The sequence below is a fragment of the Myodes glareolus genome, chromosome 17, assembly GCF_982192425.1.
Source record: "Myodes glareolus chromosome 17, mMyoGla1.1, whole genome shotgun sequence".
NCBI lineage: Eukaryota > Metazoa > Chordata > Mammalia > Rodentia > Cricetidae > Myodes > Myodes glareolus.
Window position 1 is genome coordinate 45,342,624 of NC_142042.1, and position 72,089 is coordinate 45,414,712.

A 72,089-nucleotide genomic window follows, 5' to 3' on the forward strand; every position below is an offset into this window, starting at 1 on the left:
TTCAACAAGGGAGCTAAAGGTATACAGTGGAAGAAGGAAAGCATCTTTAACAAATGGTGCTGGCATAACTGGATGTCAACCTGTAGAAGAATGAAAATAGATCCATATCTATCACCATGCACAAAACTCAAGTCCAAATGGATTAAAGACATCAACATTAATCCGACCACTTTGAACCTGATAGAAGAGAAAGTGGGAAGTAGTCTACAAGATATAGGCACAGGAGACCACTTCCTAAGCAGAACCCCTGGAGTGCAGACAATAAGAGAAACAATGAATAAATGGGACCTACTGAAACTGAGAAGCTTCTGTAAAGCAAAGGACACCGTCAGTAATACAAAAAGGCTATCTTCCGACTGGGAGAAGATCTTCACAAACCCCTCATCAGACAAAGATCTGACCTCCAAAATATACAAAGAACTCAAGAAACTAGACACTAAAACTCTAATTAACCCAATTAAAAAATGGGGTACTGATCTGAACAGAGAATTCACAGCAGATGAACTTCGAATGGCCAAAAGGCACTTAAGGTCATGCTCAACTTCCTTAGCGATCAGGGAAATGCAAATCAAAACAACTTTGAAATATTATCTTACACCTGTCAGAATAGCCAAACTCAAAAACACCAATGATAGACTATGCTGGAGAGGATGTGGAATGAGGGGAACACTCATCCATTGTTGGTGGGAATGCAAACTTGTGGAGCCACTGTGGAAATCAGTGTGGCGGTTTCTGAGGAAACTGGGAGTCAACCTCCCTCAGGACCCATCAGTTCCACTCTTGGGAATATATCCAAGAGATGCCCTAACATACTACAAAAGCATTTGTTCAACTATGTTCATAGCAGCACTATTTGTAATAGCCAGAACCTGGAAACAACCTAGGTGCCCCTCAATAGAAGAATGGTTAAAAAAGGTGTGGAACATATACACATTAGAGTTTTACTCAGCGGTAAAAAGCAATGACATCTTGAAAATTGCATGCAAATGGATGGACATAGAAAACGCTTTGCTGAGTGAGGTAAGCCAGACCCAAAAGGAGGAACACGGTATGTATTCACTCATAAGTGGATTCTAACCATAATTAAAGGTCTTTGAGCCTATTATTCATGATCCTAGAGAAGCTAAATAAGAAGGTGAACCTGATGAAAATCATGTAGCTATCTCCCTGGAGATTGGAAATAGACAAGAGTCCCAGGTAACCTCCGGTGCATGGGGGGGTGGAAGGGTTGGTGGAAGGGGAGAGGGTTAGAGAGAAGGGAGTAGGGGAGGAATGGGGAAAACTCTGTGGACTGGGATGGGGGGATGGAGGAAGGATGGATATGGGATCAGGGAAGAATATATTTCAACTAAGGGAGTCATTTTAGGGTTTACAGGAGACTTGATTATAAATGGGATCCCAGGTCCACGGAGAGATCCCCAGATTGTTCTCTGGACAGAAGAGAGGGTGAGCGAAAAGGCCTAGGCCCATAACCATACTGATGAATATTTTGCTTATCACCATAGATCCTTCATCTGGCGATGGATGGAGATAGAGACAGAGACCCACATCGGAACACTGGACTTAACTCCCTAGGTCCAAACGAGAAGCAGAAGGAAAGAGAACGTGAACAAAGAAGGCAAGACCAGAGGGAACCTTCATCCAAGGATGGATGGCGATGCAGAGCGAGACCCACATTGGTGCACCGTACTGAGCCCCCCAAGGTCCAAATAAGGAGCAGAAGGATGAAGAAAATGAAAAAGGAAATAAGAACTGCGAGGGATGCGATCACCCACTGATACAAGGGGCCGGATCTAATGAGAATTTTCCAAGGCCAGTTGGACTGGCACTGAACGAGGATTCGATCCAACCAGATTCTCTGAATGTGGCCGGATTCTCTGAATGTGGCTGGCCCGGAGTCTTTCTGAAAAGCCTTTGACAATGACACTGGGACTTGTTTCCTCTGCATATACTGGATTTTGCAGATCCAGTCTGTCTGGACACTCACCTTCCTGGACCTGGAGGGAGGGGGGGGAGGAACTTGAACTTCCCACAGGGCAGGAAACCCTGATTGCTCTTTGGGATAGAGAGGGAGGAGGAGAGGGAGTGGGGGGAGTAGGAGGATGTTGGGAAGAGGGGCGGAAATGGAAACTTTTATAATTTAATAAAATTACTTTCAAAAAAGAAAAAAAATCAGTAAACTTCGCTATAAAATTGAAATGGATCCTAGGATTAGAAGTTCATTCCAGATAACAGATTAGACAACTATAACTGGAAGAAAGTTGATAAAACCGACTTGTCTAGGAAACTCCAGAAGTGAAAATACACTGTGCCTTTGAAAGATGAATTCATCTGGGCAGTGTTTTAGTTCCACTAACGGTGCCTTCAAAGTGATGAAGTGCTTTGTTTACTTCAAAATCTCGCCTAATTGTTTCCATGCTTTTTGTACATAATGAATAATGACTAATTGCAGTGATTGTGATTTTTTCTTTTTCTCAATAAAGTGCTCTTGATTCCTTATTTTTTATTTTTTTTTTCATCTAACTGAATGATGCACTTCATTTCTGTCCAGTCTATTGTTGGGATGGAGTTTTCCTCTGAAGTCAGGTATGTGAAGAAAATCACTAAGACACATTTTTATCAGCAGTCATCAGCAGGCATTTCTAATTCTTTAAATAAAAGTTGCTACTGTCACCTATTTGTATCACACAGATAGACAATTTTGTGTTTGCAATATCAGTTTGCTTGTGATTCTTTTAAAAATGTTGCTATTTGTTTTTATTGGTCTTTTTAAAATTTAGTGGCATATTTTTATGTAATATATAGTTTCTTCAAACACCTGTTTAAGACTAAATATTTCCTAAAATATGTACTTTAAAAAACAAAGATGTCTAAGGATGCACATGATAAATAATGATAAAAATAGGTGTCCTACATATGGATAGCACAAACAAACCAACAAGTAAAACACAGGGAATCTATTTCTATGTATGTAGATGGAAAATATTATTTTTTTAAATTTCTGTATGCATTTGGTTTGGTTTGATTCAGTTATAGGCATAATCAAATTATAGACTTGCTTAAAGGTAAAATCTTTTGTTTTTCAGATCAAGGGTTTTGGGTATATATATGATCAACATTTAAAAGATAGTTGCTATTTTATCAAAGGAAATATTAAACAGGTACCAAACTTTTGAAAATATCTAATTTCACACAGCATTGGTGGAAAGCATAATAAATATTTCTATTAACTATCAAAGTACTGAAATACCATTGTTTAAAATTTAACTATTAAGTTACTTCAGAAAATTATTAATATATGGTACTAGATGCTTGGATTTCTAATACTTTTAGTTTCATTTGGGTCTAAGTGGTACTATGTGAGAATGATTCATATCTGAACAAAGAATTACAAGCAAATAAATGATAAAATGGGAGTAATAATCTTCCCAGGGAAGATTATTAACAATATTAACAATATTAACAATAATTGGTTATCCAACATCAAATCGTCAGCAAAAACTCATACATGTGGTTAACATTTTACAGATTTGGCATGTTATATTTTTGAATAGATATGTATATTCATATACATATATATTTGTAAAATAAATTTATGAATAAAAAGTCAAGAAATTTGAAAAATATTAATGAGGGAGGAAAAGGAAAGGGAAACAGTTTAATTATAATCTCATAAATAATGTAACCATAAATGTTTCTTAAAAATGTGGCTACTTATAGACTGAGTTTAAAATGCAGTAATAAGTACAATTTTAGATTTGGACATTTAGATATGGCCGTATGTAGATATGCACGACATTAGTAACAGTGAAGTTATCTCAGCAAAATGAAATTATCAATCATTATATTACCACCAGACAATATTTGACAGTTATTGTTACTTTTTCTCAAAAGATCATAACAAAATAAATATAGTAAAATCTAATTAAAACAATTATAAAATATTGGAACGATACTGTTAATATAGAAATACCCTGAATCAAAGAATAATCACATAATTTCAGGTTTAGCTTGATATTCTATACAAAATAAATCATCGCTTCAATGCTTTTCTCTATTATGAAAGAAAACTACTTGTTATATACTCAGGTTGGAATCAAACAGTTAAACTGATCTATTAGGTACCTGGGTCTCTGGTCTAAATGAATTAATGAACTGATTCTATATTCCACACAACTTTTACTTTTGAAGAGAAAATTGCCATGGCAACTGGGTAGCACTTTCTGAAATTCATGCCTTTTGATGAAAAGAAAAGTTTTTTTTAAAAAAACATGCACACAGGCACACAGGCACACACACACACACACACACAGAGAGAGAGAGAGAGAGAGAGAGAGAGAATAACATCAAATGATAAAATGGGACACAAAAGAAAGATTCTACCTAAAAAATTATGCAATTGAGTTCAAATAGTAGATATCTTCATGTAAATCTGATCAGAAATAAGATGTGGATTTCAAAGTGGTATAGAACCATTTAAAACAAATGTGCAACATTTATAATTAATTTAGTGTACAGGAGGAAATGAATTTATTTTGATGTGGCAGAAGCTCTCCTAGCAGATTAGTGAAGGGGACACTTTGAAAACAAAAGCTTAGGAAACAATAAAACTGTACCATTAACTCAGGGTCCATTCACTGTATCATTAACTCAGGGTCTATCACTTTAACATAATACATCAATTTATTTTCAACTAGTATGATAAGCACCATGACGAAAAGAAATTTTAGGAGGAAAGTTTTTATTTCAGTTTACACATGACAATCCATTAGGAAGAGAAGTCAGAGCAGGAAATTGGAAGTTAGGATGAAGCAGAGGCCATACATGCTCTCAAGACTTGCACAACCCACTTTCTCATACAGCCCAAGACTCCCTTGAGCTCGATACTGGAGCTCACAGGCTTTATAGTCTTATTGGATGCCAGGCTCCAATAAGTCCTAGGAACCCCAGGAAATATACTCAGTACTGTCCACTAACATATTAACTTTTTATTTAGGCATTCACTTGTACATATGAGCATACTGCTTTGATTAGTGTAGTAGACCAATCATATATAAACCTGGTTTCAATCATTTTAGTGTGTGATATTTTCCTCTTAAATGGTCTGTATTTTCTACTTCTTTGCATTCTTATTATAATGTCTTTATTTAAATTTTTACTTATGTTTGTTTTCCTATAGATATAATTTTATATTCCCTTTTATTACATTATAAACTTCCATTGTTGTGCCTCTCAGAAATAAACATCTGCTTTGTTCCTATACCTAGAATTACTGAATGTTTGTCTCACAATTGGATGTAGCTTGTTGCCAGGCACAGGCACAAGTCATATCTCTAGAATTATAGTCTAATCTTGTTTATTTTAAATATGTAATGTTAATTTATGCTTCTGATAATTCTATATGTTAATCATTTTTTACCTTTGGTTCACTTAGGTTTGTTTGCCTGCTCTCAAATGTTCCATCTTATCACAAGTGAAAACATTGTCATACCTGATTTATGTGGTCAGTCTATGTGCAAGCAAAGGTGCTAACAAGAAAAGCAATTCCAAGAACTATGCAGTATTTCAAGTGACAAGTTACACTGGAATTAATCTGTTTCAAGTCTACAGAAACAGATATTTGGAATTTTTCATATTTTGAAAGTAGAACGAAAACAATGATATTTTTGGGAGAGTACAAGAAAGGCATGTCAGAAGATTGAAAAGTTGAATTCTGAGAAAATTGTAGTGAAAAACAAGCTAGGAGACAAGCAGACTTTGATTTAGGGTTCATATCACTGCCCAAGTCCAAAGAGAATTACTGGACAGGAAGTTGTACCTATAAACCTGGAATGCAATAGAGAGATTTAAATCTGAAGAACTACAGAGATGACATTTTGATTCTAGGAGACCAATGAAGATGTTAAAAGAATATATATATATATATATATATATATATACACACATATATATACATATATACACACACACACACATATGTGTGTGTGTTTGTATGTATATGTATGTATTTATATGTGTGTATGTGTATGTGTATGTATACACACACACACACACACACACACACACACACACACATATATATATATATATATATATATATATATATATATATATATATCAAGGAACTCAAAACAAAACAACCTCAGAAACGTAGTAAATCAGAGAAGAACAAAAGTACAGATGACAATTCAATGGCCTCTTCTTTTATTGTTTCTTTTCTAATTGAAAATAGATTCTTCTTTCATACACTCATACAATCTATACCAATCATATTTTCTTCTCCCTCTACTACTCCCAGTCCATCTCCATCTTTCTTCTCCATGTATCCAATCCCTCTGCCTCACTTCAAAAAAGAGCAGGCCTCAAAGAAAACAAAAAAAAAAATAAGACAAGGCAAAAGCCCTCACATGGAGGATGGACAAGACAACTCAGTAGGAGGGAAAGAATCCCAAGAGTAGACAAAAGAGTCAAAGACACACCTGCCCCAACAAGAGTCCCACCAAAACACCAGACTTACAACCACAATATATACACAGAAGACCTGGTACACATTCATGTAGGTCATCTAAGTCATCTAAGCTCAAAGCTTCAGATTCTGTGAGACTTATTGAGTCCTTGGCTCAAGCCTTGATTCAGTAGGCCATCTTCTCCTGGTGTCCTCCTTCCCTTTTACTCTGACAACCATTCCACCCCTGTCTTCTGCTAGATTCTCCAAGACTGGAATGGATCAACCGTGTGGAGACTTACCATTTGGACTCTGTCTCTGCATAATGTCTGACTGTGGATCTCTGTATCAGCTCCAATTTACCAAATCCAATTTGCCATAATATCCAGTCTCTTTTATATTAAAGTTGACCTGATTTAATTTATTAATCTATAGCCTTTGATCTCTTTATACATGTTAATTCATTCAGTTAAAAAAAACAGACATAGTCTTTTTTCTTCCAGTTCAGTAATATTAGATATTAACCTATATTATTATTCAAATGTATCCTATGACACTCTTAGGCCTTAAATTTCTCTTTTATCTACAAATTTTAAGCAAAATAATTGTGTAAAGGGATTCACACACATTTCATTAGTTAAGACTTCTTTTGTATGGTGTGCTAAATGCTATCTTTCCTTTTCCTGTATATACATATTCTGAGATCCTCATCCAATACATTAGTAATAACTAACGATTGTCACTAATGTGGTCTTCTTTGATAGTATCTGGTTTCTAATAAAACATAAACAGAAATTTATTCTTGAACTCATATCTGCAATTTGTGCCATATCCCCCCCAAGGAATTATATCTCTCCAGATTCCAAAATGTTAATTATGATTTTTTAAAATTAATAATTTTTCTAACATTTTATAAAGAGGAATCACTCCTGAATAAATTTCCATGTTGAGGTAAACAATACTATACATGTTGTATAAGCTCTTGAATTCACACAGAATACATTGATGCGATTCAGAGAGTAAATTAAATAAAAATGGGTACAAAAGTTGCTTCTTATATAAGTTAACAAATCGGAATATCTGATTCACCGCAATCTGTTACTACATTTATGACCCCGAGAGATTAACAAATTAGTTAATGGGAACTTAGTATGAAATATTTACATATATACTAAAGATTTTACCATGGTTCATTAATTTTCAAATATATTTCAAACCACTTTAAGGATCATATTTAAAATTTAGTTACACAAGAAAAGAATAAGTGCCTTTGAAATTATCAAACACATTTTATAAGTGAATTAAAATAAATACTAAATGTAAAATATTCACATTTTTATATTATTCAATTAAATAGTGCTTCGGTTAGTAGGAAAGACAGTTAAAACCTCAATGAAATGACAGTGGATAAAACAGGGATGTGGAAAGTTAAAAACTAAATATTTGAAATCACTTAAAATTTTGCCACAGTATGATTTTCATAGAGAGCTGGCGATCCATCTTATCGTTGAAGTGCTTACCTAGAATATGTGACTCTCATGGTTTATTTCACAGCACTTCAGGTGAAAGGAATAAAAAATGCATAATTATTAACTTTATCTTATATCTGAGACAGACAAATACATTTGGAAGATAATGTCCTCTGACTGTGAGACTGGAACGCCAAGGGAGTGGGCCCAGGTCAGGGACATCTACAGAAACAGGTCTGAGCTAGATGCCAGCCCAGACTACTATATCCAGCAAAACTTTCAATCACAATAGAAGAACAAAATAAGATATTCCATGAGAGAACCAGATTTAGCCAATACTTAGCCATAATCCCAGCACTACACAAAGTACTAGAAGGAAAACTCCAACCCAAGAAAGTTGGATACATTAACAAAAACACAGACAATGGATGATCTTACAAAAGCAAATCATAAAGAAGGGAAAAACACAAATTAACATCACCAACAATGAAAACGAAATTAACAGGAGATAGCAATCACTGATCATTAATATCCCTTAATATACATGGCCTCAACTCACCTATAAAAAGACACAGGCTCACAGATTGGATATGAAAACAGAATCCATCCTTCTTCTGCATACAAGAAACATAGTTCAACCCCAAAGACAGACATCACCTCAGAGTAAAGGGTTGGGAAAAATTTGCAATCAAATGGACCTAAGAAACAAGCTGGTGTGCCTCTTCTAACATCTAACAAAATAGACGTCAAACTAAAATAAATCAAAACAGGCAAAAATGGATATTTCATATTAGTCACAGAAAAAAATCAATCAGGAGGAAATCTCAATACTGAACATCTATTCCCCAAATACAAGGGCACCACATATGTAAAAGAAACACTTTTAACGCATAAATGACACTTAAACCCCTACACAATAGTAGTGGGAGACTTCAAGACTCCACTTGCACTACTGGACAGAGCTGTTAGACAAAAAATTAACAGAGAAATAAGGTAACTAACAGATGTTTTGTCTCAAATGGACTTAACAGACATTATAAAACATTCCATCCAAACATAAAAGAATATACCTTCGTCTCTACAACTCCTGAAACCTTCTCAGGTTACCACATACTAGGCAACAAAAACACCTCAACAGATACACAGGAACTAGAATAATTCTATGTATCTTATCAGATCACTGGGCTAAAAATTAGAATTGAAAAACAACAGCAATTCTAGAAAGCTCCCAAACACGTGGAAACAGTGCTCACCTGAAACATCACTGGGTTAAGGATAAAATAAAAGAAGAAATCAAATACTTTCTAAAATTCAATGAAAATGACCACACAACATACCCAAATTTATGGGACACAATGAAAGCAATACAGCACTAAATGCCTACATAAAGAAGCTGGAAAAATCTCACACTAGTGAGCTAACAAAGCATTTGAAAACTCTAGAACATAAAGAAGCAAACTTACCCAGGAGAACTAGACAGCAGGAAATAATGAAATTGAGAGCTGAAATCAACAATAAGAAAACAATACAAAAAAATCAATGAGACAAAGAGAAAATCAACAAAACAGACAAATCTTTTTTTTCTTATTTATTTATTTATAAGAATTTCCACTTCCTCCCCTCCTCCCAATACCCTCCTGCTCCCCCCACTCCCTCTCCTCCTTCTTCTCCAGTCCCAAAAGCAGTCAGGGTTTCCTGCCCTGTGGGAAGTTCAAGTTCCTCCCCCCTCCCTCCAGGTCCAGGAAGGTGAGCATCCAAACAGACTAGGATCCCAAAAAGCCAGTACATGCAGAAGAAACAAGTCCCAGTGCCATTGTCAATGGCTTCTCAGTCAGCCCCCATGTCAGCCACATTCAGAGAATCCGATTTGATCACATGCTCATTCAGTCCCATTCCAGTTGGCCTTGGTGAGCTCTCATTCGATCAGTCCCCTTGTATCAGTGAGTGAATGCACCCTTCGTGGTCCTGACTTCCTTTTTCATGTTCTCCCTCCCTCTGCTCTTCATTTGGACCTTGGGGGCTCAGTCCAGTGCTCCAATGTGGGTCTCCGTCTCTATCTTCATTCATCGTCGGATGAAGGTTCCCTCTGGTTCTGCCTTCCTTGCTCACATTCTCCCTCCCTCTGCTTCTCATTTGGACCTAGGGAGTTAAGTCCAGTGTTTCAATGTGTGTCTCTGTCTCTATCTCCATTCATCGCCAGATGAAGGTTCTGTGGTGATATGCAGAATATTCCTCAGTATGGTTATGGGCCAAGGCCAGTTCAGGCACCCTCTCCTCTGCTACCCAGGGAACAATCTGGGGACCTCTCCTTGGGCCTGGGAACCCCTCCAGAATCAAGTCTCTTGCAAACCCTAAAATGGCTCCCTTAGTTGAGATATATACTTCCCTGCTTCCATATCCATCCTTCCTCCCTCCCCCCATCCCATTTCCCCAAGCCATCCCCAATCCTCCCCCTCTCCCCTCTCCCTAACCATCTTCCCTTACTTCCACTCCCCACCCCCCGTGCGCCCAAGTTTGCCTGGCAATCTTGAACAGACAAATCTTTATCCAAACTAACCAAAAGGTAGAGAGGGAATATCAAAATTAACAAAATCAGAAATGGAAAGGGGAGCATAACAACAGACATTGAAGAAGTCAAGATAATCATTAGTTCATATTTACAAAACCTGTACTCCACAAAATTGGAAAACTTAAAGAAAATGAACAACTTTGTGGTTATATCACTTACTAAATTTAAATCAAAACCAGATAAGCAAATGAAATATATCTATAACTGCTAAGAAATAGAAACAGTCATCCAAAGTCTCCCAACCAAATAAAGCCCAGGACCAGGTGATTTCAGTTCAGAATTCTACAGGATTTTCAAAGAATAACTAATATCAGTACTCCTCAAAATGTTCCACATAATAGTAACAGAAGGACCATTGCCAAACTCTTTCAATGAGGCTACAATTTCCTTCATACCCAAACCACATAAAAACATTACCAAGAAATAAAATTACAGACCAATCTCACTTATTTATGCAAAATTACTCAAAATACTGGCAAATCAATCTACGAACACATCACAAAAATCATTCACCATGGTCAAGTCAGCTTCATCCCAGAGATGCAGGGATGGTTCAACATACAAAAATCTGTCAATATAATCAATCATATAAACAAACTGAAATTTAAAAACCACATGATCATCGCATTAGATGCTGAAAAATCCTTAAACAAAATACAACACCTCTTCATGATAAAGGTCTTGGATAGAGCAAGGAAACAAGGAAATACCTAAACATAATAAAGGCAATATACAACAAGGCAACATCTAACATCATACTAAATGGAGAGAAATCATAGAAATCACAATAATTCAAGATTATTGTTTTTCTAACTCAAACAAAGGTCCCACCTAGTTATAAATCATAGTTCCGCTATATCAAGGCTATTGTAAACAGGTGTGGCTAGTTGCCAAACCTTGTACTCCTGAAATAGGAAAGGAGTTGGTTCCTACCTAAAACAAAAGTCTAAGGATGCAACTAAGTTCCAGTTCCATTTGTGGAAATAACTTGGAATTGTATCCAGGGAGTGGTTTGCCTACAGAATGTTTGTTCTAGGGCATGAGTCAAGGGTATGAGCAATGAATGTTCCCCATGACTTCCAATTTGTATGTTTGTGTAGTCCTTTAGCTATACTCCTACCTTTTGAAGTCAATGGTACATTAAGTTGTTGAAAATTAAACACGAGTCCATTTTTAGTACTCACTGAATTTCCCTCCTGATACTATCCTATATGCTTCTGCATTTTACTATTTTTGTCTATGTCTTCATATTATTTACTATAAATCTAAATTCCCATGCCTCCCCTCTGGAAGAATGTATTTTTGTCGAGGCTGGGCCCAGAGAGAAACTCACAGCAATCCAACTGAAATCAGGAACAAGGCAAGGTTGTCCACTCTCTCCATATCTATTCAATATAGTTCTTGAGGTCCTAGCTAAAGCAATAAGACAACAAAAGCAGTTCAAGGGGATAAAATTTGGAAAAGAAGAAGACAAAATCTCACTATTTGCAGATGATATAATAGTTTACATAAGTGACCCCAAAAATTCTACCAAAGAACTTCTACAACTCAAACACTTTCAGTAATTTAGCAGGATACAAGCTTAACTAAAAAAAAAAAATAGTAGCCCTCCTTTACACAGATGATAAATGGACTGAGAAAGAAATCAGAGAAGCATCATGCTTCACAATAGCTACAAATAGCATAAAATTGTTAGGAATTTTTCCTAATGTGAGCTCTCTGCCAACACAAAAATCCCAATCAAGCCAAATCACAAGTAAAATTAAAAGTATATCCAGGTTTAATGGATATACTCTCCTATATCCATTACTCTCCAGTGGCCCTGAGGGGGAACCGGGAGGCTGCTAATTTGACCACAGAGGGGAGAGGAAAGAGACCATGTGTTTCTCCTCTGGGAGCTCACTTAAATACCCAGGGAGGGGTCAGGACCAGGCAAGCTGGACTTAGAGTCCAGACCAATGCAACTCCCAGGCCTGGGGGTTGGGATGGATGCAGGGGGCTGGGGGCTACGCTCCCAACTTAACAAAAATATCTTGGAATAACTCTAACAAAACAAGTGGAAGACTTGTATGAGAAGAACTTTAAATCTTTGAAGAAATTGAAGTAGACTCCTGAAAATGGAAAAGTCTCCCATGCTTTTGGTAGGTAGAATTAACATAGTAAAAGTGGCAATATTAACAGAAGCAATCTACTGATTCAATTCAATGCCCATCAAAATTCCAGCAGAACTCTTCTCAGACATTGAAAAACAGTACCCAACTTCATATGGAAAAGTAAAAATCTCAGGATAGCCAGAACAATCCTGTAAAATAAAAGAAATTCTGTAAGCATCACAATCCCTGGCTTAAAACCTTACTACAGAGATACAGTACTGGTATTGGCATACAAACAGACATAAGGACCAATGGAATCAAATCAAAGACACATAAATTAATCTACACACCTATGAACACCTAATTTTTCACAAAGAAGCAAAAAATATCAAATGGAAAAAGAAAGCATGTTTAACAAATGGTTCTGGCATATCAACATGTAGAAGAATGAATATAGATCCATATCTGTCACCATGCACAAAACTCGTCCAAATAGATCAAAGACCTCAACATAAAGCCAGCCACACTGAACCTCATAGACCAGAAAGTGGGAAGTACACTAGAATGCATTGGCACAGGAGACAACTTTGTAAATATAACATCAGTAGGAAAGACACCGAGAAAATCAATTAGGAAATGGGACTTCCTAAAACTGAAAAGCTTCTGTAAAGCAAAGGACATGGTCAACAAGACAGAATGGCAGCCTACAGAATGGGAAAAGATTTTCACCAACCCCACATCAGACCAAGGACTAATCTCCAAAATATACAAAGAACTCGAAATTGATCATCAAAAGAATACATAATCTAATGAGAGTTCACCAAGGCCAGTTGGACTGGGACTGAACGAGCACGTGATCCAACCAGATTCTCTAAATGTGGCTGGCCCAGAGTCTTTCTGAAAAGCCATTGACAATGACACTGGGACTTGTTTCCTCTGTATATACTGGATTTTTGGGATCCAGTCTGTTTGGATACTCACCTTCCTGGACCTGGAGGGAGGGGGGAGGAACTTGAACTTCCCACAGGGCAGGAAACCCTGACTGCTCTTAGGGATGGAGAGGGAGGAAGAGAGGGAGTGGGGGGAGTGGGAGGGTGTTGGGAGGAGGGGCGGAAATGGAAACTTTTATAATTTAATAAACTTTGAAAAAAATAATATATAATCTAATAAAACAATGAAGTATAGACCTAAACAAAGAACTCTCAACAGAGAAATCTAATATGGCTGGAAGACACTTAAGGAAATGCTCAACAATCTTAGTCAACTGATAAATGCAAATCAAAATTTTGAGGTTCCATCTTATACTTGTAAGAATGGCCATGATCAAAACCACTGATGACAACTTATGCTGGAGATGTTGTGGGGTAAGGGGAACACTCCTGCTCTTCTGATGGGAGTGCAAAGTGGTATAGCCCCTTTTGGTGATTTCTCAGATTTTTAAAAAACAACCTCCCTCAGATCCCAGTGATACCACTTTGGGGTATATACCCAAAGGATGCTCAATCATACCACAAGGACATCTGCTCAATTATGTTCATAGCAACATTGCTTGTCATAGCCAGAACCTGGAAACAACCTTAATGACCCTCAACTGAAGAATGGATAAGGAAAATGTGGTGCATTGACACAATGTAGTACTACACAGCAGAAAAAATAATGACATCTTGAAATTTGCAGGCAAATGGATAGATCGAGAAAACGTCATACTGAGTGAGGTAAACCAGACCCAGGAAGACAAATATCATATGTATTCAGTCAAAAATGGCTTTTGGATATAAAGCAAAGAAAATCAGCCCACAATTAACAAACCCAGAGACACAAGACAACAATGAGGGCAGTAAGAGAGACATCCATGGATCTAATCTACATGGAAAGTAGTAGATGACAAGATCTCATGAGTAAATTGGGAGCACGGCTCCCATGGTAATAGTATGTATATGATATGTGTTTATTGACTTACATAAACATATACATTTCAATATGTGTATAATATATTTTTGTGTATTGATTTTCAAGGTCTCAAAGGCTTAAGGAGCAACCTAAAATTGTGGTGGTATATAAGAATCAAAAGAAAGGGTGATGGGTTACATAGAAATTTTCTTTTTAGTGAATCCTTTCCTCCTTGTGGCAGGACACAACTTTTATTCTTTAAAAAATAATTCCAGCATGTTCCCTGAGCAGCCTGCAAGCCAGGCAGAGGCTGCCGCCAGAGCGGTGCAGGTTCCCGGCGATGAGCAGCAGAGGGCTCATCCCAGACAGGCTGGTCCTGCCATGCAACCGGGAGAGTCAGGCGGGCGGGTGAGCAGACGGCGGAGTAAATAGACATAAGGCTAAACATAAAGCTAAGCATTTATTACTGACAGAAGAGGCAGAGAGACAGAGAGACAGAGAGACATAGAGAAGACACATGTGCAGACACCGAGAGAGGGAACAGAAGGAAGGGGTTAAGATGGCAACGAAGGGGTCAGAAGTAGCTGGGAGTGGGCATGGCTTGCCCTTAAAGGGACCAGACCAAAAGAATAACAATAACCTTCCAAGATACATCAAGTTCAGAAAGTTGAATAATTCATGAGGCCTCTCCTCCCCAAAGCTGCATACAGCAAAGGCTTCTGCAATGGAGGAAAGACTAATCACGCACGGCCTTGACACTGGAAAGAAATGTAAGCAGCTTGTGGGAGTCAGCATCCATTCTTGGTGGGCTTTCAGGGATTTGGAAGCCTTTTGTACCACTCATTCTCCCAAACAATGTGCCTCCTCCATAGTCCTGTGAGTAAATTCTCACCTGAGAACCCATAAGTACCTAATAATTTAGACCTAAGTGGAGTTATTCCCTTGTTCTGTTTTGAGTGCCCTATCTGTAAACACTAAAGATATGTGTTCATGTATCCCCAGAAAATCTTAAACCACAAAAAGGAAATAAAATAGTTGTTTACAAACTTTACCAATCATGTAACACAATATTATTATTATACAACCCAAAACTGCTAGAAAGGTACTGAAGTATTTTCATCCTGAGTCATTTAGATTCTTTCATACTGTATAAATGTGGAGAAGCAGAAATACAAAAGCATACTTAGAATGCTTTCATCTTATAATAGATTCATAATTCAAAATTTTATATGTAAAATGTCTAAATACTTCCTTTCCTCACATTTTGAGAAGCTAAAACAAATGTAATATAATCACTGTATGACAAGAAGTTAAAGAAATTATACTAATCTATCTTACTGCTATGGAACAATGTTTATTTTCATATCATTACCTCAAAAATAAATCTCATTTTATCATTTTATCATTTAGAGTTATTTGTAAAATATTCACTTCCATGAATACATGATAAAACCATCCAGTGGGAAATGCATATAAGTTGTTTTACCTGGATATCTACAGGGCCAGATAAAGTTTTAGATTTGTTTTTATTGTTTCATAATATGTATATATTGAAATTTAATAGAAATTATATGCTCTCCTTAGAGATGAAAGACATACTCTTCACTAACTAAGGAACCTGGCTGACTGGTTAATGCCAACCTCAGTATTTATTTTTGTTCTATTCTGTGTTTAGTTTTTGATATATTTGTTTGTTTTTTCAAGACAGGGGTCTCTATTTAATACCAATTATCTGGGAACTCACTTTGTTGATCAGGCTGGCCTAGAACTCAGAGATTCCTGGCTCTGCCTCCCTAGTGTTTGGATTAAAGGTGTGTGTCACCACTACAGGGCTGGATGGCTCAGCATCTCTAAAGGCTAGAATCACAACCACGGCTCTCATTTTAATGGGGAGAGATGTAGATTATTTCGGAGCCATTTTGAGTAACAATGGCCCAGAAACACAGGCTTCAGTTATGCCAAATTCTGTGTTCCAACATGGAAGAAGTTTTGCAAGAATTTTATACTTTTACTGAAAATATAAATCATAAATCAAGGCAATTTAAAATGCATGATGGGTGTGTCAGAGAAGTCGTTACAACGAAATGGGAAGCTTTCCTATGTTCCTATGTTCCAAGATGTTATATGATAGACTTTGCTGTTAGGATGATGGAATCCAGTATTCACTGAGTTAATGGCTTCTAACATGTTTTTATTTATTTATTATGATGTGATGTTCACTCAGAAACAGAGAGAGGCAAGGAATGGCTGTTTCTGAAGGCTTAAACTAGACTAAGATATAGTAATAAGACTCTAAACCTAAAAAATTCTAATCTTTTCATACTACAGGAATACCAAACAGTCCATCAATATCTGCAGATACAGAAGCTTCTTCCTGGAGGTTTTTTATCTTTACAGTCAGACACAGTCAGACACAGCTTATTTTTGGGAATTTAAATTCACATAACCAAGTAAAAGTCCCCCCCCCTAACTCCCACAACAGATTTTCTAAGCTTATATATGCCATAAGCTCATGCCTTGAATCTCTCACATAGGATTTCAGTGTAAAATCCCTTCCAGGTCCTTGCCCCAGGTTACACTGTGAACAAATTATAAACAGAGACAGCAGACTGCAAGTCTAGCCACTAAGGCAGTTGGGAGATCTACACAGCAAAGACATTAAATATTGCCAGAATTACTTTAAATACTCCAGTGCTGTTCTTTATTAAGTAATAACTACTTAATAAAGGGTCATCTTGCCCACCCAGTGAAATTATACTTTTTTGAATGGCACACAGGGTGTTTAACTTCATACCAGAACTATATATATATATATATATATATATATATATATATAAAGATATATATATATTAGGATATATATATATATATATATTAAGTGTATTTAGGACTCCACACTTCCACGCTGGAGATGTCTACTAGAGGTATGTCTTTGGTATTGGAATTAGGACCTAGAAGCAGGCCATCCTGATGAATAAGCATTTACATCTTAACATCCTAAATTTTTCATATATCCACCAGATCTGGTTAGTATATTACTTATCTTTGGTGGGTTTTGGAGATACTGTTCATTTATCTAAATTCCACTTGTGTGAAATCATGTTTCCTAAGCAAATCTGTATTATTATTTCATTTAAATTTTAATAAATAAAGCTTTCTTGAAGGTCAAAGAATAAAACAGCAACACTGGTCAGCTTTATAGACCAGGCAATGATGACACACACACACCTTTAATCCCAGCAGGCACACTAGTTTCCCTTAGAAAACAGGTGGTAGCTCATACCTTTATTTCCAGCCCTAGATATGAATATAAGATGGGAGGAGACAGCTCTCAAACACAGACTTACTCTGAGATTCCTGGGGGCAGGATTGACATTTCAGATTGAGGTCGAAGTAAGCTGACTGTTTTGTTTTCCTGACCTTCAGGTTGAACTCCAATATTTGTTTCTGGGTTTTTATTAATAATGTTACACAAATCTATTAACATTAATTCTTTGACTTTGAGACTTCTACATTATTGTGTCTATGTGAGTATGTTCATTTAAGCACAGATGCCGTTTACCTTCTATTCCTGAGAGCTGAAGTTACAGATAGTCGTGAGCCAACAGTGTTGGTGCTATACATCAAACCCTGGTCGTCTGGAAGAGAAGGAAGTGATCTTAGTCACTGAGTCATTTCTCTCGGCTCCAACAAGGAGATTTTTATTGGCTTGTTATTGTTATAAAACTAACATTATGCTGTTTTAGAAGACAATATAATTAGCATAGATACGTTTATTAATTTTTAAAGAATAAAGTTTACATTTATATAGTTACAGTATTTACGTTATTATTTTAAGTTACTTATTCTGTTTAAATTTTCTGGTACTCTAAGACACAAGTAAAACTATAATTAAAAGGGTTTTTTTTTTTGATTTCTTGTTTGTTTTTCGAGACATGGTTTCTCTGTAGCTTTGGAGCCTGTCCTGGAACTAGCTCTTGTAGACCAGGCTCACCTCAGACTCACAGAGATCTGCCTGCCTCTGCCTCTGCCTCCTGAGTGCCGGGATTAAAGGCATGTGCCACCACCATCTAGCTTAAAATTAGTAGCTTTAACTATAAGTTTTAATGTTCAAACTTAAAATGTCATTTGTAAAAAACAAAGAATAAGAGCATATGATTACACTACCGAAACATAAGTTTAATCTCAGGTATAGACGTGTATAAATATGATGATATTCGATGGCTACTGAAGAAATTATAGATCTCACAAACAATTCTATAAATTTTTAAATAAATTAAATCACAGAGAAGGTATTGAAAGAGACTGTAATATAAACAAAATATTTCAAGTTTAAAATGTATTGAGCATATGAACATTTACAATTATGACTATCTAATGATATCAGCAGATTGTTGTTTGATGGGTGGCTTCTAATTTTGATTCCTGTTCTAGACAGAAGGTTTCTTGATTCCCAAAAAATGTGAAAACTTTCTTGTCCATATAGCGTCATTGCAAGCCCCAGGCTTGGCAAGTGATCCAGCATCAAGTGGATAGCTCTTACAGATGAAAATCTAGAACTGCTTCCATGCCTTTTTATGTGAAGACTGAGTCAGTCAGAAAGTACTTATTCTTCATCAATGACCACGAGTGGCTTATTATTGGGTATCCAACCTGTAAAATTATAAGAACTAAATAGCTATAGTTCATAAACCTGACAGATCTGAAATATTCTATTACAATATAATAATAGTGATGATTAATTTTTATTATTACCTGAAAGGATGTGGAATCATTTTGTAGAGAAACCTCAGGACATGACTGTTAGAAAGTTTCTAGTTTGGGTTCATTGAAGTGGGCTGACCCAGCCAGTATTCTTCCTGAATATAAGGAAAAAGTGATCTGAGAACCAACATTTCTCTCTGCTTCTTGACTTCAGACACAGAATGACTAACTCTCTCAAATTTCTGCTGAAATTACTTCCATTTTATAATAGACAGTACCTTAAAACTGTGAATAAAATTTAAGTTGTATTCACAACTCACATTCCATGTTAGACTACAACTAATTTAATTCCCTGTGAATTAAACATATTTCTGTGATAATTTTAGAACTACTCGTAAAAGAAATTATTCAAACCAAGTGGAACAAAAGTCAAAGATGTGTTTTTCTCTTCGCATGAACATATGTACAGATGCTGAGAAAGTCACGTAGTTTAGGATGGATATTAAGTAATAATATTAGACTATCACTGTCAAGAAAATATTTTGTATTGTATTGAGAAATATCTCCATCCACTATGAATAGATGCATATCCATGACTGATTTCAAGCTTACACAACATATATAACATGCTTTACAGAATTTATAATGTGTTCTCTAAAGCACTTTTCAAAGTACTTCTCTATAATACAGCAAACCATGGACAAATCATATACTTGGACTCTCCCAAGTTGCTTGCTATTTACTTCACTTATTTCATGTTCTGAACTGACACTGGGGTGCTTTTATGAGTCTGGGATTTATAATTTATTGTTGGACAGGGAGTGTCTAGGGATTTGGAATTAAATAAATGAAAATCAGCAGGGTTGTCTGTCTGACTCAGTCTCATTAAAGCAGAGTAATGTTAGGTTTACTGAGTAGGTAGGCAACAGTAAAGTCCTCAGAGGGTTATTTGTAGTTTTCATGGGAAGGCAGTTCATGAAAACTGAAAGAAAAAAAATCAATAACATTGTAGAAGAATATTTTTAAACCTCAAAGGACAATATACCTAAGAAAGGCAGATTGCTTTCTTTATCATAGATGTGAGTGGAAAGTAAAACATTATATTCTTGACCTTTTAAAAGAAGTTTGAAAATTATAAATCCATTAATGTACACTGATAAGGGTACATTCAACTCTTTCTATTAATAAAATGTTGCAAATTCTCATAAGCTTGTAAGAACTCACAATCACAATTCGAGTTAAATATTCACAGTAAGTTAGGTTTTGCCTGCCTCATTGAACTTTTTCCCCTATCTTTGTGGTTGTAGTCACAACATAGACCTGGAATATCATGTATATGAAAAATAATGAAAACAAACAATGTTCTCTTTTTATAATATCAACTTTTAAGTGAACAGAAGCTCTTATCTGGAAGAGCCTAATTTACTTCTTCAGACAGGGACAGTAATAACCCTTCTTTATAGCTATCTTCAGGGAGGATGCAGAGATTAATACTCTTAAGAGTCATGTTTTGAAACAATGAGATAAAAGGTGAGATTGTGATTTGTAGGCTGGTTTTCTTTGCTTTATGTTTAAAAACCACTTATGAGTGAGTACATGTGATATTTGTCTTTCTGTGTCTGGGTTACCTAACTTAAAATAATGTTTTATAGCTCCATTCATTTTCCTGCAAAATTCAAGATGTCATTATTTTTCTGCTATGTATTAATCCATTGTGTAAATATACCACATTTTCCTTATTCATTTTTTGGTCAAAGGGCATTTAGGTCGTTTCCAGGTCTGGCTATGACAAACAATGTTGCTGAACATAGCTGATCACATGACCTTGTGGCATAATTAAGCATCCTTTGGAGATATATATATATATATATATATATATATATATATATATATATTCCAAAAGTGGTATTATTGGGTCGTGGAGAAGGTTGTTTCCTAATTTTCTGAGAAATCACCGCACTGACATACCACAATCTCAGAGAACTCAGACCACAATGAGGACACTAAGAGATACTTACATAGATCTAATCTACATGGGAAATAGAAAAAGATAAGATCTCCTGAGTAAATTGGGAGCATGGGGACCTTAGGGAAGGGGATAGGCAGGGAGAGGAGCAGAGAAAAATGTAGAGCTCAATAAAAAAAAGGGGGGTGAGATTGGAATGTAAGTAGATTTGTCTGGATATGTAGATGAACGTGATGAAGTAATTCCAAGCTATCTCCGATAATAGGCAGATTAGTGTGAGTTTACTACGTATTGAATAGTTATTAAAACTTTTATAAACTTGGCTAAAATTGATCAAATATTGACATAGGAGAGAATACTTAAACAAATAAACAATCAAGCTATCTAGAATGCAATATAATCACATTAAAATGCTATATGTAGAAGACAGGATATATACAAAATACCCAAATCCCTAACTCAATAACTATTCTGGACAATATCATCACCATGAATTCACAGCAGCTGTGGATACCTTCATTGCGTGTGTATAAGGAGCAGCTGTCAATAGTTAGTCCTGAAAGGAGGAGGAACTCAGGGGACTCTCATCCTCACTACTGAAAATTTTACTAATGATTGATTCAGGAACTTATTCATTTGTATGCTACTTGTGACCACAAACCTACAGTGCATACTTGCAATTCAAAGGTCACAGAGTGTCCCTATTTAAAACAAATTGAAAAAGATAAAGATACAAGTTATGAATCCTGGAAAGGGACTGGTATGGAGAAGAGATATAAGAGACCATAAGGATAGAATAATCAGATTATGTTATATATGAAATTATCAAAGAAAAAATAATTTTTAAATTAAGCTAATATTTAAATTGTACTTCTTAAGAAAGATACTATCTTTACCTTTTAGTTTAACGTATCAATTTATTTGAATTTTGATAAAACCGTAGTCAGTAGCTTAAGATACACTTTAAATTAAATGATCTAGCTCCAGTGTGTTATTTTAACTGTCTTATTTTCAACTTCCTACTTGAAGAAAGTTAATGTCACCATCTTAATAAAATTATGGAATTGTACTGAAGAAACTTTTTAATTTTTTTGTAGTATTCTCATAAGAGGGAGTAGATATCTTTAACTCCTTTGGCAAATGACCATATGAAGCGTATGTCTATTATCTCTTAAAAATGGAGGCAGACATATAATCCTGAATTTGTTTTGAAGAACATCAAAAACACATGTATCAAAGCTAGTCATTAGTGTAGATTTTTTTTTTTTTGCTAACAAGGACACTAGTGATTAAAAATCTTCTGATTCTATCTATCATCTATCTATCTATCTATCTATCTACATATCTGTGTGTATGTATGTGTATGTGTGCATATATATATATACATATAAACATCTACATATGAACACAGATATGCTAATAAGGAAAGAGAAGGGAGACATGAAGTCTTTCAATAAGCAACACATACACATTGTTGAGAAGGATAAGAACATAAAACCTGGGATGCAGTGAGATGACAGTCTTAAAAAGTGGCATTATCTTTTAAATACAGCAAAGAAGCATTTCTGTGGGACATGTGCCATGATAGGATGATCAGCTCGGCAATATTTCTTTTTCAAAGATAATGATGAAACTACATAAACAAGAAAATATACGTGGATGGAAAAACTCTGTTAACTAAGAAAAGACTGAGAACAGTTTGTTGTGGTATGCTCTTAAGACAATAAGGAGACTGGGGCTTTTTTATTTTAAACTGCTTATTTTTGCATACCTCAGGTTTATCAGTTGAGGCTTTCTTTCCATAGCAAAAGGTAACATGAAAAAGGCAGCTTCACCCTGGAGTCAGTTAGTTTGGTTGAGGGAAGATTTAGTAAAATGAGACAGTCCCAGATCCCTGATATTGCCATCCTTACTGAGACAAAGAATGGAGCAAATGATCAGAGCCCATAACTGAAATCGCTCTATGGGAAATCACTGAACAATTATATAGCCTAGCTAATAGCTTCACAAATCTATTGTTTGACTTTCCATCCAAGACCATAGTTTCAAAGAAAGACTGGAAAAGATACTCCTGGGTAGAAGTAAAGTGAACAACCTGACCAAGTGGTCTACCACAAGTTACTGTGAGACTTTGTGGTGGATTGAATAAAAATGATCTCCATAGACTTACATAGAGTGGCATTCTAAGGAACTGTGGACTAATTGGATTTGGTGTGGCCTCGTGGGAGAAGGTATGGCTTTGGTGGAGGAAGTTTGTTATAGAGGGTAGGCTTTGAGGTTTCAAATGCTCAAGCCAGGCCCAGTATCATCCTCTCTTATGGCTGCTTTCATATCTAGATGTAGAATTTTCAGTTCCCTCTAAAGCTCCCTGTCCACCTGCATGCTCCCTGCCATGATGAAAATGAACTAAACCACTAAACTGTAAGAAAAGTCTACCTAAATAGTTTCCTTCATAAGAGTTATTATGGATGTTTACAGTAACACAAACCTAAGACAAGAATACTTGGAAAGTGTCTTGAGTTTATTCCACACACAAAAACTCATCTCCATCAAGAAGCACAGTTGACTTTCAGACCAGAGGTGCTTAAGCACAATAGGCATCAATGAATCACTGTCATTAAGCTGTATAGAAGAGGAGGAGAATCTTTGACTTCTGGGTTTAATTTCTTTTACTTAAAGTTTTAAAACTGAGATCACCTGTGAACAATTGTCATGAGGGTAATGGTCTATTCTGTCCTTTTAATAGACGTGCCATGCCCACTCTCTTCCCTATCCACCAAAGCAAGCTGATCTTCAACTTTCAAGCGGACTGACTGCATTCTTTTCTGTCTCTTTCTCTTGAAGAGGCAGCTTCTGTCTCTCCCTTCTCCCCATTTTTCCCCTTCTCTCACTCTGTCTGCCCCACCTCATCTCCCTTAATTCCGTTTCCCCTCTATAAACCTGATGTGAGATTTCCCTCTGTATGCTGTGATTACCATTAATGAATAAAGAAGCTGCTTTGTAGCTATAGCAGGACAGAAATTAGCTAGGCAGGGAAAACTAAGATAAATGCTGGCAGGAAAAAGGGCAGAGTTAGAGAGAAGCCATGGTGCCTCCAGAGACAGATGCTGGGAACTTCAGTCAGTAAGCCACAGCCATGTGACAATGCACAGAAATGGGTTAAATTAAAATGTAAGAGTTAACAAATAAAAGCTAGAACTGATGGACCAAACAGTGATTTAATTTCTACAGAATCTGTGTGATTATTTCATGGCTGGGCAGCTGGGACCAATGAGAATCTCCCTCCCCTAGCATAACCCACGAAGAAAATATCCAACTTCACTCTTCATGGTGTGCTTATCCGTATGTCTCTCATCTGTTGCCTGGCTCCATGCCTGAAAACAGCCACCTTTGAAAACCTGCAGCATGGTCTCATGGCATGCCTGTCCTTCTGTCTCTCCCATCGAGGTCTCTCACCTACCATGCAGCTTCCTGCCTGGAACTTGCTGCCCCTTGTGTCCCACTGTAGTCACTTGAGGAACTATACAATTCCTACCTGAGACTCAGGACCCACAGCCCACTGCCTGCTGCCACTTCTGGGACATGCGGCATAGTCTCATGGCCTGCTGTCCTTTGCAACCACTTGCGGACCTGCAACATTTTATTTAAACCATAACAAGGAGATCATGAGATTTTTCAGATTTATTCCATGACGGTACTGAATACAATTAAAAATAATATCAGTCAATCAAATAAACAATCCAGAAATCAAAGAAAATTATAAAAACTGGAAGTCAGATTTACTATGATCATTTAATAGTAATGTTTCAAATCAAGCTACAATGCATATAAAACAAAATTAAACAGCAAAAAACAAGGATAAGAAGCATACAAATTAAATGCAGCGAACTGAAATATTTTGATGAATAAATTAGGGAGAGGATATTAGTAACTGCTTTGAAAAGAAAAAAGATCCCAATTGGTCTCCAATGACAAATATCCCTAAATATATACATACAAGTAACATTATATGGATGGAATAGGTTATTTAAATACATACATATATATCATATACATACATATCACAGATATGTACATGCATACACATACATATAGTAACATATATATGTACTGAATAGCAATTACTGATAAATGAGGCTATGCATGGATTTTAAGGAGAGTAGTGACAGATAAATGGGAAGATTTTGAGGGAGGGAAGGAAAGAGTGAAATGCCGCAATTAAATGATAATCTCAATTTTGAAAAAATGCATGAAAAATTGAAATCATACTCAAAAATTAAAACAGTAACGTGGCAGACACTCAGCACATAAAGGACATCCACAATAAAAGTACATGTATACTATAAAATATTTAAAGGAGATATTTTAGTTGAAAGGATAAAGACTAAAGCAATAGCAGATTTCAAATGTTAGAAATAAGTTCCACTGTTCCTTAAACAAATAAGTAGAAACTAGTACAACAAAAAAGGAAAGAAATAACTGTTTTAGAGACTTGTAAGATAAAGAACCCAATTTAAAGAAAAGAAAAAAAAATAATTGAAGAAGTAGTTCGTGAAAGAAAATATTTCATTTTTAATAAGAACATGGGGAGATGTTCAACATCATTAATCATTAAGTAAATGAAAATTTGAATTCAAACAACTAGCAGTATATTGCCACAAAATTCAAACACAAGATAACCTATACTCATTACCTTTATGTAAAAGACAAATACAAGTTTGAAGAGGACACACCCATTACTATGGAAATAATTGGTGATACATTCATTTTAGAAAGTATTTCCACATTTATTTTGTTTGAAAAGTAAAATATAAATGTACAGTATACCCTTGTCCTTATTTTTATACTATATTCACAAAAGAAGAACCAACAAATGCCAACATTATTTATAAATATCAATTTTCCATTATGAGTTTTTGTGATAAGTCTATAAGGTAAATTATCTAATTATCTGTCAAATGGCACAACTTAAATAGTGAAGTCATTCATCTAAACCAAATATTTATATGTGATAATGTAAGAGTGAATCTCAAAAAATTTTTGATGACTGATCCCCCCCGCCCCGTACCCAACATCGACTACTCAGAGAGGGTAAGACACATTGTTTTGAGGACGGTCTAGGTCCTTCCCTGCCATATCTAGGCTGAGAAGGTATCCATACAAAGAGAATAGTTCCAAAAAAGCCAGTACAAGCAGTAAAGATAAATCCTGTTGCACTGCCAGTAGCCCCACAGTCTGCCCCAGCCCTACTGCTGTCACCCACATTCAGAGGGACTAGTTTGGACCTATGCTGGTTCCTTCCCAATAAGGTTGGAGTTAGTGAGCTCCTGTTAGCTCAGGTAAACGGTTTCAATGGGTGTCTCAATCATGATCTTGACCTCTTTGCTCATATTCTCATTTCTCCCTCTCTTCGCCTGGAATTTGGCAGCTCATCCCAGTGCTCTTCTGAGAGTCTCTTCCTCTGTTTCCATCAGCTGCTGGATGAATAAATTTTTATCACATTTAAATATTATTTACATTTCTGAGAATAATCTACCATAAACTACACTATTGGCTTTGAGTGAGTGATTTTTTTGTTAAATATATAACAAAATTAGAAAGATGTGATAAACCAGGATATTCTAGAATGAAAAGATTTATTATTTTATATTAAAAACTGAATCTAAAACTCAAAATGTGAAATTATCATTTTGGATTGAAGTGAAATTAGAGTCATATGTGTTTCATTTATTGAGTTTCAATAATAGATATTTTGAAATAATATACTTAGTTGAATAAAAGCTAAGTGGATTATAACATGGAAAAATAATAAGATTAATATCTTCTTTAAAAACAGGTAAAATATCTGGTTGATTTGCCATTTGTAGATCACTTCTTATGATTTGATGAACACTAGTCCTTGGTAGTGATGCTGTATGTTTTTTTCAAGTATTGAGCATTTTTCAAGAAGAGTTCAACAGGATGAAAAGAAAAATGCAGTCAGGAAGTTTAATTCAAGTGTCAGTGTATCCACAAAAGCAGAAGGATGAGTGGTCTATCCAAGGAAGCATTAACTCAAAGGGTGAGATGCCCTATCCTTTTATAACTCTGTTCTCTCTTTTCTATATGTCGGGGTCCAGCCTAAATAGGAATACCTCTAGCCAGGGTAAAGGCATGGGGATTTGGAAATACAGTAAAGTATATGAAAATGTGAATGAAAATAACAAAATGGAGAATCATACAGGATAGTTTTAGGGGAAATACCAGTGAATACTGAAAATTTCACCTATGTCCAACTACTTAAAATACTCCTGACCCCAAAAGGTAGGAGTAAGAGAAAAGACTACATTAACATGTTACAAGAAAATGAACATATCAATTAAAGTCATGGGCTAGATTTATAGTTAAATATTCTGTTTCTAGAACAAAACAAGTCACACTTACATTCTATAGGCAAACCATTCCTTGGGTGGAATCCCAAGTTATCTCCATAAGCAGAACTGGAACTTAGTTGGATCCTTAGACTCTTGTTTGAGGTAGGAACAATATACTTCTCTATTCCTGAAGCTCAAGATCTGGCCATTAGCCACACCTGTTGTCAATAACCTAGAGAGAGCAGAACTCTCTGTTCAACATCTAGGTGGGACCTTTGTTTGAGGTAGAAACACAATAATCTTGAAGGAACTAGAGGAACATTCCAACTCTCTGTCCTTTGGTCCATGTGGAAACAGGCTCACATTTTTGGGCCTCCATATTATATATTTCACCGTTGTGGTTATTTGTATTTACTTTCATATTTCTACGATAAGACATAATTACCAATGCAAATTTATAAGGGATAAAGGATATTTGGTACTAATATTTCGAATGCCCATGGCCATCAATGCTGTGAGCATGACAACAGACGGGCATGTTTAGCACTGAAACAGTATTTGCACTCACATTTTGAGTTCAACCACAAGAATGGAAGTCCACTGATGGAAGGAACTTCTGAAACCTCGATGCTCTTTGACATGTCTTGCAAATCTACCCTGTAGAAAATGACAGTAACTTATTCTACTAGATATTTGGGAAAATATGTCATGGGGTTCATGGGGAGTGTTTTTTTTAATGAAAAAAGAGTGTTGCTGAATATAAAATAAAAATAGAACAACTAGCAAACATGATTTGAAATACATACTGAAAATTCAATATATGTAGATAATAAGTGAATAGAACATACATAGCAACCTGAAATTATTACAAAGTCTGTAATGGACACTCAGGTTTCACTCTTGAGTTCTATTCAATGTTTACAATGCCCTTAAAATTAACTTTTTTGATCAGTGTCTTCAGTGTAACAGAGTGATTCTTCATCTATGAAATGTTTGACAATCTCAATTTGTGCCTTTAGGATTTTTTTGTTGTTGTTGCTATTTTCCTTTGGTGCAGGAGGACTCTTGAATATGAGGAAAATATGCTTAAATCTTATCCCCCCAAAAAATAGCAAAATGTTGAGCTTTCAGATGAGCTGTAGAAGACTCATAATGTGAGTTAGGAAGTTTAGTGTGCAATATATGAAGACCAACTATGCAAACATTCCCCATACTACAGGCTCAACAATTCTTGCTGAGCAGATAGTACTAAAATATAAAGAAGTTTGATTGCAAATACCATTGTACACTGCAGTTAAGGCATACTCTGTACTAAAACTTGCATTATAAATGCCTTGATTTTAATACCTTTACTCTGATTCTGGACTTTTAATCATCAGAAAGGTAAAAATGATATGTTTATATAAGTTTTAATTGGTATTTTGGATGACATGTAAAAACAAAATCAAGTCACTAAGCTAAAATTTGGTTACAATGAAATTTTCACATCTACATGTAAAGAATGCATTCTAAATACAAGGCAGCTCTCTCATTTCTCTAATCCTTATTTTACTTACACACCTCCTTATATATTTTGTGCCAATGTTGATTTGGCAAAACTTTTATTCAACTTAGTCCATTCCAGTGTCTAAGGCTTAGTTCTCTAGCCAAGTCCTTGAGTATCCATATTCAAACACATGTATTAAGCTACTCAAATAATTTCACTGAATACAAAAACAGATCAACATGTGGTATTGACAAATGGAGTAAAATAAAGTACCTCGGATATATCTCCATCAACCGAACATATCAAGAGACTCTATGGGAAAAAGAATATCTGCACTTAGACCTGAGCCTAGGGGTAGCTGTGGTGAATTTGTGAGAAATGTGCTCTATGGTACAAGGAAAGCAGCTTATGGGAAAATACAGATCAAAGAGGATTTGACACAAAGCCATTGCTTAGGGGATCAACTCTTTGGTAGTTGTTGTGCCCTCCAGAATGGCCAGGGCCAGACTGGTCAGAACTATGAGCAGTAAAGTGACTCACTGTTGGAGAATCCTAGATTTGCTGGAGGAATCACTAAATAGTAGAATAATAAGACACAAAATTTGATATTCTTCATGTCTTCCAAAGTGTCTACTGGCAAAACTTCATGGCAGAGCATTAACTGAATAATTGGAGAAGTCTGATTCATTTTCACATAGTGGAAAAAAGGGTGAACTTATAGCTAAGTGACAATGAAACAATAAGTGGACAAATCTTTAAAATTCAAAAAATGAAAAACTATGAGACAATAATCAAAAATTTAGATTGGCTCCCATTATTTTTCCAGTTTAAATTCTTACAAGGTAAGTTAACAAAAACTCGAAAAAGATAATCTAGATTTATATTAGTTTCACTCAATAAGCATATTCTGTCCCCTTACTGTATGATCACAAAAGAAAGAACTGTTGTTAAACAGGTCCTATTGTTTTTCTTCACTAAGAATTGAATTCACAGCATTTACAAACTTAGAATGTTTTTTCTTCTATTTGTTCTGCTATTTCTAACTGCAAACTTAATTTTAAATTGGAGAAGCATGCTTACATAAGAGTTATGAAATTGTTCTTGCAGATCATCCAGCACATTATTCATAAATCAAAATAAGAATATTTTTAGAAAACATTTCAAAACACACACACACATACAAGGGATTGAATTTGATTGGGAGAAAAATCTTTGGCTGGAAAGGAATTACTATATCACACATAGGACTACAAAAATTTTATACTCGGGTGTTTATTAATAAAAGGTATATGATTCATGCTAGAATGGTACAGAAAACAATAGCTAAAAATATTAATAGAAAGTAAGCAATTGCTTACAAATACAAATAATCTTAGCAGTGCAATTTTATTTGTGAAAGTTCTTGAGGTTCACAAAGAGAGCTCACTTTTCTCCTGATAAAAAAATTGTCATATATATGTATATACAAACAAACATTAGGATGAATAAATACTAAAATGACTAAACAAAGGATGTTGTTGCCTGATGAGAGGACAGACTGATTTGCAACCAAATGCTAACCATGTAAAAATAGAAATGGAAAAAAGTCAAAATAAATTGGAAGGTCTATGATCTTGAGAATAAGCCTAGTGTACTATAAATATGACTAATATCAGAGAGCACCTCAGGCATAATATCATAATAAATGACAAATATTTTATTATGATATGTTTATTTTTAACTTGCTTGTTAATTTATTTTCTTTTAAATTAAAAAATAATTACATAATTCCCCACCATCCACCCAACTCCTCCTATGTTGTTCAAAGTTCGATGAAGAATGTTGTCGGGATTATGACTGATGTTTTTGATGGATTTAATAGGCATGGCATCCACAGTGTAATATATTTGAATGTTTGTTTCTTAGTTAGGAGACTATGTAGAAAATAATAGAAGGTGTGACTTTGTTGTAGATATGACACTTTAAGGAGGCTTTGAGGTTTCAAAAATGCTCATCAGGTCTACTTGCTCCTTCCAGCTTATAAAATGAGGTACATTTACACATTAGAATATTACTCAGAGGTAAAAAAAAATGACATCTTAAATTTTGCATACAAATGTATTGAATACGAGAACACTGTACTGAGTGAAGTAATCCAGACCCAAAAATATGAATCTGGTATGTACTTACTCATAAGTGGATACTAGCTATAAACAAAGGCTATTATTGAGCCTGTGATTCATGATTGTAGAGAAGTTAAGGAATCAGGTGAATCCCAAGAAAAACAAATATAGATCCACCTGGAAGTTGGAAACAGACAAGCTCGCCTGACAGAATTGGGAACATGGGGATGGGGGAAGAAGGGAGTCTAAGAGGCGAAGAGGAGGGCAGAAGGGGAGGGTTGAGAACTTGAAGGAATGACATAGTTGAGCTGGAGGGAAGACGGAGATATCAACAAGGAAAGAGAGATCATGATTGAGGGAGCAATTATAGGTTAGCAGAAACCTTACTCTAGAGAAATTCCCAGATATCCATAAGGATGAACTTGGCCAAGACCCTAGGCAATGGAGGAGATGGGGTCCGATCCTGACTTGCCCTGTAGTAAAACTGATGAATATCTTAAATATCACCATAGAACCTTCATCCAGCAATTGTTGAAAACAGAGGCAGACACCCACATCAGAGCACTGGACTGAGCTCCAAAAGTCCAGTTAAAGAGTTGAAGGAATGAGAATATGAGGAAAGAGGTTAAGACCATGATGGTACACCCACTGAAACAGTTTACCTAAGCTAATAGGAACTCACCAACTACAGCTAGACTGGGAAGAAATAAGTATAGGGTCAAACTGGTCCCTCTGAATGTAGTTGACAGTTCAATTGCTGGGGCAGATTGAGGGGCCACTGACAGTGGCATCAGGATTTATCTCTACTCTGGTACTGGCTTTTTGGGAACCTATTCTCTTTGGATGTATACCTTACTCAGCCTAGATATAGTAGGTAAGGCTTGGACCTTCCACAAAGCAATGTGCCTTACACTCTCTGAGCATTGGATGGGAGTGAGGTGGAAGGATTTGTGGAGGGAAAGGGAGAAGGGGAGAAAGTGGGAACTTGGATTGGTATTTTTTCAAAAATCGAATAAAATTTTTAAAAAGTAGTAAAAATCTGAAGTTATGAATATTAGCACACTTTAGATTCTCTATGGTTTTATAGTTAAAGTAAATAATGTGTTTAAACATTTTTCATAGTATTTTTAGCATTAGTAGATAAGGAATGTTTCACATACCATTTATGGATTATTGTGATTATACAATGGCACCTGTTTAAGACTGAAAATAGAGAGTAAAACAATAACATGATTTCAGCAGTGAATTTGGTGATTTTGATAGAATATTTGATAGCAAATTGATTTATTTGTTCCTCAGTGTAGTTAAACAAACTACAACAATATTTAGTTAAGACGGGTTATTACTTCAATGGCCAGGTGGTCATTTTCCACAGCATTTTTTAATACAGTCTATGGTTCTTCCTATGTTGCATGTTCAAAGAATGCAAATGCATTTGATGGTGTCAGTAAATTTGATATTTAATAAAACATATTTGCTGTATGTCATGGAAATGAGTGGCTCACAATGACTCTGAGTTTTCTTGGTTTCCTGTATAATTTTTTCCAGAAATCCTTCTTTGAACAAAATGTATTACCCTTATAAAAGGACTGTCCTTACCACTTTAAAGAGGCATTCCCATTCCTCACAAATGTACACATAATTATCACTAGAAAACCTACCAACCAGATGGCAGAAGAAAAAGTAGGTGGTCAGGATGAACTTGTGTTCCTTCTATATTGAGATATTATAGCCCCGTGTTTTACACATATAATACTGAAATCATAAAAGAAACTACAATCAAAAGAGGGAAAGTGACACGAACTCCTCCTCTCTGAGTAACTGATTCATTAATGATGTCCTTTGGGTGATAAACTGAGAAAAGACAGGTTTTAGTTTAGGCCTTGCAAGTTCTGAATGACCCAAAAGCAGAGCAATCAAGGAAAGAGACATTACTTGTGTGTATCCATGATACCTCCCATCAACACTTCAAGATCTATTTTCAAATGTTTCCACTCCATTCTCATCTCTGAATTCCTTAACTTCAAATTTTTGGAGATACTGAATGAAGGCACTTAGTAAGGTAACAGAAGAAGCAGAGGTGTCTTACATGTTAGTTTCCTTCATTGTGATCATATTGAACTCTTAAAAAATGACCACTTCTCTACTCAGAGTAACCTTATTTTTCCTTCTCTTTCCAACGTTTAAGTACCATTTCTTCTCTAAAACTTTTGGGTTTCAGGGGGATATTTGAGTGATTTTGTTGACCCAATTTATAAAAGATATATACTGTTTAAGAAATAGAGTCTACTGCTCATTAGCTGATATTGTAACACTTTTGACATTATTTATGGGCTATTCAAAAGTTATTGTTAAAATGCAAGGAACTCTTTAAGCTAAACCTATGGGTTACAAACCTGTTTTAACCCTTTAAGTCCAGCACTCAGGAGGCAGAGGCAGGTGGATCTCTGTGAATTAGAGGCTAGTCTGTTCTACAGAGCCAGTTCCAGGACAGGCTCAAAGCTACAGAGAAACCTAGTCTCAAAAAATCAAAAAAAAAAAAAAAGTTTTAACGTTTTCAAGAAATACAGGAAAGTGGTTGTTATGAAATAAATATTAAACAATGAGATAAGATAAATGGGATAATTGGTATGAAAAAAGGTCTGCCTATAGTAAGCCAGACCAAAAATTGAAAAATTTTTGTAGTGAATTACTTGATAAAAGAGTCTGTAATTTATTCAGAATATATCGCCATTGTAGGTGCCACGGTTCACAATCCTTACAAATATCCTCCCACTAGCTCCATAGTGTATGAATGTTAGGGATTTAAGATCTATTTATACTATATCTAAAAGCAGATCTTTTAAATGGGAATAACAATAGCCCTTGCAACATAAGGTGCTTGTAAAGATTAAAAATCTTAAGTCCTGGAAAGCACTCAGAACTGTACACTCAATACATCTTAACACTTATTAACACTAATAGGATTATGTCTGTCAAAAAACCCACAGCATCAGCCAGATAAGCCCTTTAAAGTTCACCTGAATATGTGATTTGACTTTCACTTCCACATTTATATTAAGACTGTATTCTGCAAGTATTAAACCCTTCTTTTTCAACTACTATAGTATCATATTTGCCTTCCTAAAACTAAATACATTAGATCTACTCCAAATAATTATAACTTGCTTTTATATTACTCATTTGACATTTTAATTGTCTTTTATTGCTTCTATTGTTAAAATCATTTGTGTATTTATGACTTAGCTCTCAAAGTAATCACAGTTGGATTATGAATAGTAGAGTTTTATTCAGGGACCATTCCATTTGTGGAAAAATGAACAAATTAGATAACTTAGGTTAGTTCTGAATATATAATGCACAAATTAGTATTTGCAGTCAAGAGTCTGGGTAGGGATCAGTAGATAGAAAATCACAAATCATTAGCATAGAACATAAGGTTGATTTTTGGCTAAACTGACCTTAAAGTATTATTGCTGAAAATAGATGAGAAAGATAAACTGGGAAATGATAGGAGGCAAAGCATTTTCTCAAATAAACAAAGTGATTGTGTATGAAAGATCTGCTCAACAGAGATATTACTGCTATGACTGGGAAATGAACATGTAAAAAGTCTCTTGTCTCAGATAATAAAGTGAAGCAAAACTTGATTAATTTTCTTGAGACTTTCATGGATCTTGAACAAGTTTCATATATATTTTTTAAAGTTTTCTACACTCTGTAGATTTTATTTATTTTTAACAATTATATATGTAACATGAAAAGGGGCCTGATTGTGTTTTCTGTCCCCACCTGGTACCCCACAGCTGGCAGGTCCCAGAAAAAATGAACCACACAGAGATTTCTATAAGTTATAATGCTGATTGGCCCTTTAGGTCAGGCTTCTTACTGGCTCTCACATCTTGATTAATTAAGGTAACAGACAGAATATACCTCCAGGATGGCAATTTACATGATATCCAGGGGCAGTTCAAGGAGAGATACTATCTTTAAAAGGAATCATTAAGACCTTGGAATCACAAGTGCAGAATGGGGACCAAAAAATTTATACCTTAGTGAAATCACTAGAAACACATGCAGGTCAGGAGATTTAGGATTTAAGAGAGACGATGATACAAAAAATTGAAATGATTGAAAAAAAATTATTGGAACTGATGATCCAGGTGAGAAGACACAAGGGCAGGATACAATGCCACCACTACCTGTTAGAACTGGCTTACCCAGAGTTTTAGCAACATACCCTGTAATTTATTCTGACAAAGCATCAACTTCTAAAGGCTCAAAGGGAGCCAAAGAATCTAGATGGACGCAAGTAGGAATGAATGACCTAAAGGATATTAAGCAAGCCATTGTTAATTATGGCTTGCACTCTACATTTGTTAAGGAAATGATAAGAACTTGGGCTTCTAATGTCAGGGCTATTCCCCATGATTTCTCACAGTTAGCTTCAGCAGTCCTCAAAGATGGACCTTCCTTGATGTTTGGAGTTTATTTCAAGGAAGAATCCAAACATATGGAACAGCAAGGAAGAGCAAAAGGTGTGGAAGTTTCACAGGATCAAATCGTTGACATAGGAGCTTATGTTGATCCACAGGTCCAAGCTCTTCATGATGATGAAGTATTGTCTCTGTGCCACAAGGCAGCTTTAAATGCCTGGGGTAGATTACCAGAGCCAGAAAGAAAGGTAGAGTCATATACTAGGGTTAGCCAGGGACAGGGAGAACCCTATACTGACTTTTTGCAAAGATTAATTAAGGCTCTGAACACAGGAATAACAGACCCAGTGCTAGACGACTAATTCTTGAATCACTGGCTTTTGAAAATGCAAATTTAGACTGCAAAAAGATAATTGGGCCTTTAAGGTCTAGATCAGAACCTATGGATGAATGGATCCAGCATACCATGAATTTTCAGACTTTTAATTACAATAACGAATCTTGGGTAGGAGAAGCAATTTCTAAAGCGATGAGGGGACATCAACCTGCCAAATGTTTTAATTGTGGTAAATTTGGACATCTAAGAAGGGATTGCAGGCAAGGTATTTCTAGGAATAACACTTCATCTGGGAATGGCAGGAATAGGAAACCTCAGCCTTCAGGTATATGTAGGAAGTGTGGTAAAGGAAGACATTGGACGAATGAATGCAGATCAACAACAGACAGACAAGGCAACCCAATACCATTGGGAAACTCCCTGAGGGGACTCTCGCAGGACCCCAAGCCAAAAGTGGCCCAGTCATTCCCAGTAACGGTGGAGGACATGTCACACCAGGAAAATTAAAAACTCTAGAAGCTTTTGTACAAGATCATAAAGTTCTAAATGATGCAAATTTGGAGGATAAGTCAGAAATTCAATTAGGAAATAGGAAACGTATATTTTGGCAAGCTTCTATAAATGATTAGAGACCAAAGCTGAGAGTACATATAAAAGGAATTGTGATTGTTGGCTTGATTGACACAGGAACAGATGTGAGTATCATCTCTTCAGAATCTTGGCATCCAAATGGGCCTCTTCAAGAGGCAGATGTTCAATTACTAGGAATTGGAACCATATCTCGAGTTAAGCAAAGCACGAGATGGGTTCACTGTATTGGGTCAGAGGGTCAAAGAGAAAAGTTAAGGCCATATTTGGCTGATATTGCAATAAATTTATGGGGCCATGACCTGCTACAACAATGGAATACCCAGATTAATATTCCTGCAGTCTCAGGAAGTCATGATTCTGGGAAGGATGTAATAAAGTACTATGCACAAATGTCACCAGCCATTCAGTCTGTACAAGAACATAAAACAACTAACAAAACTTTAGAGGTGCCTACAGCCCTACCTTTAAAATGACTAACTGAAAAAGCCAATATGGGTTAAACAATGGCCTTTACTTGAAGATAAATTGCAGGCTTTAGAACAATTGACACAGGAGCAATTAGATGCTCAACATATTGAGGAGTCCACTAGCCCTTGGAATTCTCCTGCTCTCCTTGCATCATTTCTGCTTCCTGTCTGGTTTTCCCACCTACACTTCCTGCCTGGCCAATCAGCATTTATTTAAAACATGATTGACAGAATACAGACAATTCTCCCGCACCATATATAACTTTCCATATCCCTCATTATGAAGCTTGTTTTTAAATTGTACTATCATTCTTATCTCCATTCTGTAGGTATCCTGACAAAGGTGAGTACATCTTAAGGAGAGACACTTATACTCCCTTTGAGTATTGAACTACTGAAATCACAGTTATTAAGTAATGCATTTCCTAGGAATGTCATGTGGGTGAAGGTATAGGTAGCAGTCTTGTGCCAAATAAAAATAAAACAGGAAAAGTTCATACATTGTAGGAGTAATGGGTCATTGAAAGAGCCACACTCTAACTACGATAGTTAAGTTACACAACTATCTTCTCTCTTATTTAAACCTAGCCCTCAAATCAGAAGCCTTGAAGAAGACAAAGAGTTCACCAGAACTCTTTGCTCCTTTTGTTACATTTCCACTTAAAATAATCTACCTTTTTTGCTGTTCACTATTGGTATTTATTTAGTTGAGAATTGTGGCAATGCATAATGTTGAATGGAGAGAGGTTCCCTATGTTTGTTCTGACTGTCCTGCTAGCTTACACCTGAAATAATCACACAGAAATTGTATCAACTAAATCACTGCTTGGCCATTAGCTCTAGCCTCCAATTGACTAACTGTCATATCTTGATTTAACCCATTTCTCTTAATCTATGTATTACCATGAGGTCATGGACTATAGGGAAAGTTTTAGCATGTATGATTCTGGCAGCTCCATGATGGTTCTCTCATTCTGCTTTCTTCTTCCCAGATTTCAGTTCTGTCTTCTCCACCTACCCAAGTTCTGCCCTATCAGGTCAAACAGGTTTTTTTAGTGATTAACCAATGAAAGCAACATATAAACAAAAGGACCCCCTATACCAGCCTAGCTTCTTAGATCTGATGTCAAGAGCCAAGACTTTAGAATATCAAGCTTGGTAATAATTCCTATCACAAACTACATCTCTAAAGAGGAGGAAAACATGTTTTCTGAAGCTCTAGGTACTTATGAGTTGTCAGTATTAAAACCTAGAAGTCTTTAATTAAGTCAATTACATAACCTAATAACACTTAGTTAACATATTTCATAAAGCTACCCTTGAAAGTCAATGAGAAAGAGAAAGACTCACTTTTTCAGCATAGTTTTCTGAACAAAACCCACTTATGTATATATAACTGCGCAAAGTATAAGCTTATAAATTATTTATGAATGATGAAGGTAAAAATAAAATGTAAATTATTTTTTAAAAGTTTGACAGTATGATATATTTAAACAAAAAATTATGTTAATAAGAAATAATATGTTTGAATTATATAATGCATATGCTTGGGTTTTGTATAAAATGTGTGCACATGCATGTGTAGATGTGTGTTCCTTTGAGCATATGAATTCAAGCATGATTTTATTATGACATTGTGGTGAGGTTAAAGCACAACTTTGGGTGATGGTTCTCATTGCAAATCATGTTTGAGAAAATCTCATATTTGTTCACAGCTAGTTGAACTGGAGTACTTAGAACTTCTATTATTTTGTGACTTTATTTTATGCTTTAAAGTATGCTTACAAAAATAACATGAGCAGAACAGTTTAGTGAGAGGTTATAGTATTGGAATCTCACTACAGTAATTTGATTATAATTAGAAACCTAGAGCTATAATTACTACTCCAATAATGACATATTTTCGGAAACACCATACATAAAGAGAGGTAATTATTTTTGTTTTCAATTTATTGTTATAACAACGACATCCTTCCAAAGTGAACAGTTAAGTAGTTTGTCTCTATTCTATTCTTATATTCTTCTTTAAAGTCAAATGTTCTTTTTCTGCGTCTCTATTGATATGTCTGATAGTGATATACAGGTCAATTAAGTTCAAATTAATCTGCACAATAAATACAATTAGAAATAGAAAGCTTAATTCTACTGGTTTCAAATACGGAAGGGAATCTTGCCTCTACCTTTTCATTGGAGCATTTTCTAAGAAAATATTTTTTCTTAAATTGAAAAAATATAATTACTTTAATTAAATAAACTGATGATAAAGATAACCAGTTATGAACAATTGTGGCACTAACACGGCATGGGGTTCAGTTCACAGTATCCAAACTGAATGAATCAAACGCCTCAATAGTGCAGGAACAGGGGTTGGGAGTCTTATGTAGTCTTCCATATTCCTATGATATCTGCAAACATGTGCATGTGTACCCATACATACATACATATTCACATGCACATGCACACACACACACACACACACCAAACACACCAGAAATAAAATTTAAGATGAATTATTTTTATTTAAAAAAAAAAGTGGCAGTCCTGTCCAGACACAGAAGAAGCAAGATGTGACTATGCTGCTGAAAAAGTGCTGAGGAGTTCTATCCAGAGAGTGCTGAGGAGTTCTATCCAGAGAGTGTTGAGGAGTTTTATTCAGAGAGTGCTGAGGAGTTTCATCCAGACAGAAGGAGATGGGCAGGCGCCAATGCAAGATTCCTCCAACAACCTGAAAGGCAACATGACATCACCAGAATCCAGGGAGCTCGAAACTAGAAGAATTGAACACCCTACTCCAGAAGAAATAGAAGAAATCGACTCTAAGTGCTTCTTTATGAAAATAATAGAGGAACTTAAACAGGAGGTGAAAATCTGCCGTAAAGAAATGGAAGATAAGTATAACAAAAAAATTGAGGAAATGAGTAAAGAAATGGAAGAGAAATATACCAAAAAGTTTGAAGAAATGAGTAAATCCGTAAATGAAATTCTGGGAAACCAAGAAAAAGCAATCAAACAGGTAATGGAAACAGTTCAGGATTTGAAAACTGAAATGGAGTCAAAGAAAATAATCACAAAACAAGGGCCGGCTGGCTATGGAAAATCTAGGTAAATGAACAGAGACTTCAGAAACAAGCATAAATAACAGAATACAAGAGATAGAAGAAAGAATCTGAGACTCTGAAGACACCATAGAGAAATTAAACACTCTGACCAAAGAAAACAGCAAATACAACAAACTCTCATCACAAAACATTCAGGAAATGTAGGACACAATAAAAAAACCAAATCTAAGAATAATAAGGGTAGAAGAAGGAGAAGAATTGCAGATCAAAGGCTCAGAAAATATATTCAATAAAATTATAAAAGAAAACTTCCCAACCTAAAGAATGATATCCCTATGAAGGTTCAAGAAACATACAGAAGACCGAATACATTGGATCAAAAAAAAAATCTCCTCACCAAATAATAAACAAAACACAAAACATTCAAATTAAGAAAGAATATTAAGAGCTGCAACGGAGAAAGATCAAGTAACTTATAAAGGAAAACCTTTCAGACTTACACGAGACTTCTCTATGAAAACCATGAAAGCCAGAAGGTCCTGGATAGAGGTACAGCAGAAACTAAGAGACCATGGATGTAAGCCCAGACTACTATACCCAGCCAAGCTATCATTCACTACCAACGGAGAAAACAAAATATTCTAGGATAAAAATGAATTTAAACAATATGTAGCTACAAATCCAGCCTTACAGAAAGTATTAGAAGGAAAACCACAACCCAAGGAATCCAACATTCCCAACACCGCCTACAATAACTCAGACATCTAGCGACCCTTCACAAGCACAAATCAAAGAAGGGAAAAACATACAACCTACTACACACACACACACACACACACACACACACACACACACACACACACACACAAAATAACCAGAGTCAACAACCACTGGTCATTAATATCACTGAATATCAATGGACTCAATTCACCTATAAAAAGGCACAGACTTGGAGATTGGATACGAAAACAAGATCCAACATTCTGCTGCTTACATACACACCTCAGCTACAAAGACAGACATCTACTCAGAGTAAAGGGCTGGGAAAAGGTTTTCCAAGCAAACAGACCTAAGAAACAAGCAGGTGTGGCCATTCTAATATCTAACAAAATTGACTTCAAACTAAAATCTATCAGAAGAGATAGAAATGGACATTTCATACTCATAACAGGAATAATTCATCAAGAGGAAGTCTCAATGCTGAATATTTATGCCCCTAATATAAAGGCACCCACTTATGTAAAAGAAACACCTCTAGAACCCAAGGCAGTCATCAAACCACACACACTAATAGTAGGAGACTTCAACACACCTCTCTCACCAATGGACAGGTCAATCAGACAGAAACCCAACAGAGAAATAAGAGAATTATTGGAGGTATTTAATCAAATTTACTTAAAAGATATCTATAGAACATTCCACCCAAATAGGAAAGAATATACCTTCTTCTCTGCAGCCCATGGAACCTCCTCAAAAATTGACCACATACTATGTAAAAAAGCAAACTTCCACAGATACAAAAAATATTAGTAACCACCTATGTCTTGTCAGATCACCATGGATTAAAGTTAGAATTCAACAACAATGCTACCCCCAGGAAGCCAACAAACTCATGGAAGTTGAACTATCAACTATCAAATCACCCCTGGGTCTAGGAAGAAATAAAGAAAGAAATTAAAGTCTTCCTTGAATTTAATGAAAACAAAGACACAACATACTCAAACCTATGGGACACTATGAAAGCAGTGCTAAGAGGAAAGTTCATAGCACTAAGTGCCCAATTAAAGAAAACAGAGAAAGCACACATTGGAGACTTAACAGCACACTTGAAAGCACTAGAAAAAAAAGAAGCGGATTCACCCAGGAGGAGTAGAAGATTGGAAATAATCAAACTAAGGACTGAAATCAACAAAATAGAAATGCAGAAAACAATTCAAAGAATCAATGAAACAAAAAGCTGGTTCTTGGAGAAAATCAACAAGATTGACAAACCCCTAGTCAAACTAATCAAACGACAGAGAGAGAACATGCAAATTAATAAGATCAGAAATGAAAAGGGGGACATAACCACAGACACAGAGGAAATTCAGAGAATCATTAGCTCTTACTACAAAAGCCTGTATGCCACAAAATTGAAAAATGTAAAAGAAATGGACATTGTTTTAGATAAGTACCATATACCAAAGTTTAACCAAGAACAGGTGAAAAATCTAAATAGACCTGTCAGTCGTGAAGAATTAGAAGCTGTTATCAAAAATCTCCCTACCAAAAAAAGCCCAGGACCAGATGGTTTCAATGCAGAATTATACCAGAGCTTCCAGGAAGAGCTAATACATACACTCCTTAATGAATTTCACAATATAGAAACAGAAGAGTCATTGCCAAACTCTTTTTATGAAGCTACAGTTACCCTGATACCAAAACCACACAAAGACACAACGAAGAAAGAGAATTACAGGCCAATCTCACTCATGAACATCGACGCAAAAATTCTCAACAAAATACTGGCAAACCTAATCCAAGAACACATTAGAAAAATCAGCCATTATGATCAGGTGGGCTTCATTCCAGAGATGCAGGGCTGGTTCAACATACGCAAATCTATCAATGTAATCCATCATATAAATAAACTGAAAGAAAAAAACCACAAGATCATTTTATTGGATGCTGAAAAAGCATTTGACAAAATTCAACACCCCTTTATGATAAAGGTATTGGAGAGATTGGGGATACAAGGATCATACCTAAATATAATAAAAGCTATTGACAGCAAGCCGACAGCTAACATCAAACTGAATGGAGAGAAACTCAAAGACATTCCACTAAAATCAGGAACACGACAAGGCTGTCCACTCACCCCATACCTCTTCAATATAGTGCTTGAAGTTCTAGCAATAGCAATAAGACAACATAAGGGGATCAAGGGGATTCAAATTGGAAAGGAAGAAGTTCAACTTTCGTTATTTGCAGACGATATGATAGTATACATAAGCGACCCCAAAAACTCTACCAAAGAACTCCTACAGCTGATAAACACCTTTAGTAATGTGGCAGGATACAAATTCAACTCCAAAAAATCGGCTGGCCTCCTATACACAAAGGATAAAGAAGCAGAGAGGGAAATCAGAGAAACATCACCTTTCACAATAGCCACAAACAGCATAAAATATCTTGGCGTAACTCTAACCAAGGAAGTGAAAGACCTATTTGACAAGGACTTTAAGTCTTTGAAGAAAGAAATTGAGGAGGACATAAGAAAATGGAAAGACCTCCCCTGTTCTTGGTTTGGGAGAATTAACATAGTAAAAATAGCAATTCTACCAAAAGCAATCTATAGATTCAATGCAATCCCTATCAAAATCCCATCAAACTTCTTCACAGACCTTGAGAAAACAATAATCAAGTATATATGGCAAAACAAAAAACCCAGGATAGCCAAAACAATCTTATACAATAAAGGAACTTCTGGAGGCATTACCATCCTTGACTTCAAACTCTATTACAGAGCTACAGTATTGAATACAGCTTGGTATTGGCATAACAACAGAGAAGTCGACTTTTGGAATCGAATAGAAGACACGGATATTAACCCACAAACCTATGAACACCTGATTTTTGACAAGGGAGTTAAAGGTATACAATGGAAGAAGGAAAACATCTTTAACAAATGATGCTGGCATAACTGGATGTCAACCTGTAGAAGAATGAAAGCAGATCCATATCTATCACCATGCACAAAACTCAAATCCAAATGGATTAAAAACCTCAACATTAATCTGACCACTTTGAACCAGATAGAAGAGAAAGTAGGAAGTAGTCTACAAGATATAGGCACAGGAGACCACTTCCTAAGTAGAATCCCAGTAGCACAGACAATAAGAGAATCAATGAATAAGTGGGACCTCCTGAAACTGAGAAGCTTCTATAAAGCAAAGGACACTGTCAGTAAGACAAAAAGACTACCTTCTGACTGGGAAAAGATCTTCACCAACCTCTCAACAGACAAAGGTCTGATCTCCAAAATATACAACGAACTCAAGAAGCTAGATACTAAAACTCTAATTAACCCAATTAAAAAATGGGGTACTGAACTGAACAGAGAATTCACAACAGATGAACTTTGAATGGCCAAAAGACACTTAAGGTCATGCTCAACTTCCTTAGCGATCAGGGAAATGCAAATCAAAACAACTTTGAGATACCATCTTACACCTGTCAGAATAGCTAAACTTAAAAACACCAATGATAGCCTATGCTGGAGAGGATGTGGAGTGAGGGGAACACTCATCCATTGCTGGTGGGAATGCAAACTTGTGCAGCCACTGTGGAAATCAGTGTGGCGATTTCTCAGGAAACTGGGAGTCAACCTCCCTCAGGACCCATCAATTCCACTCTTGGGAATATACCCAAGAGACGCCCTATCATTCTACAAAAGCATTTGTTCTACTATGTTCATAGCAGCACTATTTGTAATAGCCAGAACATGGAAACAACCTAGGTGCCCCTCAATAGAAGAATGGTTAAAAAAGGTGTGGAACATATACACATTAGAGTTTTACTCAGCGGTAAAAAACAATAACATCTTGAACTTTGCACGCAAATGGATGGAAATAGAAAACGCTTTACTGAGTGAGGTAACGCAGACCCAAATCGAGGAATATGGTATGCACTCACTCATAAGTGGATTCTAGCCATAGTTAAAGGTGTTTGAGCCTATAATTCATGATCCTAGAGAAGCTAAATAAGAAGGTGAACCTGAAGAAAATCATATAGTTAACCTCCTTGATATAGGAAGTAGTCAAGATTGCAAGGTAAACTTGGGTGCACGGGGGTGGGGGGTGAGGTGGTGGAAGTAAGGGGAGATGGTTAGAGAGAAGGGAGAAGGGGAGGATTGGGGATGGCGTGGGGGAATGAGATGGGAGGAGGAAGGATGGATATGGGAGCAGGGAAGTATATATCTCAACTAAGGGAGCCATTTTAGGGTTGGAAAGAGACTTGTTTCTGGAGGGGTTCTCAGGACCAAGGAGAGGTCCCCACATTCTTCCCTGGGCAGCAGAGGAGAGGGTGCCTGAACTGGCTTTGTCCCATAATCTTACTGATGAATATTTTGCATATCACCATAGAACCTTCATCTGGCAATGGATGGAGATAGAGACAGAGACACATATTGGAACACTGGACTTAACTCCCTAGATCCAAATGAGAATCAGAAGGAGGGAAAACGTGAGCAAGATAGACAGGACCAGAGGGAACCTTCATCCGACGTTGGATGGCGATACAGATGGAGACCCACATTTGAGCACCGGATTGAGCCCCCAAGGTTCAAATGAGGAGCAGAAGGAGGAAGAACATGAAAAAGAAAATCAGGACCGCGATGGGTGCGTTCACCCTCAGATACAAGGGGACTGATCGAATGAGAGCTCACCAAGGCCAGCTGGACTGGGACTGAATGAGCATGTGATCAAACCGGATTCTCTGAATGTGGCTGACATGGGGGCTGACTGTTAAGCCATTGACAATGGCACTGGGTCTTGTTTAGTCTGCATGGACTGGATGTTTGGGATCCTAGTCTGTTTGGATGCTCACCTTCCTAGGCCTGGAGGGAGGGGGGAGGAACTTGAACTTCCCACAGGGCAGGAAACCCTGACTGCTTTTGGGACTGGAAAGGGAGGAGGAGAGGGAGTGTGGGGGAGAGGGAGTGGGGTGAATGGGAGGGTATGGGGAGGAGGGGAGGAAGTGGAAATTTTTATAAACAAACAAATAAAATAAAAGTGTTGTTCCCCAACACAATCCCTTAGGATTCTCCCTAATGCGTCAACAGAAAACAAGCTGATGCCTCTCTTTTCCTCTTCTTGCATCTTCTGTGGATCCCACAGCCACCTTTCCTAAACTCTGTCTGCCTACTTAATGATATGTCCCAGCCCCCAAATCTAGCAGATGTCCCCTGTTCAGTTGTAGGTCACATTGCCAGAAAAACAGTTGGGCTGCCCAAAGATGTTCTGCCTTCTCTTCCTTCTGACTCAATCTTCTATCTTCTCCCTAGCAGAACAAATCATCAGCTGTGGACATTCTTCTGCATTGTTCATTTAGGTCCCACTAACCATAACTTCCTTATCTCCCTCCCGAAGCTAAATCTCAGCCCAGTACCAGTAGGCAATCTCTGTGAACAAATCAGCCAAGTGTATGTGTATGATAGTTAACATACAGCATGTATATTCCCTGGAAATCCATTGACAAAATGGAATATAAGAACAAAACACCAAGTGAACAAACACAAGACCTGTACTCAACAAAACCGGAATATGTAAAAGAAATGCATAATTTTCTCAATAGGTACCACTGTGCTGTGGTATGATGCTTTTGTACACTGCAAGGATTTGTCACTGATGCTAGTTTAACAAAAAGCTGATTAGTCAGAAGCCAGGCAGGAAGTAAAGGCAGAGCAACCAAAAGAGGAAAATTCTGTGAAGAGAATGAGAGATGAGAAGGTCATCATGCAGTCATCAGCCAGATGTAGAGGAAGCAAAATGTGGCAAAACATAGATAAGAATAATGAATTAATTTATGTTACAAGAGCTAGTTTATAATAAACCTGAGCTAATAGGCCAAAAAGTTTAAAATTAATATAAGCTTCTTTATGTTTCTTTGGAACTGAATGGCTGGGGAATCAGGCAGGAAATAAACTGCCATTCACAAGTCAGTTGATTCTGTCATTACCCGCTTTTTTGAAAGTCATTTACTTTTACTTCCTGCTTACTCAGTTACTACTATTTTCTTCTTGGGTCTCTGAGTGAGCTGAAGATTGGATAATTATAGATCTAGTTTACCAGATGCAGAAATTAAGTTATGATAGAAAGTAAATCAGGTACAAGACTTTGGACTCATCACTATAAGATAGATATGGAGTACTTTCTCTGTGTTTATCAATTACAAATGGACTAGACATTGCTGATGTATTTATTGGTTGTATATATTTCATATAACTATTGTAATGATTATATGTAATTTTCTTATATCAATTATAGCCTTCTTTAATTTAGACAAAAAGGGGATATGTAGTGGCATTTGATTTTTATTTTAATAAATAAAGCCTACCTGAAAAATCATAATATTAAAACAGTCATACTGGCCAGCCTTACAGACCAGGCAGTGGTGACATGCACATTTAATTCCAGTTGCCACAATGACACACACCTTTAATCTCAGGGAGCCACAATGACAAGCACCTTTAATCACAGTTGCCACACTAGTTTAACATAGAAACCAGGAAGTTGTGGTACACACCCGTAATCCCAGAACTAGGGACTATTATAAAAAGGGAGGAGACAGCTCTCAGTCTCAGTCTCATTCTGAGGTTTCCTAGAAGCAGGATTGCCATTTTTGGACTAAGGTCAAGGTAAGAGCCAGTGAGTAGCTACTTTGCTTTTGTGGTCTTCGGGTTGTGGTGTGGGAGAATTGTCTGTATTCTGTCAATCATATTTTAATAAAACACTGATTGGCCAGGCAGGCAGTATAGGCAAGGAAGTCAGACAGGAAGTAGAGGTGGAACAAAGAGACTGGGAGCATTCTGGGAAGCAGAAAGCTCCCTCCACAGTTCTGCTCAGACCACCAGAGAGGAAAGATGTAAGCTGCCCCGCTGGAAAAGGTACTGAGCCATGTGCTAGTGTAGATAAGGATAATGGGGTAACATAAGTTATAAGAGCTAATAAGTAGCCTGACCTAACGGGCCAATCAGTTTATAATCTTACGGAGTCTTGTGTGTAATTTTCTTTGGGGCTTGCGGGCTGTGGGGTACTGGGCGGGACAGATATCCCAACAAGCCAGCCCTCATGTTACAGGGTTGAACCTTAATATCTGTCTCTGAGTTTTTACTAATTGTGCTTTAATTTACCAATGGTAAATCAATATCAGACAATTTAAACACACCAATATCCACCATAGTGAAATAAAAGCTGATATTAAACATCTCCCACTCAAAACCAAACAAACAGAAAAAAAAAACAGGAGCAGATGATTTAAGCAGGAAATTCTACCAGACTTTCGAAGAAGAGTTAACTCCAATACTCCTCAAATGATTCCATGGGTTAGAAAGAGAAGAATCATAGCCTAACTCATTTTATGAAGCCACAGTTACCCTGATATCCGAAACATATATACAATCAACAAAGAAAATTACAGCCCAATTTCTCTTATGTTTATTGATGTAAAAATATTCAATAAAATAAACTTAATCAAAGAACACATAAAAAAGATCACCAATCATAATAAACTGGACTACATCCCTGACAAGCAGGGATTATTCAATATGGGAAAATAAATAATGTTGATCCAACACAGAAGCAAACAGAAAGAAAAAGCTGTGATTAGATAAAGAAAATACATTTGACAAAATCCAATACTACTTCATGATAAATGTGCTGGAGAGTTTGGGGATATAAGAGACACATCTAAACTTGATAAAGGCAGTTTACAGTAAGTCAAGAGTCAACATCAAAATAAATGGATAGCAAAAACAAGTAACTGAGGTTCTTGCTAGAGCAATAAGACAAGTGAAATGGATCAAGAATATACAATTTCAAATGGAAGAATGAATGTTACTTGCAGATGATAAGACAATATACATAAATAAGTAAAAATTCCAACAGGGAACTTCTACAGCTGATAAACACTTTTAAGTGAAAAGGCTGGATACAAGATTATCCGTAGGTAAACTCGGGTGCTTGGGGGGGGTGGGAGGGTTGCTGGAAGGGGAGAGGGTTAGAGAGAAGGGAGCAGGGGGAGGAATGGGGAATGCTCGGGGAACTGGGAGAGGGGAGGGAGGAAGGATAGATATGGGATCAGGGAAGAATATATCTCAACTAAGGGAGTCAGTTTAGGGTTTACTAGAGACTTGATTATAAATGGGATTCCAGGTCCAAGGAGAGATCCTCAGATTGTTCTCTGGACAGAGGAGAGGTGCCTGAACTGGCCTTGGCCCATAACCATACTGATGAATATTTTGCTTATCACCATAGATCCTTCATCTGGCGATGGATGGAGATACAGACGGAGACCCACATTGGAACACTGGACTTAACTCCCTAGGTCCAAACGAGAAGCAGAAGGAAAGAAAACGTGAGCAAGGAAGGCAAGATCAAAGGGAACCTTCATTCGACGAGGGATGGCGTACAGACGGAGACCCACATTGGAGCACCGGACTGAGTCCCCAAAGGTCCAAACGAGGAACAGAAGGAGGAAGAACATGAAAAAGGAAATCACTCCCACGAGGGGTGCAATCACCCACTGATACAAGGGGACTGATCTAATGAGAGTTCACCAAGGCCAGTTGTCTGGGACTGAGCGAGCATATAATCCAGCCAGATTCTCTGAATGAGGCCAGATTCTCTGAATGTGGCTGGCCTGGAGTCTTCCTGAAGTCATTGACAATGACACTGGGACTTGTTTTCTCTGCATATACTGGATTTCTGGGATCCAGTCTGTTTGGATGCTCACCTTCCTGGACCTGGAGGGAGGGGGGAGGAGCTTGAGCTACCCACAGGGCGGGAGACCCTGACTGTTATTGGGGATGGAGAGGGAGGAGGGGAGGGAGTGGGGGGGGAGTGGGAGGGGTTGGGAGGAGGGGCAGAAATGGAGACTTTTGTATTTCAATAAATTTTGAAGAAAAAAAAAGATTATCCCCAAAATTGGTAAAAATCTTATATACAATTGGCAAATGTACTGAATAAAAAATCAGGGGACCAACACCTTTAAAATATAAAATATCTGTGACAAATCTAGTCAAACAACTGACAGAGATCTATGATAAGAACTTGAAGTATTTAAGAAAGAAATTAAAGAAGATATCAAAAATGGAAGATCTTCAATGCTCATGGATCAGTAGGATTAGCCTACTACAAAAATAAAACTGGCAATCTTATCAAAAGTAATTTAAAGATTCAATGCAATATCCATCCGAATTCTGACACAATTATTTACAAACATGAAAAGTATACTTTCCAACTTCATATGGAAAACAGAAAACCTAGGATAGTTAAATCTTGAAAAACAAAAGAACCACTAGAGGTATCACAATCCTTCATTTAAAGTTACACTATAGAACTATAACAATAAAACTGCATAATATTGGGATAAAAGCAGACATTCTGGTAAACATTATCAAAATAAAAATCCACAAAATAACCCATACAACCATGTACAACTAATTTTTGACAAAGAAGTGATAAATACATACTGAAAAAAATATGCTAGTCAAACTGGATATCAGCATGTAGAAAAATGCAAATGAGTTCATATTTATTACCCTGCACAAAATTTATAATTTCAAGTGAATAAAAGACCTCAACATCAAAACAGAAAATACTGAACCCAGTTGAAGAGAAAATAGGAAATACCCAGAATACATTGACACAGCAGAAGAATTTCTGACTATAACACTGGTAGTTTAACACTTACATCAACAAAAATAAATAGAACCTCATGAAACTGAAGAGCTTTTGTAAGTTAAATGATGCTTTCAATAGACAAAGTGTAACCTATAAAATGGGAAACAACTTTTATTAACCCCATTTCCACTAGAAGACTAATATAACAATCAATAGTTGTGGTGTGGAAATAATAAAGTTCACCTTTTCAAATTAATAATTATGCAAGTTTCTAAAATCTATTGTGTATTATTGCTTATTACCTTTAAAATTACCTTTTATTCTAGGGTAATTTCACTTACAGAAAAGTTCTTCAGAGTTCAAACCTAACAATCCCCATTCATTGTGTTATGTCTTTGTGTTATACTTGGTGACAATTATTTTGCTGATATGACATTATATTTAACTGAAGTTCCTACTTAATGTAGTTTTCGTTAGAAATTTTTTCCTCTTATTATCCAGAAATATGATGACATTTAAATGGTATTTATGAATAGCCAAAAGCGTGTTTCTTGGTAGTGGCAGAGACCTTAGTGTTGTGGCAATAAACATGGCTGTGACCAGTACCTCTGCATGAAACTTGGCTCTCAGAAAGCTAAGTAATTGTTTGGATCCAGCTGTCAAAATCATGGCTTTAATCCCAGACATATCACCTAATAAATCAAACACAAAAAAAACCTGTCAGAAAAAGAGAGAGAGATAGTAAAAATAGATTCAAATGAAGAAAAACACATATAAATAGGTTACAGAGTATTTAAAAATATATGCATGCTAGGGAGAGCAAAGAAAAAGGAGAAAGTCCTTTTAAAAAATAGAAAGAGAATAGTTGGTTGTGGTGGCACAAACCTTAGATCCCTTCACTTGGGAGGCAAGGTAGGCAGATCTCTGCATGTTCAAGGACAGTCTGATTTACAGAGTGAATACTAAGACAGTCAAAGATGCACAGAGAAACCCTTTCTCAAAAAAAAATTAAGAATAAAAATAAAAATAAATGAAGTTTAAAATAAAACCATATAAAGATAGAAAAGTCTCAGAGAGGCTCCACCCTGCTAGTTTCCCGCCAGCCATCCCAGCTTCCATCCAGAGGGCCTTCCGAGTGGTGAGTTGATTCGGGCCACGGCAGGGGCCCCGGCGAGGGGGACCTAGGACTTTCCCCGACCCCATAGACTCCCAGGTCAGCCTGCCCTGCTGGCTCCACCCTGCTAGCTTCCCGCCAGCCATCCCAGCTGCCATCCAGAGGGCCTTCCGAGTGGTGAGTTGATTCGGGCCACGGCAGGGACCCCGGCAAGGGGGAGCTAGGACTTTCCCCGACCCCATACACACCCAGGTCAGCCTGCCCTGCTGGCTCCACCCTGCTAGCTTCCCGCCAGCCATCCCAGCTTCCATCCAGAGGGCCTTCCGAGTGGTGAGTTGATTCGGGCCAAGGCAGGGGCCCCGGCGAGGGGGACCTAGGACTTTCCCCGACCCCATAGACTCCCAGGTCAGCCTGCCCTGCTGGCTCCACCCTGCTAGCTTCCTGCCAGCCATCCCAGCTTCCATACAGAGGGCCTTCCGAGTGGTGAGTCGATTCGGGCCACGGCAGGGGCCCCGGCGAGGTGGAGCTAGGACTTTCCCCGACCCCATAGACACCCAGGTCAGCCTGCCCTGCTGGCTCCACCCTGCTAGCTTCCCGCCAGCCATCCCAGCTTCCATCCAGAGGGCCTTCCGAGTGGTGAGTTGATTCGGGCCACGGCAGGGGCCCCGGCGAGGGGGACCTAGGACTTTCCCCGACCCCATAGACTCCCAGATCAGCCTGCCCTGCTGGCTCCACCCTGCTAGCTTCCCGCCAGCCATCCCAGCTTCCATCCAGAGGGCCTTCCCGAGTGGTGAGTTGATTCGGGCCACGGCAGGGGCCCTGGCGAGGGGGAGCTAGGACTTTCCCCGACCCCATAGACCCCCAGGTCAGCCTGCTCTACCTGCTCCACCCTGCTAGCTTCCCGCCAGCCATCCCAGCTTCCATCCAGAGGGCCTTCCCGAGTGGTGAGTTGATTCGGGCCCGCGGCAGGGGCCCAGCGAGGAGGAGCTAGGACTTTCCCCGACCCCATAGACTCCCAGGTCAGCCTGCAGTGCTGTGTCCACACTGCTAGGCTCTCCCGCCTGCCATCCCAGCTTCCATCCAGGTACAAATTTCTATATTTCTCCCCTCCCACTGAGGCCATAAAAGTTCCCCAGTTCAGCTGCCTTGCACACTGGGCCTGCTCTGTAGGGGCATCCCGGAAAGAGGGAGTGCCTGTGCTTCAATACCCTGCCTGGGGAAAGGTAGGCATTCTATCAGTGAACTCCCTGCCCAACAAGGGAACCTGACCCGATACCAGAAGTTCCAATAGAGAGCATTGGATCGAAGAGATGGGCAGACGCCAAGGCAAGACCTCCTCCAACAATCTGAAAAACAACATGAAAATATCAGATCCCAACGACCCTACAACAGAAGGATTTGAACACTCTAACCCAGATGAAGTGGAAAAAAGTGCCATTATGAAAGCAATAGAGTCCCTTAAACAGGATATGAATAACTCCCTTAAGGAACTGGTCGAGAAGTATAACAAAAAGTTTGAAGAAATGAGTATAGAAATGGATGAGAAATATAACAAAAAGTTTGAAGAAATAAGTAAATCCGTGAGTGATACCCTGAGAAACCAAGAAAAAACAATCAAACAAGTAAAGGAAACAGTCCAAGAATTGAAAACTGAAATGGAGGCAATGAAGAAAACACAAAACGAGAACCGGCTGGATATGGAAAACCTAGGTAAACGAGCGGAGACTACAGAATCAAGCATAACCAATAGAATACAAGAGATAGAAGAACGAATCTCAGATTCTGAAGATACCATAGAGAAAATAAATGCTCTGGTCAGAGAAAATGGCAAATCCAACAAATTCTCTTCACAAAACATTCAGGAAATCTGGGACACAATAAAAAAACCAAATCTAAGAATACTAGGGATTGAAGAAGGAGAAGAACTGCAGATCAAAGGCCCAGAAAATATATTCAACAAAATTATAGAAGAAAACTTTCCCAACCTAAAGAACGATATTCCTATGAAGGTTCAAGAAGCATACAGAACACCGAATAGATTAGATCAGAAAAAAACATCCCCGCGTCATATAATAATCAAAACACAAAACATAAATATTAAAGAAAAAATTTTAAGAGCTGCAAAGGAAAAAGGTCAAGTAACTTATAAAGGTAAACCTATCAGGCTTACACCGGATTTCTCTATGGAAACCATGAAAGCCAGAAGATCCTGGATAGAGGTACTGCAGAAACTAAGAGACGATGGATGCAAACCCAGACTAATATACCCTGCCAAGCTACTGTTCACTATCAACGGAGAAAACAAAATATTCCAGGATAAAAACAAATTTAAACAATACGTAGCTACTAATCCAGCCTTACAGAGAATATTAGAAGGAAAATCACTACCGAAGGAATCCAACATTCCCAACACGGCCTACAATAACTCGAACATCTAGCGACCATTCACAAACACAAAGCAAAGAAGAAAAACACATACACTCTACTACCTAAAAAAAAAAAAAAAAAAAAAAAAAAATGACCGGAGTCAACAACCACTGGTCATTAATATCACTTAATATCAATGGACTCAATTCACCTATAAAGAGGCACAGACTTAGAGATTGGATACGAAAACAGGATCCAACATTCTGCTGTTTACAAGAAACACACCTCAACCACAAAGACAGACACCTACTCAGAGTAAAGGGTTGGGAAAAGGTTTTCCAAGCAAATGGACCTAAGAAACAAGCAGGCGTGGCCATTCTAATATCTAACAAAATCGACTTCAAACTAAAATCAATCAGAAGAAATGGAGATGGACATTTCATACTCATAACTGGAACAATTCATCAGGAGGAAGTCTCAATCCTGAATATCTATGCTCCTAATATAAAGGCACCCACATATGTAAAAGAAACTCTTCTAGAACTCAAGGCGGTCATCAAACCACACACACTAATAGTAGGAGACTTCAACACTCCTCTCTCACCAATGGACAGGTCAATCAGACAGAAACCAAACAGAGAATTGAGAGACCTATTGGAGGTATTGAATCAAATGGACTTAACAGACATCTATAGAACACTCCACCCAAATAGGAAAGAATATACCTTTTTCTCTGCAGCTCATGGAACCTTCTCGAAAATTGACCACATACTCGGTAACAAAGTAAACTTCCACAGATACAAAAAAATATTAGTAACTACCTGTGTCTTGTCAGATCACCATGGACTAAAATTAGAATTCAACAACAATGCTCCCCCCAGGAAACCCACAAACTCATGGAAACTGAACAGTCAACTACTAAATCACCCCTGGGTCAAGGAAGAAATAAAGAAAGAAATTAAACTCTTCCTTGAATTTAATGAAAACAAAGACACAACATACTCAAACCTATGGGACACTATGAAAGCAGTGCTAAGAGGAAAGTTCATAGCACTAAGTGCCCAATTAAAGAAAGCGGAGAAAGCACACATTGGAGAATTAACAGCACAATTGAAAGATCTAGAAAAAAAAGAAGCTGATTCACCCAGGAGGAGTAGAAGATTGGAAATAATCAAACTAAGGACTGAAATCAACAAAATAGAAATGCAGAAAACAATTCAAAGAATCAATGAAACAAAAAGCTGGTTCTTGGAGAAAATCAACAAGATTGACAAACCCCTAGCCAAGTTAATCAAACGGCAGAGAGAGAACATGCAAATTAATAAGATCAGAAATGAAAAGGGGGACATAACCACAGACACAGAGGAAATTCAGAGAATCATTAGATCTTACTATGAAAGTTTATATGCCACAAAGTTGGAAAATGTAAAAGAAATGGACATTTTTTTAGATAAGTACCATATACCAAAGTTGAACCAAGAACAGGTGAACAATCTAAATAGACCTGTTAGTCGCGAAGAATTAGAAGCTGTTATCAAAAACTCCCTACCAAAAAAAGCCCAGGACCAGATGGTTTCAATGCAGAATTCTACCAGAACTTCCAGGAAGAGCTAATACCTATACTCCTTAACGTATTCCACAATATAGAAACAGAAGAGTCATTGCCTAACTCCTTTTATGAAGCTACAGTTACCCTAATACCAAAACCACACAAAGACACAACCAAGAAAGAGAATTACAGGCCAATCTCACTCATGAACATCGACGCGAAAATTCTCAATAAAATACTGGCAAACCGAATCCAAGAGCACATTAGAAAAATTATCCATTATGATCAAGTCGGCTTCATTCCAGAGATGCAGGGCTGGTTCAACATACGCAAATCTATCAATGTAATCCATCATATAAATAAACTGAAAGAAAAAAACCATATGATCATCTCACTAGATGCTGAAAAAGCATTTGACAAAATTCAACACCCATTTATGATAAAGGTGTTAGAGAGACTGGGGATACAAGGATCATATCTAAATATAATAAAAGCAATATACAGCAAGCCGACAGCTAACATCAAACTGAATGGAGAGAAACTCAAAGCCTTTCCACTAAAATCAGGAATGCGACAAGGCTGTCCACTCTCTCCATACCTCTTCAATATATTGCTTGAAGTTCTAGCAATAGCAATAAGACAACATAAGGAGATCAAGGGGATTCGAATTGGAAAGGATGAAGTTAAACTTTCGTTATTTGCTGACGATATGATAGTTTACATAAGTGACCCCAAAAACTCTACCAAAGAACTCCTGCAGCTGATAAACACCTTTAGTAACGTGGCAGGATACAAGATCAACTCCAAAAAATCAGTGGCCCTCCTATACACAAAGGATAAAGAAGCAGAGAGGGAAATCAGAGAAGCATCACCTTTCATGATAGCCACAAATAGCATAAAATATCTTGGGGTTACTCTAACCAAGGAAGTGAAAGACCTATTTGACAAAAACTTTAAGTCTTTGAAGAAAGAAATTGAGGAGGATACCAGAAAATGGAAAGACCTCCCCTGCTCTTGGATTGGGAGAATCAACATAGTAAAAATGGCAATTCTACCAAAAGCAATCTATAGATTCAATGCAATCCCCATCAAAATCCCATCAAACTTCTTCACAGACCTTGACAGAACAATAATCAAGTTTATATGGCAAAACAAAAAACCCAGGATAGCCAAAACAATCTTATATAATAAAAGAACTTCTGGAGGCATTACCATCCCTGACTTCAAACTCTATTATAGAGCTACAGTATTGAAAACAGCTTGGTATTGGCATAAGAACAGAGAAGTCGACCTATGGAATCGAATAGAAGACCCAGATATTAACCCACAAACATATGAACACCTAATTTTCGACAAGGGAGCTAAAGGTATACAATGGAAGAAGGAAAGCATCTTTAACAAATGGTGCTGGCATAACTGGATGTCAACCTGTAAAAAAATGAAAGTAGATCCATATCTATCACCATGCACAAAAATCAAGTCCAAATGGATTAAAGACATCAACATTAATCCGTCCACTTTGAACCTGATAGAAGAGAAAGTGGGAAGTAGTCTACAAGATTTAGGCACAGGAGGCCTCTTCCTAAGCAGGACCCCAGCAGCACAGACAATAAGAGAAACAATGAATAAATGGGATCTACTGAAACTGGGAAGCTTCTGTAAAGCAAAGGACACTGTCAGTAGGACAAAAAGGCTGCCTTCTGACTGGGAGAAGATCTTCACCAACCCCTCATCAGACAAAGGTCTGATCTCCAAAATATACAAAGAACTCAAGAAACTAGGCACTAAAACTCTAATTAACCCAATTAAAAAATGGGGGTACTGAACTTAACAGAGAATTCACAACAGATGAACTTCGAATGGCCAGAAGACACTTAAGGTCATGCTCAACCTCCTTAGCGATCAGGGAAATGCAAATCAAAACCACTTTGAGATACCATCTTACACCTGTCAGAATAGCTAAAGTCAAAAACACCAACGATAGCCTATGCTGGAGAGGATGTGGGGTGAGGGGAACACTCATCCATTGTTGGTGGGAATGCAAACTCGTGCAGCCACTGTGGAAATCAGTGTGGCGGTTTCTCAGGAAAATGGGAGTCAACCTCCCTCAGGACCCAGCAATTCCACTCTTGGGAATATACCCTAAAGATTCCCGATCATACTACAAAAGCATTTGTTCTACTATGTTCATAGCAGCACTATTTGTAATAGCCAGAACCTGGAAACAGCCTAGGTGCCCCTCAATAGAAGAATGGTTAAAAAAGGTGTGGAACATATACACATTAGAGTTTTACTCAGCGGTAAAAAACAATGACATCTTGAATTTTGCATGCAAATGGATGGAAATAGAAAACGCTTTACTGAGTGAGGTAAGCCAGACCCAAAAAGAGGAACACGGTATGTATTCACTCATAAGTGGATTCTAACCATAATTAAAGGTCTTTGAGCCTATTATTCGTGATCCTAGAGAAGCTAAATAAGAAGACGAACCTGATGAAGATTATTTACCTATCCGCCAGGAGGTAGGAAATAGTCAAGAGTCCCAGGTAATCTTGGGTGCATGGGGGGGGGTGGGAGGGTTGTTGGAAGGGGAGAGGGTTAGAGAGAAGGGAGTAGGGGAGGAATGGAGAAAGCTCGGTTGACCGGGATGGGGGGTAGGGAGGAAGGATGAATGTGGGATCAGGGAAGAATATAACTCAACTAAGGGAGTCATATTAGAGTTTACAGGAAACTTGATTATATATGGGATCCCAGGTCCAAGGAGAGATCCCCAGATTGTTCTCTGGACAGAGGAGGGGGTGCCTGAACCGGCCTTGGCCCGTGACCATACTGATGAATATTTTGCTTATCACCATAGATCCCTCATCTGGCATTGGATGACGAAACAGATGGAGGCCCGCGTTGGAGCACCGAACTGAGCCCCCCAAGATCCAAACGAGGAGCAAAAGGAGGAAGAAAATGACGAAGGACTGCGAGGGATACTATCACCCACTGATACAAGGGGTCGGATCTAATGAGAGTTTTCCAAGGCCAGATGGACCGTGACTGAACGAGCATGTGATCCAACCAGATTCTCTGAATGTGGCTGGTTTTTCTGAATGTGGCTGGCCTGCAGTCTTTCCGAGAAGCCATTGACAATGACACTGGGACTGGTTTCCTCTGCATATACTGGATTTTTGGGATCAAGTCTGTTTGGATGCTCACCTTCCTGGACCTGGAGTGAGGGGGGAGGAACTTGGACTTCCCACAGGGCAGGAGACCCTGACTTCCCTTGGGGACAAAGAGGGAGGAGGAGAGGGAGGGGGGGAGTGGGAGGGCGTTGGGAGGAGGGGCGTAAATGGAAACTTTTTATAATTTAATAAAATTACAAAAAAAAAAAAAAGAAAAGTCTCAGAGAATCTTGATAATATATGCTATTGTGTTATCTTTGAATTATTTGATGGCTGGGAAAGAAGCAACTGCTAAAAGACATTTAATTATAAATGTGGCTATATTAATCCAACATATATATTTTGAAAATGTCTTGACTTCAAAAGTTATGTTACTTTGATAAGAGGTTTTCCTTTTTTCCAAGGAAAAGAGAAGCTGTGGATTCATTCTGTGTTAAGAAAAATCAGGTTTGATTAAGGAAGACCCTCTGAAAAAAATCTTTGATAGGAGTGGATAGCCCAGATAATCAAATATTTAAGAGGATCTCTATTTCCTCTCAGTTCTACATCCAGAGCAGCCTCAAGACTGTAGGCTGAGATGATCAAGCCTCACAGAATATTCCAAAAAAGGACTTGACCATAACCCTAAATTTTTTTTATGTCCCCATAAGATTTTCAGTGCTCCCAATCAGCAAGGAATAGCCTAGAAAACTATGTCCACACTCCATCAAAAATGGATTATGGAGTTTGTCTTTGTTTAGAATGTTGGTTACAAGTTGATATTGATAATGGTCAGGGTAAAAGGTAAAACAAAGGAGATTAGATTTAGAATTCTTGTTTGAAAAGAAAAAAAAAAGGAAGTACTGTGAAACAATGGTCTTCTACCCTGTGAAAATTTGTCATTTATATTGGTTTAATAAAATACTAATTGGCCAGTAGACATCCAGGGAGTATAGGAAGAGTCACCACAGTAGGAGAATTCTGATGAGAAATCTTTGTCAACAAATGATCTGTAAGAGGTGGGACCAGGTTTGGGCTTGAACTGAAAAAATGCCAGGTAATCCGGGGTTCACTCTTTCTCTATGGTTCCCTTGTTACTTGGATTCTTGTTCCTGTTTCATGAGTTTACCCCTTATAATAGAGAAAAGAATTGGTTTATCTTATAGTTAACCTGGTATTTTTTGACGTGAGTCAATTCAACAGTCGTTGCCCAACATGGGGCTTGGGTCACTCATGGCTCCTGCCAGCCACCACCAGGCTCCACTTGGTGCATTTGGGTATTTGGGTAGCATCCCTGGCAACACTCCTTAGCAGCCACTCTGAAAGAGCTTCTGGTCTCCCTAGTCTCACGGAGTCTTGACACAGCAGACTGCATGACTGCAGCAGGGTGGCTTCTGGGTGCAGCTTTCCTAATATGACACAGAAACTCAAGTGGAGCACAGGCTTCCCCTTGTGTCTCTGTCAGTGTTGCTGCCTTGTTATCCCTGCACAGCTGCTAAGGAGTGCATACAGTCTGTAATTTACACTGAATAACTGCTTTTAATTTGAACATATTTTTCAATACCTAATGTGCCAAAATAATTCAAACTGTTTAATCTGGTCATGTGACTACACCTGTAACACCTCCTGACTGGAAACCATAATTGTACTTACTCCAACTTGTTACAGGTGAGATTTATAAGATCAAATTTACAATTTAAAAGGTCAAGATGACAGATAACAATACAGGAGTTCAACAGCTTTTTTTTTACATATACTGTGCATGATATTACACAAGGCTTGTGTGATTTCCCTTCTAAATCCCTCAAATTGATTCTGGAGATTAGCTTTGTCCTTCATATTTTCTCCTTAAAAACATGGTTTTTAGAGGTCCAAGGAACTTTTTGCATTCTAAGTTGGCATTCTCAAAAGACAAAGATTTGATGAATATAGGTCTAGTTTCTGGGTTTAAAGTTCTAGTTTGATAATAGGGCCAAAAATGAGTCACTTTTAGAAATGATATAGTATTTTCAGACTGATAATAATTAACTAAAAGAGAAAAACAGCACTCTGGAGAAGGATATAACCAGTTGGATAGACAAAACCCAGTCAATGACAGAGGGTGCTGAGACATTGTCTGAGAAAATTTGTACTGTTGAATGTATTGATCAGGATCTGTTGAACATTTATGATAGATTGATAGAAAGAATGTCTATCTGGGAAGGTAATATGTATGCTATAAAAATTACACCTGAGGATGAGACATTATTTTTACTGGAGATACTTCATACCTTGGAATCCTCAATGAAGGCATTAGAACAAAACACCAGCAAGGAGATCCAGACTTTACAAAGGGCAGTGGTAAAAGGATTTGAAAAGATTGAAGAATTTATTGCCTTTGAAAACCAGGAACAAAAGCTACAAAGACAGAATTTAGTCTCATTAGTACATACCAAACTCCAGGATAGCTTACCCAGAGTTCTAACTGCCTATCCAGTGATGTCATCACAAGGGCCATCTAGCACCAAGTACTCTAAGATAGTCAAAGAATATACATGAAAACCCATACATATGAGTGATATAAAGAATGTTTAAAAAGCAATAGTTAATTATGCAATACATTTACCCTTCACTAGGAAATTGATCAAAATATAGGCTCCAAGCTATAGGTCAACCCCACAAGGTTGGCTTCAACTAACCTCGGCTGTCCTAGAAAATGGACCACAGCTTCTTTGGAAATGTTACTTAAGAGAAGAAGCAAGAATTTTTAAACAACAGAGAAAAGCAAAAGGACTTGTGATTCCCCAAGATCAAAGTCTGGGAGAGGGACATTACTCTGATCTTCAGGATCAGGATCTTTATGATAAACCAACTTGTCCCTTTGTAGCACAGCAACTTTAAATGCTTGGGACAGGATTCAGGAATCTAGAAAAGTGAATTGAATCATATATTAGGGTTAAACAGGGGCAGAGAAAATATTTTAGTGATTGTTTTTTACAAAGATTAACTAAAGCTGTACAAATAGGAGTAACAAACCCAGAAACTAGACCTATATTCATTGAATCTTTGGCTTTTGAGAATGCCAACTTAGAATTCAAAAAATTCCTTGGGCCTCTAAAGGCCAGAACAGCATCTATAGAAGAATGAATCGTTCATATAATGAATGTTGAGACATTAGACTATTCTTTGAAGTTTGGGTAGAAAAAGCAATTTCCAGCGGAATGAGGAGACACCAAAATGTGAAATGTTTTAATTGTGGTAGAATAGGACATCTAAGAAGCAATTGTAGACAAGGAATTCCTAGGAATAATATCTCCTCTGGGAATGACAAGTATAAGAGGACTCAGTCTTCTGTTATACGTAGGAAGTGTGGCAAATGCCAACATTGACCCAATGAGTGTAGGTCAACAAAAGACAGACAAGGCAACCTGATACCATTACAGAAATACATGGGGGGCTTTTCACTAGCCACCATGATGAACTTGGCCCAATCATTCCCATTTACTTTAGAGAACATGTGTCATCAGGAAAATTAAAATATCTAGTGCCTACTGTAAAAAATCATACGGGTCTACAGAATGGAATAGACATGGAGGATGAATCAAAACCTCCAGTCGGATATAGGAAATGTATATTCTGGCAGACTTCTACAAATGATCAAAGACTGAGGCTAAAAGTGTGTATAAATGGCTTTGTTATTGAGGGCTTGATAGACACAGGTAAGTGTCATTACTCCAGAATCTTGGAATCTGAATTGGCCTCTTCAAGAGGCAGATACTCCATTCCTATGAATAGGAACTCTATCTCAAGTGAAACAAAGCATGAGCTAGGATGAATACATAGGGCAAGAAGGACAGAGAGGAAGGCTGAGTCCATAGCTAATATTGCAGTGAATTTATGGGGTCGTGACCTATTTTAGCAATGGAATACACAGATTAACATTCCCACAGTCCCACAGCACTTCCCCCCTTTTGTTTAATGTGGGGCAATAGTCTGCACCCTGTCAATTGCATTTTAATAAAATGCTGATTGGCCAGTAGCCAGGCAGGAAGTATAGGCAGGACAATCAGAAAAAAAGTAGAGGTGAGTCAATGAGAAGAGAAGATTTCTGGGAAGAAGGAAGACCTTTTCTGCAATCATGACCCAGCCACAGAAGACGCAAGATGTGACTGCCTCAGCGAATGAGGTATCAAGCTACGTGGCTAACATAGACAAGAATAATGGGCTAATATAAATTATAAGAGTTAATTAAATGTCTGAGCTACTAGGCTAATCAATGTTTTATTACAATACAATTAATAGGGTACAAACCATTGTCCCACAAAAGGATCTTTTCTTCACTATACCTTTACAAGAAAAGGATAGAGATAAATTTTCCTTCACAATGCCTATTTATAATAATTCCCATTCTACTATGAGATACCAATGGACTATCCTCCCACAGAGAATGCTCAGCAGCTCCATCTGTGCCAATACTTTCTCAGTCATTGGAAATAACATGTAAGCAATTTTCTAAGTCTATAATCGACAATTACATGGATGACATTTTGCTATCTGATTCAAATGCAGCTACTAAAAAAAAATATTTGAAGAAGTAAAGTTGTGTCTAAATGTGGATTACAAATTGCTCCTGAAAAGATTCAGAGGTGATTCTTTCAGTTGCCTGTGTTAGAAAATATGATTTACAGAAATTTAGAACACAAATGGCACAAATTAGAAGAAACTCATTGTAGACTCTTAATAACTTTCAACAACAGTTAGGAGATATTTCTGGTCTACAACTGGCTGTTGGGATAAAACCTGATCTAATAATTTATTTAAACAAAGGCTTAGAGGGTAACAAAGACATAAATCATCCCAGAGAATTAACAGCTGAAGAGGAAAAGGAATTGACCATCATTACGAGAAATTACAGGAGGCACATATGAATAGGGTTCATCCAAATCGTAATTGTATTCTAGTCACATTGACTTCCAGAATTTCTCATATAAGAATGTTAATGCAGAGGGAAGATATTATGTTAGAATGGATCTTTTTACCACATTAACCAAGTGAAAAATTAAAAACTTATGTGGAAAAAGTCTCTGAATTAATTATAAAATGTAAATTGAGACTTTCATTTAGGAGGTATAGACCCAGCAGAGATTATAGTACCTTTTATTATTGATGAAATAAAAGTTATGAGAAGTCAATGAACCATGGCAAAAAGCTTGTGCTAATTTTTGGAATAGAAATTAATAGCAATTATCTTTAAAGTGATAGTCTTAACTTTATAAAGAGAACTACTTGAATTTTTCCCATAATTGTATAAGACACACCAATAACTGAAGCCCATATATTTTATACTGAGAAAATAAGTAAGTTAAAGCAGGATACAAATCAATAGAATTAAGTAAGGTGGAAAAAGTCCTTATAATTCTGTCCAGAAGGAAGAGTTATTTGCTATTCTTATGGTACTAAGGGAATTTAAAAAACCTCAATATAGTTACTGATTCACAATATGAAGAAAGAGTTGTCTTACATATTGAAACTGCTGAATTTATAACAGATGATATAGAATTAACTGCATTATTTGTTTAAGTTCAAGATATAACCAGGAATAGTCTTTGTCCTATAACCATAGCACACATTTGATCCCATATAGGTCTACCAGGTCTGCTAGCACAAGGTAGACAGAAATTTATCAATTATTTATTGGAAGTGTGTTGAAGACCTCAGAATTTCATGGAAAAAAAAAACATGTCAATAGCAAAGGTTTAAAGAAACAGTTTCCTATTACATGACAACAAGTTAAGGAGATTATAAAGAGATGTCCTACTTGCTCTTTCTATAACCAAATACTGTTGTCTGCAAGGAGTATCCCAACAGGTACTCAAAAGAATGAGATCAGGCAGATGGAAGTGTTCCGCTTTACAGAATTTGGAAAATTAAAATGGTGTGCACCACACCATAGATGTTTATTTACATCTTCAATGAACAACTAACTGCCTTGAGATCAGAAAAGACTGATTCAGGAATCACACGTGCTTTAGAACTTATGGCCATCATGGATATTCTTACACAAATAAAGACAGACAATGGTCCAGTATATTTATCTAAGAAATCGAGACAGATTTTTGCTTTGTATAATATAAATCATAATACAGTTATACCACCCAATCCAACAGGTCAGGCAGTTATAGAAAGGTCAATATATAAAGGATATGCTAAACAAACATAAAGGGATGGAAAATACCCCAGAAATAGATTACATAATACTTTACTAGACTTGAATTTCCTTAACGCTAATGAGAATGGAACAATGGCGGCAAAGAGACATTGGATAATAGAAAAAATTTCTGAATTAAAATAACGTGTATATTTCAATGATGTGTTGACCTCACAATGGAAAGCAGAGTATGTACTACTTTTGGAAAGAGGTTTTGCTCTTGTTACCTCAGAAGAAGAAAAACTATGGATACAATCAAAATTAATAAATACTAAATTTGAAGAAAAGAAACCTCTTGACAAAGAGAAATGACAGCTCCTCCACACAGGTGACAACCATACATGTTGTAAGGAAACCATATAGAGTTGGGGTATTTAAACATACATATTCAAAAATTCAACAGACCCTGATGCTGAAAGTGGTAAAAACATAACTATCCAATAAAGATCACCAAGAAAAAAGATTATGAATTATGAGGAGAGGTGATTAAAAATATGCATTCAAATATATATTTATAAATATATAGAACTTGCTTTGGAGTAGGTGTCCTTCTCTAAATCCAAGTATGTTCTAAAAAGAAAAATTCAGAGTTTCTTTCTCATGTCAGGAGGCATCTTGTTTAGGACAGAAAGAAAAAGACTTAAAAAAGTTTTATATTCTTCATGCTTATTTTGTTTATATTGTACTTTTCATTGGATATATGTTTATATTAATAATATTTAAGTTTTCCCAAATGAACAGTAAAGCATCCTACAGATCCTTTTACTGCAGGAGTCTTTGAAGTTTCCAGGAAGAAGATAGGGTCCCACAACAACAACTTCATCTAGTCAAAATGATATCATAACGCTGAGAGTGCTATTATAAGATGGGTTTTTGGTTACCAGCTTACAGAATTCTCACCAGTACTACAAATAAGAACTTTGGAAAAAGTCTATTGATTACTCTGAAATCATTTGCAACCATGCTAGACAGTAATCTTGAAACTTATCCATCACTTTACTTTTACAGGATTCTTAAAAAAACAACACTCCATGACAGCTGGAAGTAATTATAGAAAACAGCATCCCCTCTCCCAAGAAAATTTGTTCTCAGGGTTGGGGACATCATTTAGTGGTTGATTACAACTTCTATAAGGTAGAGGTTTGGGGTGGAAATTATGTAGGTCCAGAGATTAAAACAAAGAAAAATTGAATGGGATAATAGAAAATTTAGTGTGAACTTATTGACACTAATAATAGTAATAGTGGGTAATAGAGTGAATACTTATGAGCTATTACTTATGGACAATTAACATCAGTAGAGTTTTCTGTATATCAATATAAATTCAAATTATATTTGTAATTTCTGTTTATAATATTTGTACACATATGAAAAGTTATTTTGCCTGATTATATGCATGCATAGTTCTATCTCTGTTTAAGATATTTTGTATATTGATACAAATTTTAGGATATATTTTTACATTATATATTATATAGTCCTATCTGTGATCAAGATACTTATACATTATTTACATTTTGAGGTCAATTTTCTCATTTACTGTACTATTGTTTACAGATTATTTGATATTTTGATATGAAGTCAGTCTTTAAGTTATATAGGTATTAAGAATTATTGTTATTCATTTTTTTTATACTTATAGTCAGATTAATTAGGTTCTTTAGATATATAGAGATTCTATTCTGCCGAGATAGGTAATCTTCAACAACTTCAAGGATCTGTAGAGCATATCATTTAAATAACTTTGGTATCTGCTGAAATTGTCACAATTTTTCCTGAAAGCATCAATATATTCCTGAGAGAATGTTGAGCAACAAAGACACTCACTCCACTTGGAGATTGTTTTCTTCTTGGCATAATTTTCTTGGGTAAGGAAGTGCCCATGCCTCACCTACTGACAAAATAAAGGATGTCCAGACTGGATAAGCAGTACACAAGAAAAAGACTGCCAAACCTTGCCAAGACAGGATAAAAAGCTTCTGAAAATTTTCCTGCCTCTGAAGATAGTCTGTCAGTTATGCTAGGCCTTAGCAAAAATTGGTTGCTTCAACATTGAAAATGAGTCTTTGGGTGATTGCTCAGGTAGCCAATTGTCTCTTGATTTCACTTCCTACCTACTCAAGTAATATTATCTCCCTTCTCAGGCCTTCAATGGAATTGAAGATTAGATAGTCTTAATTATCTTTCTCTTATGATTTAACCAACCCAATTCCTATGTAATATTTTTAGAATAGACTCTCCAGAATAGGATGTTTATTAAAACATTTATCATGTGTTCCTTGCTTAATATTGTTTATGTTGGTTGTAATTTTAAGCTTGATATTTATTTCTATTGTATATAATTTTGTATTGAGTTTTAATGCTTTTATTTAGACAAAAGAAGGAGGTGATGGGTAATCTTTGCCAGCCAATGATCTTTAATAGGTGGGATTAGATTAGGGTATGATGGTTTGGGCCTCGAGAGTAATAATGAGGGACAACCCAGAGTTCTCTATCTCTTTTGTGGTTCCTATACCACACAACTGTGCTTAGGCTTCTCATTCTTGTTTTATGAGTTTAGCCCTTATAATAAAGAAAAATATAATTCATTTATTTTATACTTGTCCTGGTATTTGTTGACCTGCATTTATTCAACAGAATTCTGGGAAGAGGAAAGGCTCAGTCGGCAATGATCACTTAGACAGAGAGGAGGCAAGCTGAGAAAGCCTCACTGATGAAGGTACCAAGCCATGTGGCTAACACAGACAAGAATTATGTGTTAATGTCAGATGTAAGAGTTAGTTAATAATATGCTTGAACTAATAGACCAATCAATTTTTAATTAATGTAGGCCTCTGGGTGTTTCTTTGGAACTGAATAGCTGTGGGACCAGACAGGACAGAAAGCTCTGTCAACACAGAATGATGATCATTTTAAGTCTTATAAATGGCTCAAAATCAATAGAGTGGTTTCCAGAAATTATGAGCTGTAATGCTGTATCTTGTATCTTACTCACTGAGAGCAAAGTCATCTCACAGTCACAACAGATTTTGTCTAACAAAGTTAGCAACGTTTCTTCCCTCAACAAGTTTATATTACTGTTGCAGAGTGAATCTGGTATAGTAGAATCATCCAGACACTTATGTGGAAAATATTTAGTTATTTTGTTAAATAACTTTTAAACTCTATGAAGGAAAATGAAATAGAGCATTTCTAAGTATTCCCAAATGTCTATTGTAATTACATAAATTAAACGTTTTACTGAACCTGGTATTGTGATATTGGTGATTGGAAGTAACACAATGTAGGACTATCATTGAGGAAGTGTTTGATGTAGTGGACAGTAGGAGATCAAGGGGATTCGTATTGGAAAGGATGAAGTTAAACTTTCATAACAAATTCTTTTATTTTTCAGGAATTTGGGATGCTCAGCTGAAAATGTTTCAGTCAGAGTCTGGAATTAGAGATTCTATTATCTCCCTAGTTTCCCTGGTTCACTGTCTTTCTCTCTTACCTTAGCTTCCCCCTCAGACACTTGGATCCCTTAACCATAAAACCTTGTTGATGGCAGACGGTCATTTGGCTGGCTTCTGCAGGTGTTCTGAGTCAAGAAATTACTTGACAGTGTTTCTTTTAATAGTAACAATTAGTCTTTGTCTGTGTCTACATCCTCATTGGTATTTGTCTATTTTCACATAACATGAGTTTATATTTAACTTTGATATTGAAGCAGCAGAGCCTTTTCTACTGTCACCTATAAAGTCTTCTACAGCAGCTAAACCTAGTTAAAAAAAAATCTTGCTAAACATGTTGCCTATATGATTAAGCGTCTGTCTGGCAAAGAAATCACTAGGATTTGTTGAAGATTATCCATACCAAGGTTCTATCCTTAGACCACTTATATAACAATTGCCTCTTCTGAATTTGTCAAAAATAGTTCCTTTAGAATTGACTTTTTAGTCATCATTGGTTATCACCCATGTTAATTTATTAAAAGATCTTCAATTGTCAATTATGGATGAGAATGAAGAGATGATATTAACAGGAAAAATATCTGAATGAATTTTTAGTTTATAAAAATAAAATCTTTTATTTAATAAAAGATTAGTTTTTAATTAGGAAACCTTAGTCAGGTTCAGACTTATAGAGGAGACTTCACAGGAGGTGAGTTCTTGTTCTTCTTTCAAGCATGGAAAATTTCCTTAAAAAATTATTTTCCTTTTTCATAATAAGAAAAACCCCATTTTTTAGAAGATTTATGAGGGAAGATCTTTCCCAGTGATCAGAGTTTCCACAAATGTGACATGCTTCAGTTTCCTTAGAGTATTCTATTCCAGTGAGACCCAAATCTAGTGAAGCTGAGGTCTTTGAATAATGCTAAGAAAAATAATTCAGCATGAGGCAGGGTGAATCAAAATTGGATGATTAAGAAAAAGAAACATTTTTTCAAGATAGGGAAGAAAAGGATTTTAAAACATAGATTTAAACAGTAAATTAGAAGAGAAATGGATTCTTATGAAAACCATCAAGGTTTGAACATAAACTTCTTTGTTCTTCTTAAGGTCAATTACTTTCTTTCTGAAAATATCTACTTCACCAGCCATACCTGTCAAAAAGTACTTAACACATTCTTTGTTCAAGGACCTCAGAAAGTGAGTCTGATTTTTCAGCAACATTACTTGTACATTAAAACTGAATATTACTAAGTCAGAATATATAGACTGTAATAAAAGAAAAGAATCACAAGAACAAAGTGTGCATAAGACTTATATATTTAATACTTAATTATGCAAAATTATCTAACGATACTGTTTTAAATTGAATTGCTACAATGTCATAATTAGGTAAACTTTAAATCCTTTCATTAAGCAAGTGAACAATGGCAAAATCTGTATATATGGGAAAGTAGAGCTAAACATATACTTTATTAAATCTAATAGCTCCTGAAACTTAGTAACTCATAAATCCAATGGATAAATCCCATTAAATCAAATATGAATTTAATAATTTATTTCCAATGGAGGTGAAGAACCTTTTTATATTTAATGCTGTAAACTAGTAGTGTACATTAATTATTTTAATGTAGTATGTGCACTAAGAATAATACACAAAGGCATAAAAAAAGATAAACAATTTTGAGACCTGACATTTATATTCCCTTAAACACAAATTGAGAACCATGGAGAAAAATGTGCTTTTCATCCATCATTAATAAAAGTACATTTGGCGATAGATGTGTTTAAATATGGAATAAATATTAAAGTGTCGGCCAGGAACTTTCTTCAAAGTGATTTTTGTTAAATGCCCTCTACTATCTAAAGAAAGAACTGCTAGTTAACTTTATATATAAACAATAAGGATATTTTATTTTTCTGTTCCTCAAACTCCAACAGGTCAATGATGGTGACACTAGTTTGCAGTTTCAAATACCTCAATTTCTCTTTCCTTTTACCCTCCTTCCAATTGAAAGCTAAGGTGACAATGAGAAGCATGGCAGAATGCATGCTAGTCCCTCACTGAAAATTTGTAGAATCTTTTTATACTTTTTCCTTTGTTTCCTATTTTTTAAAACATTCTAGTGAAAGTTCAATGGCATTGAAGAGAACAGACACCCTAAACACATTAAAATTTCCCTTTCTTTCTGGTAATGGCAATTGTTTCCCTACCCATATTTTTGTTCTTTCAAATAGTCATCTTCAAAATAGCTGATTAATCAATATATTCTATTCTCCTAGTACAGAACAACTTGACCACTGTCAGAGTAGAAGTCATTATGGTTTCCGTGGGTCTTTCTATATATACCATGAAAACACAAGCTCTATTTTGTTCTTCTTTTTTGCTTTTTAAGTTTCTAAGTTTTTAAGCACTGTTTAACTATCTTAATCAGAACCTCTGCTTCAATATTTTTTCAATTTGTCCCATTAAGTAGCAAGATTTATTGATTTTTATTTGTGCTTATAAAGCATATACATACAGAGATTAATGTATGACTTAAATATAATTTAGAATTCATGTAAATGAAATCTTTATTTTTCCTTAAAACATAAAGCCAGTTAATCACACTGAAATCCTAATACTCTCTTTAGATAAAAGTAAGTCTTCCTTAAAAGACATCCTTTTTAAATTTGGCAAAGCAATATTTCTTCCATCCATAAATTCTATTTTTTCCATTTCTAGAATTATTGAAACTCCTTTATATTCATATAAAGGAAGAGTTCTAAAAATGGACTGAACTTTTAACTCTCAACCTACATAAAGCTTCTGAGATTTAAATTTTCAAAATTTCCTGAAATATTCTACCTTTGATAATCCCCCTCTCCACTCCTATTTCCCTTTTCCCTCTCACTATCTCCTCTTTTTGGAAAAAAATATTCAAAATGTATGATTTTTTTCAAATAATATAAAAGCTACCTAAGTAAAATGCAAATATATAAATTTCTATTTTCATTTTTGATATGCAATATGATATTTATTTCCTATTGTCAGAGAAAAGCCTATTGTTGGTTTGCAGCTACCAAGCCCAGAAATAATAACACAGAAACTATATTAATTAAATTACTGCTTAGCCCATTAGCTCTAGCTTTTATAGACTAACTCTTACATATTAATTTAACCCATTTCTATGAATCTGTGTATCAGCACAAGGATGTGACTTACTGGGAAAAGTTCTGGTATCTATCTCCTGTGAGGCTCCATGGCTTCTCTCTGACTCCACATTTTCTTTCTCCCAGCATTCACATTAGGTTTCTTTACCTACCTCTATTCTACTCTAACAGGTCAAGCCAGTTTTCTTTATTCATCAAGGGTAATCACAACATATAGAGGGGAATTCTATATCATCCTATAATGTTATATGCCTGAGACTTTGAATGATTTAAAATAAAGTATGAGGGTATACAAGTCTATAGGCTCAACCTGACTTTAAGAAATGTATCAGAGGAATCTCAAGCGGATAGGGACAGTTGATTACAAACTTAATATCTTCCATGATGGGAAAACAAATGAATATTCTGGTGTATATTTTCAGAATTATGCATTTGCTGATATTTTTATATCCATTTGTGAATACATAGTCATCTAAAGAATTAAAAAAAAAGTTTGCATGTAAATTTTATTTATTTTGTTTATATATTAATTTAGTAACTATTTGTGTCCTTCTACATTAATGACATATTTCATGCCTCATTTAAGCATATTATTTTAATAGAAGGACAAGCCAAAAATCTGAGCTGTTAGGTTAGTATTTTATATATTCATATCATAGATCTATAATAGAAATCCATTAATAATTTACAGAAACAGCCCTGGAATGAAAAATATGAGACGAAGATCCAGGCACAATGATGATGCTTTAGTTATCCCTATAGAGGAAATACTGAGAGGAGGAAAGGAAAA